The 72,089-nt window shown below is 37.9% G+C and overlaps 4 protein-coding genes and 2 pseudogenes across 4 annotated transcripts; 4 read left to right on the top strand and 2 right to left on the bottom strand.

Annotated features, from left to right (window-relative positions):
* The first annotated feature begins 6,689 nt into the window (after positions 1-6,689).
* Positions 6,690-7,655, top strand: OR51G1 (olfactory receptor family 51 subfamily G member 1). The gene has a single exon (XM_014842104.1). The coding sequence runs from the start codon at positions 6,690-6,692 to the stop codon at positions 7,653-7,655; it is 966 nt and encodes a 321-aa protein (XP_014697590.1).
* Positions 7,656-23,498: 15,843 nt separating this feature from the next.
* Positions 23,499-24,440, top strand: OR51G2 (olfactory receptor family 51 subfamily G member 2). Its single transcript, XM_014842105.1, has one exon. The coding sequence runs from the start codon at positions 23,499-23,501 to the stop codon at positions 24,438-24,440; it is 942 nt and encodes a 313-aa protein (XP_014697591.1).
* A 16,207-nt stretch (positions 24,441-40,647) lies between these two features.
* LOC106831593 (olfactory receptor 51A7-like) lies at positions 40,648-41,598 on the bottom strand. The gene is given in 1 exon segment (XM_014841901.2): positions 40,648-41,598. A coding segment is annotated over 1 exon segment (939 nt). The 5' UTR covers positions 41,587-41,598.
* A 5,629-nt stretch (positions 41,599-47,227) lies between these two features.
* Positions 47,228-47,838, top strand: LOC106831595 (40S ribosomal protein S3a-like; annotated as a pseudogene).
* Positions 47,839-57,211: 9,373 nt separating this feature from the next.
* Positions 57,212-58,140, top strand: LOC106831696 (olfactory receptor 51A7-like; annotated as a pseudogene).
* Positions 58,141-64,478: 6,338 nt separating this feature from the next.
* Positions 64,479-65,487, bottom strand: OR51T1 (olfactory receptor family 51 subfamily T member 1). The gene is given in 2 exon segments (XM_014841902.3): positions 64,479-64,523; positions 64,525-65,487. Coding segments are annotated over 2 exon segments (1,008 nt in total).
* Positions 65,488-72,089: the final 6,602 nt, after the last annotated feature.

The raw sequence follows: 72,089 nt of genomic DNA, 5'->3' as shown, positions 1-72,089 counted from the left end.
AAATAGGTAAAAATAGAACTCCATGTGATCCAGCATGCCACTTCAGGATATCAAAGAGACATCTCTACTTCCATGTTTATTGCAGTATTAGTCACAATAGCCAAGATATGGAAGCAACTTAAGTGTCCATCAATGGATGAATGGATAAAGATGTGGAATATTATTCTTCCAGGAGAAAGAAGGAAACCCTGCAACTTGTGACAACGTGGATGGACGTTGAGGGCATTATGCTAAGTGAAATAAGTCAGACAGAGAAGGGCAAATACTGTGTGATATTACATACATGTGGAATCTAAAAAAACTGAACTCACAGAAACAGAGTAGAATGGTGGTTACCAGGAGCTAGAGTAGGGGTTGGGGAAATGGGGAGATGTTGGTCAAAGGGTACAAACCTCCAGTTAGAAGAGGAATAATTTCTGAGGATCTAATGTACAGTACTGTGACTACAGTTAACAATTATGTATCAGAACTTGAATGCTCTTAAGAGAGGATCACTTAAGGATCTTAACATTTTTGAGGATCTTAAATGTTCTCACCACAAAAAAGCAATTGTAATTATGTGACATAATGAAAGTATTAGCTAACGCTGTGGTGGTAATCATTTTTCAATACATAAGTGTGTCAAATCAACACACTGCATACCTGCAGCTTACACAATGTTCTATGTCAGTTATATCTCAGTAAAGCTGGAAAAAATAAATAAAAGTCATAAAGCTGGAAACATATTGATTTTTTTGTCTGACACATCTGATTAGTGATTTGAAAGGAACATAATTTACCTTCTACTAATGGACCCAAAACTGTCACAGCTATCCCTTCCCTTTTCACAATGACTGGACAACTTCTAATTAAAAGGGAATACATACAATTTGAATGAACAGTTATTTAATCTATATGAAAAATCATGAATATATAGTTTGAAATCTATCTTCAAGAACTGTGTATGGTAAATTACCAGTTAGATGCAGTGTTTTTAGGAGAATTCACACAACTTTTAGCATTTTGAAGTGAATGATATTGTTTTTTCTTCTGGTTGTCATGTGATCAATTACATCAATTTGACAACCCTGTGGATGGTGTATATTGATAAATATTTTGTTCAAGTTATAAATACATTATCAAATTTCCTGAGAAAGAGAAATAGAGAATTTAAAATTAAACTGTGAAATTTCACTTTTTAGAGTATTTGCTGCCAATGGGCTTATTAAAAATAAGGCTATCAAACAATGAAGTAAATTATACCATTATAAGAAATGATAAACACTAAACATACATCTGTCTTTATTTCCTGAACATTTTGGGGGAGGTTCACTTAATCAAATTATTTCCTATTGACACAGGCTACTGGCAGGCCAGTGGTTTCATTTTTACTTCACAGGCTTTGGCACAAGAAGAAACCTAAGTGATTGGTTAAAAAAAGAAGTATCTGGAAGGAGTAGCATCATCAAATACACCTCCCAAACCAAGAGAACCTGGAAGGAGGTAGCTCTATCTACATGCTTGTACACCAGTGAATTTAATGTTATCAGTGATGACCCTGCCTGCTGTCTTTGCAGCTTTGCTAATATTGCATTGGAAAAAGTCAAGAAAAGAAAGATGGACCCTACTGGTCATCTTTCAGATTCAGAAATGTGTTAAAGTAGGAATTGTGATCACTACACATGCATCACACAGACCATTGGGTGAAATTGTAGCAGAAACTTGAAGTACAAAGTGAAGATCTAGCAACCCATCCCAGCCATTTTACTATAGCTGTTTACAACACTTTGTGATAAAACAAAAAATAGGGGACTGGTTCCCAATTCCAAACTGGTTGGTAAACCAAGACAATAAGTGTAAATTAGGCCCTTTCTTGACAAACTAGAATCATGGTCACTCAGTTAATTATTTGAATAATGGTATTTACTGAGAATCCATTAAATATCAGCTATGCGGTTCAGGTGTCTCCTCCAGTTGTTTAAACCAATTCTGGAAGAACTCTTGATAGAGATGTTGATAGTTAAAATGGGTTGATGAACTATTTGAAAGTATTAAACTGGCATTGGGTACAAGTTTCTGAATTATGACCCAACCACATATGTTCAAGGGAGAAAACACAAGGAATGGCTAAAAGTAATTGAGAAACCTATAGTTTAAGACTGAAGGCCAAGGAGGACCTTCCTTCTCCCTAAACTCAAACCAAGTTACACTAGCAGTCGACTCAAACCTGTGAGAATGCCTGATAGTACCCGGGTCTGTATAAAAATAGAGTCGAGAGGGGCTGGCCCCGTGGCCGAGCGGTTGGGTTCGCGCGCTCCGCTGCAGGTGGCCCAGTGATTCGTCGGTTCGAGTCCTGGGCGCGGACATGGCACTGCTCATCGGGCCACGCTGAGGCGGCGTCCCACATGCCGCAGCTACAAGGACCCACAACGAAGAATATACAACTGTGTACTGGGGGGCTTTGGGGAGAAAAAATAAAATAAAATCTTAAAAAAAAAAATAGAGTCGAGATATTCCATTTTTGAGATATAAGGAAATAATCTCTCTTAGAGATTAAGTAATTCGTCCTAGGTTGGCATGATCACATGGTTAGAAAGTATCAGAGATAAGGTTGAAATCAATTTTGTCTTTTATCTGAATCTGAAGCAAAACACTCTCTTGCAATACTGCTCTCCAGGCCTAGCTATGCCTTTCTCGTACAGTTTCAGAAAATGAAATCCTTAACTAGAAATATCCTAATATCTTGAAGATATCCCTTGCCCACATACAGGATTGGGGTTTCTCAGCCTCTCATGGGCTCCTTCCTCAGCTAAGAGTCTTGAGAACTCTTCAGGGAATTCTCAGCCTCAGCAGAGGCCTCTGGAGAGAAGCTGTTGGGCTCTTCAAAAGGACCCTGTGTTTCAAGCAGGGAATATTCTTGTAGCTGAGCTATCAACTATTCTGAATTCTGACTGGAAGTATGCACTCCAAGTCCTTTTCTCTCCAGCCATTGGTGCTCAGGTATGCAATATAAGGAGAATCATAGAAACAGCCAGGAACACAGAAATAACTGGGGTACATATAACCAGGACCACGCACGGAGCTCTCAGTCTCAGCGACTTGCTAAATCCCCACTTCAAATTAGTTAAGGAAGTTTTGAGAGGCAGATGCACTGGGGATGGGAGGCCTGGGGTTTTAGTCCTAGCTTTTTCACCGTGTGTGATGTTGTAAAAAATTTAATCACTTGGTTTAATTCTTGCTGCCTCTCATCTCTTTTCTCATATTCGGAGCATTAGTTTCTTTATCTTTAAAATTGAAATTTGTAATCTCTACCTTTCTTGCCTTAAACTGTATTATGATAATTAAATGTTAAAATGGATTTAGCAGTGCTTTGGAACAATCAAGCTTTATGCTAATATAAGGTCACAATTGTCCTTGGGAGTAATTTTGCAGACTGTCACCTATGTAGATGTGAAGGATATTAAAGCACCTTTGTGTGCAATTATATGAGGAATAAGGATCAGAGGGAGTCATTGAAATCACTGCTCAGCACATCTCTCCTCTGTTTCTGCCATAGACACCTGGATGACATCCCATTATCCTAATAAATTAGAGCTGAAGGGAGGATCAAGGGTGTATGACCTAGTCTAGTGGAGGAATCAGCTGACACTTCTCTGATCCATTAATCGGGAGGTGAGTGCCTTTGAGAAGAAAATGTGGGGCTGCTGCACTAAATATTATTTTATTTAATCTCTACTGCTTCTCATCTTTTTTTAATCCTTTCATTCATGCATTTGTTCAGCAAACTTTATTACGAATAGATTCCAAATCTGTGCCAGAGTTGCAAGGCTCTAGTGACACAGAAATCCCATCTCTGCAGTGCTAGTTATGATTTGCTTTGGTCTTTTTTTGCATCTCCATACCTGGCACACTTGCCTCTTACCCCTACCCAAAATATAATATTCGAGGAATATACTTGGAAGGGGAGCTAATAACTGGGATAGGGTACTATGGATGAAACTTCCCACTAAGCAGGAAGAATGATCCTTCCCTATCTGGAGGTAGATTAGTGAAATAGATGACCTCAAAGTGTTTCTTCTGTTCTGCAATATCTCTGAAATGGCTCAGTGTGCTGTGGATGGAAACCAGATTCACTGTGAGTCTGCTGGCTGAGAAGCCACACATGTACTTAAACTCTTGATTACATTTCCTCTTAATCAATGGATTTTTTTCCCTTTTTCGTTATCATTCCTTTTCAAAGTTCTCTTGCCATTCTCTCTCAACATCAGAGCAAGATTGCATCGTTGCCTATTCCACCCACAGTGCATCTCCAAATCCTATGATAGTCCTTTTTTCCTTCACAGCCCATCTTCTTTCCAAGTCTTCACCTTTCTTCTTCATTTTCCCTCTTTTCTTGCTGCAACTCTTTATATTCTCTTTCTCTTTCTCCTTTGGAATCATAAAACAAGAGAGAATTTATTATTATAGTAATTCTTGCATTATTTTCTTATTTTTACTTGTTTTGATTTCAAGTGTGAATGGCAAAAGCTGGGTATGGACTTTTCTTCTTTCTTTATCCTCAGTCCTTCAATGTCCCTGTACCTTACTGAGAAAAAAAAAAAGCCTTTTGAAAAAGTACCCTCAACTTCCCGTCTCTCGTCCTTAAAATGTTTGATATCCTTGTTCATCATATAGATTTTCTCTTGGAGAAAAATTACAAATAAAGTACACTCTTTTTCCTCCTCACCCACTGATCATTTAAGCCCTTATAATCTTTCTCCAATCTATTAAAATGTCCCTTGAAAAATCAATGATGACCTCAGCATCATAAGTGCAATGCCTTTTTATAAACTCTCATCCTCCTTTATCTCTTTTTTGTAGTCAACATTAATGACTTGAATTTAGTGATATTATACACTACGTTTTCATACTGTTTCTCTGATTCTCCGCTCTCTGTCTCTCTTCTAGCTCTAATTTTATGTTCTACTATTATTTAAAGTATTCTCCAGTGTTATGAACTGAGCTCTTGTCTTTCCTTATCACACAGCATCTACTAGCAAGTTTCTCCATATTCATGGGAGCCATCCTGTACTTCAAGCCCTCACTCAAACCAGAGCTCGCTACACAGAATATCCTCTAGACGCTCTCCCCAGGAGTCCCATTTTAAGCTTACATTCAGCATGCCCCAAACTGAACTCAGTCCCCAAAATGCGTTTTCTTTCTATTGTTATCCATCCTGGTCCATCTTTTATGCATATAATGGAAATAACTATCCATAACTGTGCCAACATATGAGAATTACAGTTTTGTTTTGTCTTTTAATTGATTAATTTTTAATTGTCTGACTTTTGTAAGAACTAAAATGCTATGTAGTAAAAGGAAGAAATACTACATAGGACAATAATATAGACTTTGGAGTATGCTTCCAGGGTTTGAATTCCGTCTTCAACCATTACTTGCTCTGAAATATCTCTGTACCACAGTTTTCTCATCCGTAATATGCTCCTCAGAATAGAACCTATCTCATTTGATTATTGTGAGAGTTGAATGACATAAGATACATTAGACACTTAGGAAGATGACAGGCACATAACATTTAAAATAAGTATTGGCTATATTAAGCTTTGTATGCATGTGATAAACACTATACTAGCCACACCATATTAATATACATAGAATCCATTAGAGTGTGGCTTGCAATAAACGTAATTGAATAAAAATTCCAAAGGCAGAAGAAAAGGAGAGCCCAGTTCAGGTTTCATAGGGACAGACCTACTGTTGTGTGTCATATTGATCCAAGTCCCAGAGGCACAGCTCATTCTGAAAGCCTTAAGAATAATTTCCTCATTGTAAGCTAAAGATTAGGGGATTTTCCTGGCCATTTTAGGTTTCTCTTTCTCTTTTCTGTTTCAGATCTGATGAATACCTCTTATGCATGGCCATCTCTACATCTAGCCCCAGCTTAACCACCTTGATGTTGGAAACACACATCTCTCCTAGTATCTCTCAGAACTAAGCCTAAAAGCACCCTTTTCCAGAATCATTTGTTTTCTGAAGACCCTGCTTCTTCTCAGACATTCTCAGCTCCAGACTTCAGATTTGCACACCACCATCTGCCTCCTCAGCCACCAAAAGCTTTTATGTAGATTCAAGAAAGACATCACTCTGATCACAAGTTACAGGTTCAAGGAATTCAACAAATATTTACTCAATGCTTCTTCTGCATTCTCCTGCAGGCTAGGCATTGGGTAATGAAACACAATCCCCAGCCAACCTACAAATACATTTGAAGGCACATGATATGCACCTGATCCTAGTAGATAATTAAGGAAAATGGTGTTCAGTACTGACTCCCCATTTATATGATATATATTCTGAATGCTTTGGTGATTGACTTGGAGATTTATTTTTCAGGAATGAACACGTGAAAAAGGCGCCATCTGAGGTTACCTCGTTAAACCACTGAGAGACCAGCACTAGTGGACATAGCACCATAAGGCTGAATCACGTGGCATCCACGGATGACAGAAATCGCCTATAAAAATCCTTTTCTTAGACCATCCAGAAAACGCTAATAGATCACGTCCCCAGATTCTTTCTTGTTTCATCTGCTGAGCCTTCATGACTCCACTGGTCCCAGGACACATAGAAGAAGAGTGAGAATTCAGTCCTGTCACTCTCCAGGAATACCATTGTATATTGCAGATTGGTGAATCCAAGATTGTAAAACTATGATAATCCTCTATAATAGCAGCCTCCACAAAGCTACTTTCTTCCTGACGGGCTTTCAAGGTCTTCAAGATCTCCATGGCTGGATCTCTATCCCCTTCTGCTCCATCTACTTGACAGTTATTGTAGGAAATCTTACTATCCTTCATGTCATCCGTACTGATGTCACCCTCCATGAACCCATGTACTATTTCTTGGCCATGTTGGCCCTCACAGATTTGGGCCTTTGCCTTTCTACACTGCCCACCGCGCTAGGCATCTTCTGGTTTGATGCCAGAGAGATTGGCATCCCTGCCTGCTTCACTCAGCTCTTCTTCATCCATACCTTGTCTCTAGTGGAGTCTTCAGTTCTATTGTCCATGTCCATTGACCGCTATGTGGCCATCTGCAACCCACTGCGTTACTCCACAGTCTTGACACCTACACGTATTGTCAAGATGGGACTGAGTTCAGTGCTTAGAAGTGCCCTGCTCATCCTCCCCCTGCCATTCCTTCTTAAGCGTTTTCGGTACTGCCGCTCCCATGTGCTGGCCCATGCATATTGTCTGCACCTAGAGATCATGAAGCTGGCCTGCTCTAGCATCATTGTCAATCACATCTATGGGCTCTTTGTTGTGGCCTGCACTGTAGGTGTGGACTCACTGCTCATCTTCCTCTCCTATGCTCTTATCCTCCGCACCGTACTAAGCATTGCCTCCCGCCAGGAGCGACTTCGGGCCCTCAACACCTGTGTCTCCCACATCTGTGCTATGTTACTCTTCTACATCCCCATGATTGGCTTGTCTCTTGTGCACCGCTTTGGTGAACATCTGCCCCGCATTGTACACATCCTCATGTCTTATGTGTATCTGCTGGTACCACCTCTCATGAACCCCGTTGTCTACAGCATCAAGACCAAGCAAATCCGCCAACGCATCGTTAAGAAGTTTGAGTTTATAAAATCACTTAGGTGTTTTTGGCAGGATTAGTTTAAGGTGAAGGGAGGAAGTTTTGGGCATAAAGCCCATAGATATTTTTGGTTTCAGCCATGCTGTGCAAAATAATAAACTCCCAACTATCAACAAAAAAGCAATTAACTATGCAACATATTTCATGTGTGACCTTGGTAAAAATTACCTACTTCTCTGTTCTTTAGTTTCCTCAATTGCAGAACGAGTATGGAAATAATTAAAACACCTTCCTCATAGGGATATTGTGAAGATTAAATGAGATAATTCATGTAAATCTCTTACACAGTGCTTGACTCATAACAATTCTCAACAAATATTAACTATTATTATTTGAAAAAATTCAAGAGTACACAAGTTTCATCTTTCATTCCTCTGGGCAGTGGAATCTGATCAGTGATTTACATTTTTTAAATTTATTTATTTTATGTTACTTTATTATAATTATCATTTTTCTAGATTTACACATGCACACACCCACACCCCAGCTAATGACTTTTCATGAGAGTGCTTCCTAAGCACATAGCTACAAAGTTAAGAAAAGGAGAAGATGCCCCCAGAAGTTTGAGGGAAGGTATTCAGTTGGAAAAACTTCACAACAATAATCATAGCTAAGCCTCAAAAGAGGTAATTGAGGTTTAGAGTAATCACTCGCCATCTGAGTAACTAGTCAAGGGAGTTGATTTCTTTCTTTGGTTATTCTGTATATTACTAGGTTAAAAAAGAGAGAGAAAAGCATGCATATTTTATATTTTTTGCAAGATGTTTCTCTCATATCTGTGTCCAGCCATATTGAACAACACACACGCATACATACACACATGTAAAGGAATACATATATAGAGAGATTTGCTTAAAGTGGTTTAACATAAATAGTTTGAATAAATCAACACATTTGGGAACCAATGGATAAATTAATGGATACAGTCTTATCTTCCTAGCTAAGATTTTTCCTTGAAGAGAAGAGATAGTTTCTCTTCATTTTGTGTTCTTCTCTTCATTATTGTCTCTTTCCTACAACATCAAGCAAGATGTAGGACAAGCAACTGCCAGAACACGGAAGAAAAATAAAAGTCCATGCTATGGACTGAAGGTGTCCCCCCTAAATTCATATATTGAAGTCTAATCTCCAGTGTGATGGTATGTTGAAGTGAAGACTTTGGAGATAATTAATGAAGGTAGAGCTCTCATGAATAGGATTAGTGTCCTTATAAGAAGAACCACAAGAGAGATGATCTCTCTCTCTTCAACATGTGAGGACACAGAGAGAAGATAGCTGTCTGCAAACCAGAAAGAGAGCCCTCACCAAGAACCCAATCAGCTGGCACCTAAGTTGGACTTCTCGACCTTCTGAACTGTGAGAAATAATTGTTCTTTAAGCCACTCAGTCTATGGTGTTCTGCTATAGCAGCCTGAATGGGCTAAGACAGTATAAATTCTAGTACTATAAAGGAAATAAGAATGTCACAGTAACAAACACCCAGAACTGATGAGGAAAACAAACAGCAGAGTGATTAGGGTGGTCAGAAGTGGGCAGGAAATCTGTTCTGAAGGAGGAGCTAACAATGTTCATGATTGTAATGACAGAATATTGCATATGTATAACTTTTTTTTCCAGACTGTTTTTTCATTTCGTTCAATTTCCCATTTCTTCATTATAATGCTCCAGTGAAGAAATCCAGACAATGCTTCCATCTGTTGAGCTAATAGTTCTGAGATTTCTCTCCAGAGCCAAAATCATGGAGTCCTCCATGAATGGCGGTACATAACCCACAATTTTCATTCTAGTGGGAAGTCCAGATAAGTTGTATGCCTGTCTTGTCAGCCCTATCTTCTCTCTTCCATGGGCAACTCAATGATAGTATACATTATTAGGTATGACTGTCACCTGTGTGAGCCCATGTACCAACTATTGGCCCTGTTGGCTTCCCCTGAGTTGGGTTTGACGTCTTCCACCCTCCTTGGTGTCTTGACTGTCTTATGGTTCAATCACTGTAATGTTGCTACACCTACTCATTTGATCAGCTCTTCTTCATCTATACATTCTCCTTCTTGGAGCCTTCAGTTATTACCATGGCCTTGGCCACTAGGATGTCATTTCTTTCTCACTGAGATACACCTCATGGTTCAGTGTCTCCAGAGCCCAACAGGTAGAACTGCTGTTTGGGGCCAGGAACCTGACTCTCATCCTACCCCTACCCTTCCTCCTAAGATGGTTTGTTTATTATGGGTTAAGACTCTGACCCATCCTTCTGTCTGAATCAGAATAAAATGAACCTGGCCTGTTCTGGTATAATTATCAATTACATTTATGGCCTAATGAAACTGGTTTCATGCTTAAACATGGATACTATCCTCATTCTCACCGCTTACGCCCTTATCTTGCATTCAGTGGCCTGCCTGAGAGTACCTGGGAGCTGACTATGGGCACTGGGCACATGTTTCTCACCTCTGCACTGTTCTTATCTTCTGTATCTCCTAGAGGGACTGTCAGCTCTGCACTATTTGGAAGAATGGTGTCTCTTGTAATGCACCTGGTTCTGGGGTATGTGGCTGCCGGGGGCTTCCTCTTTTCAATCCATAGTTTATAGTGTCACATCAGCCTGAATCTTAAAAGGATGCAATAGACCAATGCTATTTGCAAGCAGTGTAGATAAGCTCCTGAGTGAAAATGAAGAATTCCTAGGAAAAGGTACAATATTATTCCATGAAGAGGGAACGCAGTTCCTGAGAAAGTAGATATTTCCCATAATTGCCTTTTTTCTCAATGTGTATTGATTTTGTAGCTGTCATAGAAAAGCTACTGGAATTAAATTCATAAATAATATGATTTTTAAAAATAACATCAAAGAAAGCTGATTCTGTCACTAGACTTCACAAAAATACATTTTTATTTAAACTTTTATTAGATAATTGTAGAAATTGAGATGCCATTATAAGATTTAATGCAGAGAGATCCTTTGTATGCTTTTTCCAGTTTCTCCCCAGTGGGAACATTTTACAAAACCACAGTATACTATCACAACCAGAATACTGACATTGATACATCTACCAATCTTTTTCAGATTTTTCCACTTTTACTTGTTCTCATTTGTCTGTTTATCTGTGTGTGTGCGCGTGTGCAGTAGACTCCATATCACATTCCATTTTACATTCTCGCCAACAATGTATGATGGTTCAGTTTCTCTGCATCTCACCAATGTTTGTTGTTACCAAAAGATGCATTTGAATGTGCTGATTGGTTCTAGACAGATTGATCTAGACAGATCTTTTGCATTTCTAAAACCTTTCCAGAGCAACCTCTTTATCAGACAGATTTTCTATGGAACGACTATTTCTCCATTTGAACATAATCTTTCATTGAATATGAGTGCCATAAAGGGGAAAAGTAACACAGTTTTTCTGTTACTATAGAGCTTGACTTGCCCTGTTTCTTCTCACTTTCACCTATCCACGTCATACACAGGAGTCCTTCCACTGAAATTGAAGCCATTGTGTTTGTAGACTCCATTCCTAGACACTGAATCTATGTTCCTTCACTCAAGGGTCAGTCAGCCAGTGGCCTCCAAATCAGATAATGCTACCTGTGTACACCCTCTGAGCCTTGGTGCCACCCCAGGCACAGCATATCTTGATTGTCTCCCCCCATACTGGGTTATTCTGAGTGCAAGAGTATGAAGTGAAAATTCTTCCATTTTTTACATTTTATGATAACAAAATCAAATCTGAAAACATTTACTGAGTAACCGTTCCATATGACGTACCTGTCCAGTTCTCATTCTGAATTAAATGTCCCTGTGGGAGGAACACCCTCACTGGTTTGATTATAGAGTCACTCTGAAAATTTTCAACCATTTATTTTGCTTCCCCTGGTCCTCCTCATTGTTTACTTCATAAAGGAGGTCCCATAACTTTTAGCCATCCCAACCTCAGTGAAACTGTTTCCCTAGCCCATTGATTTTTAAAACTCTTTTCCAGGATATTCTGGGACCACAGGGAAGGGTTTTAACAGCAATAGTGGGTGGGCAGGTGAGTGTGATAGATGTTACAATTAATGGGGCTTTGGAGCTCTCTTCAATTAGATCACTGTATCCATATTTTATGTGATATTTCAAAGAAAAAAGGGTTCTACTGCCAAAAAGTAGCACTATTCCTTTTTTAACTTGATTCTTTAGCAAGGTCTGTCATTCTTTGGATCTAATGATGCATTTCAAAGCCTATCCTGGTCTTTTGGGGTCAACTTTGATTTCCACATTCTCTGACTCCACAATCTGACTTGTCTATTCCTCAATATCTCCCTCATCTTATCTCACCAACCCTGTCTCTGCTAAAAACATGTGTCAAAAGTAGATGCTGCTTGTCTGCATCTAGAGAGTTTGCCTGACTATTATGGGAAGTGGGAGGTAAGGCTTGTCCTCATCAGAAAATCTCTTTTTCATTCCCCAAATAACCTGATTCATTAATGCCTTCACCACAGCACATGCAAATTTGTTTTAAATGGCTCTGTTTTTATTTATAAGAAGTTTTTTCAGAACAGGTTTAGGTTTACACAAATGAAAGAAAGCTACTGAGATTTTCCATACATCCTCTAGCTCCACACATGCTTGGCCTCACCATTATCAACATCCCCCAGAGTGGTATATTTGTTATATCTGATGAATCTGCACTAACACATCATAATCACCCAAAGACCATAGTTTACCTAAGGGTCCATTCTTGTGTTGTACATTTTATGAGTTTGGACAAATGTGTAACCGCATGTATCCACTATTCTTGTATCCTTCAGGGTATTTTCACTGTTCTAAAATTCCTCTGTGTTCTGCCTATTCATCCCTCTCCTCAATCCCAACCTCTGGAAACCACTGATCTTTTTACTGTTTCTAGTTTTGCCTTTGCCAGAGTGTCATATATTCGGAATCATACAGTGCGTAGTCTTTTCAGATTGGCTTCTTTCACTTAGTAATGTGCATTTAAGTTTCCTCCATTTTTTTCTTCATGGCTTAATAGCTCATTTATTTTTAATGTTAAATAACATTAAATTTTCTGGATGTGCCATATTTTATTTGTCCATTTACCTACTGAAAAACATCTTGGTTGCTTCCAAGTTTTGGCAATTATGAGTAAAGCTGCTGTAAACATTTGTGTGCAGATTTTTGTGTAAACATAACTCTTCAACTCCTTTGGGTAAATACCAAGGAGCTCAATGGCTAGATCTTATGCTAAGAGTATGTTTAGTATTGCAAGAAATGACAAACTAGGTTCCAAAATCTTTGTACCATTTCATATTCCTACCAGCACTGTATGAGAGTTCCTATTGCTACCCATCCTCACCAGAATTTAGTGTTGTCAGTGTTTCTGCTTTTGACCATTGAAATAGGTATATAGTGGTATGTCATTGTTTTAATTTGAATTTCCCTGATGATACATGATGTGGAGCATTTTGTCATCTACTTGTCTGTATGTCTTCTTTGGTGAAGTGTCTGTTAAGATCTTTGGGACATTTTTTATTCTGATTGTTTTCTCATTGTTGAGTTTTAGAGTTCTTTGATATATATTGAATGATGTGTCTTTCTTATCAGATGTGTCTTTTGAAAATGTTGTCTCCCAGTCTATGGCTTGTCTTCTAATTCTCTTAATATCTTTCATAGAGCAGAAGTTTTCAATTTTAATGAACTCCAGTGTATCAATTATTTATTTAATGGATCATAACTTTGGTATTGTATCAAAAGAAAACCAATGCCATACCCAAGGTTATCTAAGTTTTCTCTTCGTTATCTTCTAGGAGTTTTCTAATTTTGCATTTTGTTCTACGATCCATTTCAAGTCAATTTTTTGAAGAGTATAAAGCCTGTGTCTAGATCCTTTTTGTTTTTTTGTATGCATATGTTCAGTTGTTCTAGCGTTATTTGTTGGAAAGACTGCCTTGGCTCCATTATGTTGTCTTTATTCCTTTGTCAAAATTCAAGTGACTAAATTTATTTGGGTCTATTTTTGGGCTTTCTATTCAGTTTCATTGATCTATTTGTCTATTCTTTCACCAATACCACACTGTCTTGATTACTGTAGCTTTATAGTAACAAAATGTTTTATACAAGATTTGTTCTTCTCCTTCAATATTATGTTGACTATTATGGGTCCTTTTTAAATTTCAATTCCACTGACTCATTACTGGTATAATCATTTTTTTAAAAAGTGTCAGTTTTTACCTGAATTTTCAATCTAGGGACCTGGCGTGCATTCTATATGTCCCTGACTAATCCAATGCATCTCAAAGAAGCATTTCTGCCCAAGCATGGTAAGGATCACTCAAACGAGTGAATTATGAACCAGATTGTGTTAGCAGTGGCTCTAATTCTCCACCTTTTGGTAGGAATAGTCCCACTAAAAACATTAAAGTCACTGATTCAGTTGTGAAGAAGTTCCACATCCATGCTGATGATTAAACGCATTTTAAACTGTTAGAGACAATCATCTCTTTATGATATATTTCTTTATAAACTCAGCATATGCCAGATTCATTGTTTCTTTTGTAAACAATGTGAAAGTCCCAAAGTAAATAAAAGGTCAGTTAATTAATACCAACAATATCAGTGATAATCATTAGGACAAAATAATAGCAGTAATATGTATAAGTTAAGATAAATTAATATTCATAATTACAGTATATAATACACAATAAAATAATAGAAACACATCATATATTAGATATGTTACTACTGAACATTAACCAAAGGATTATATTATATTACACTAAAAATAAGTTCCTCAGGAGTCGGTCCCAAGGCCTAGTTGTGAAGTTCAGCACACTCTGTTTCAACAGCCCAGGTTCAGTTCCCAGGTGCAGACCTACACCACTCAACTGCAGCCATGCTGTGGCAGTGACCCACATGCAAAATAGAGGAAAATTAGCACAGATATTAGCTCAGGGCGAATCTTCCTCAGCAAAAATAAATAAATAATTATAAAAATGTGTTAGCAAGGTATCAATTCTTTGGTCAATGTCTCAGTAGGAAAGATCAGTTAACTATGCAGATTTTGGAAATTTAAGAGTATTTTAGGAACAGTGAATCTCAAAGGTGAAGGAAATATTTCCCACAGAGATAAAGCACGCCTGCCCATCCTACAACCCCAGGTATGCAGATAGTCAGAAACATTCCCATTTGGAGGAACCACTTCCTGTAACTGATCATCAGAGAAGCTTTACAAATAATTATTATTTTTCTCATGGGAGTGGATTGTAACTATTAAGAGAAAAACGTTGAGATTCTTTTTTCTAAAACTCATTTAGAAAACATTAAAATATGGGCTTCTCAAAGCGCACCAAAACTCAAGCCAATACTGTCATCCATTTTATCTAGGATCTTAAATAAAATTCAGGCTTATGTTATAATATAGTCTGTGATAATAGAGATGCAAGTATGTTCTGATTAAAAAAAATTTTAGAAAGAAAGATAGTTCATCATGATTAGGTTCTGCATATATTGACTATTGCTACACTTTATTTCTCTGACTAGCCTAATCAATTTTAAAACACCATTAACTTATTTATATTTTTCTTTTCTTTTCTTTTCTTTTTTCCTTTTTCTTCCCAAAGCCCCCCACTACATAGTTGTATATTCTTCGTTGAGAATCCTTCTAGTCGTGGCATGTGGGAGGCTGCCTCAGTGTGGCTTGATGAGCAGTGCCATGTCCGTGCCCAGGATTTGAACCAATGAAACACTGGGCCACCTGCAGCGGAGCACACAAACTTAACCACTCGGCCACAGGGCTAGCCCCTATATTTTTCCTATTTTATGATAAAATAACATTTCGGTGTAAATGTGTGAGCCTCTATCACACTTAATTGAAGCAAGTCTAAATATTTGATCCACATTACCTGCACCAGCTATCAGTTTATTGCCTCTTACCTCCAAATTTATTTTTGCTGATCTGTATAATAGAACTGAGCCTTGGAAATATTTCTTTCTTGCCAGCCTGCATGATAAGTCTTCAGTAAAGGGCACTGGAGGAACACTGGAAGAGGATGGTGTGTTCTCTTCCTGGTTCCACTATGTTCATCTAATTGTGTTCCTGCAGCGTACATGGCTCTTTCCAGCAGTGACTGGTGGCCAGCAGCAAACAACACCTCACATGTATTTCTTTGGGCCCCAGTTTCAGCTGCCCTCCCAAGGGCAACTAATGACTACTGGGGGTGCCCCAGCTCATTCCCAGGAGGTTTCTCAGTGATGACATTCCAATGAGTCAACAGCAGACCCACTCCTCAAGCATCTTCTGGAAACTTTCTGATGATTCCAGCTTGCGCCCAGCCAGCTCTCTAGAAAGTCAACAGCAACTGGCCATGGGCAGCTTCGTGGAAAAGTTCATCAGTCTTCCAGCAAGTGGTTCTCTACCCACCAGCTTTAACCTACTAATTGTGGACCAGCTTTGACCCCGAAGCACGTAGTAAGCTCTGCCATTCAGTGGGCTTCAACCACACTCTCTCCAACAACATCCAAATGCCAGCCTTGGGAGGATTCTCCTCCTGAAAAGTTGTTCCTTCCTTGGAGACTCCCTCTCAGCCCTGCGGTATCACTTAGAGTTCTTTCTTTCCCACTTTTACTTGGTTCCCTGTTACTATAATCTCTTGTTAATAAATCTTTCTATTAAACTTCTCTGTAAAAATTACTATGTGGTTTCTGTCGCCTAATTGGATCCCAACTAACACGCTACTCAAAGAAAGTTTTTTGTTTTATCAAATCTACCCCACATTTTGATCTAGTACCTTCAAGGAACCAATTAGCAAGTAGGAACTGTGACATCAAATGAAGCCTATTTCTGTGTGAAACTCACACTCTCTGGACCTCAGATTCTTCCTCCTCTAAACCTCAGCCAGTTGAAATTGAAGATGTTCTTCCAGAACCTGAGACTTATACCACACTTGAACTAACAACCATTGAAGAGTTCTTACAAAATTAAATTTCAGAAGGCAACATGGGGGTAACTTTCAACCAGAATGGATAGAAAATAACTCTTTTACTGTCTGTCAAATTCTGTCAAAGGACCTTGGAGGGTTTGGGGGTTTGGGAGCATTCTCAATATTTATGCATTTTAACTTCCAAAAGAAATACAAGATCCTGTATCTTCCCCTCCCCACCTCCATATTTCTTACTGATTAGCTGGGAAATAACAATAAAAAATAACAGTGATGATAATGGCAATAACACCTAAAAATTATTGAGCATTTATTACATGCTACAAAATGTCTCAAAACACTTACATGAAATATTCAATTTTACTCTCCTTTGGAAATTAAGATAGCAGAGTCAAAATTTTAAAATAAGATTTTTGCCGGTTACGAAAATGTGTTCTCCAGCTAGCAGCTAGGTGACTGCCATACTGTGATTACTTAAGACTTGGTACATCAAAGTTATAAGCTTTCTCTTATATAGAACTATAACCTAGAATCCAGTCTAAAAATTGCCTGTGCTTATTTGTAGAGAAAGGCCTCTGAGAAAGGCCTACTTAAGTAGGGTAGGGAAACCATGCAGGAATTAAAAAGATATGCCTTATAAAAACTTTGGAATGTTAATTGAAAAGTGTGATTATAACATACATTTTTAAATAGTCAAAATGTTTGTACGACATCGAACATCAGTCATTTTGTTAAAATTTAAACGTTCTTAAACTATTTTCATTCACTGTCATCTTACTATCATAAAATAGTCAATTTCCTCTTCAATTCTCATGTAACCTTTTTAGATAGGAGGTTCAATGAGATAAGTTACTGTAACCAATATCACATGCCTGACAAATGAAAAGCCTGGAGCCACAGTCAGATCTGTCTGATCTCAAAACCTGAACTTTTGACCTTGAGCTGTTGAGAATTTCTGAACTCTAGTTTCCCACATATGCTAACATTTTGGATTAATGGGCATCTATTACTGCAGCAATAGAGATGTAGAGATGAAGAGAAGTAAGACAGCATGGCGTGTTGCTGGGAACTACGCACTTCAGGCATTAGGTGAACATAGATGGGCAACAACTTTACTCACTCTACAATGAGAACGTGCAGGGGAAAAACTGTTACTTGTTTTCTTTCTAAGTCATTTGTCTTCCTCAAATTTCTACCAACTAATTTTCATGAAAAAGTTGAAATAACAAGAAATAAAAAACAATACTGAAATTTTAAAAACACTCATCTTAGCCTCAGTTTGTCTCAGTTCAGTCCAGTAATATTCCCTTTAGGATCTTTTCGTTCTTTCCCAGTTCTGTCTCTTCTCAAGGCATCATCTTTGTGTACGAGACATTCCCTTGCATCCTGCCTTTTCTCTCTGTTCCTTGTTTCTCTTCCCCACCTGTTTCTGGGCTAGAAGATAGGGAGTTTTGTTCTGTCTCTGCCTGCATCATATCCTGTTTTCCCTTACACAAGGTGAATAGCTAAGATTAAAGATGACGGGATTATCTTCCCTATAATACAATCAAACTTTATGTTCCTTCTAGTCAAAGCTGTTGAAAAATTAATCCAGTCATCCAGTCTCTCTCTCTCTCTTTCTTTCTCTGTATAACATCTGAGATTCAGATCTAACTTCTGCAAGAACATATCTAATAGTACCTCTCTCTTCCCAGTGCTTGGACTCAGAGACTGTGAATAACTTTACTTGTGTGTCTGTTGAGGGGGATACTATTTCTGTTATAAAATATTTGTTAAATAGATGAAAAACTGGGTGATAGAATGTATTATAAACGGATATTATGGGCTGAATGGGTCCTCCTGACCCCAATTGTTATGTTGAAGGCCCAAACACCAATACCTCAGAATGTAATTGTATTTGGAAATAAGGTCTTTAAAGAGGTAATTAAGTTAAAATGAGGCCTTTAGTGTGGGCCTTACTCCAATAGGACTGGCATCCTTATAAGACGAGGAGGAGACACCAAGTATACTCACATACAGAGGAAAGGCCATGTAGGACACAGCAAGAAAATGGCCATCTACAAGCCAAGGGGAGAGGTCTCAGAAGAAACCATACCTGTCAACACCTTGATCTTGGACTTTGCTAGCTTCCAGAACTGTGAGAAAATAAATTTCTGTTGTGAAAGCCACCCAGTCTGGTCTTTTGTTATGGTAGCCCTGGAAAACTAATAGAAGAGATGATTGTGTTTTGGAATGAAATCCATGTTAAAAGTAAAGAAGCATTTTTAATTATAGAGGGAATAAAAAATTCTGGAAACAGAGTTGAAAACAAATGATAAAGACAAGAATATATGAAAATTCCTAAACCTTTGTGGTTGTCACAAATGATCAGTTTCTGATTCTGCACGACAGGTCAAGCCCAGAAATCTGCATTAACAAATATTACAGCTGATTCTGATCCTGATTATCTGGGGACTATCAGTTGAAAAACACTGCTTCATAACACTCAAACGTGTCTACAATGTGTTTGACCAAAAATTAATGGATTGTCGCCATGTGAGGAAGCCCACCACATTCACAGGAATCAGTCAGGCCAAGGAACTGGAATAACCTCTTATGATTGGTTTGGGGATTCTGAAACATTCTTTAATATCTATACATTTATACTCCCAAAAGGGATCCAAATAGCTGGGTACTAATTAGGTAGGTAATGACAACTGAAATGGGCCTCCATTGCTATCTCTAAAGTGCTTCTCTATCAGCTTTATGAGACCCAAAATGGATGATTAACTCTTCATATCCCTGTATTAACATATGAAACACCTTGTCAGGTTTAAGGAGCCTTTGCAGAGGCTCATGTTGCCCACAAAGTTATAAAAATAGATTAGTTTATCCAATTAGCTCCTTGAGATCTGAAAACAAAGGGCTGAATTCTGAGTGGATCAAAGACAGGACAAGGAGACGGAGTCCCTGAGTGTAGACAGGAGTCAGGAGCATATAGGACTACCTGGGTCACCAAGAGTAAGCATCCACACTATTACAATATTCACAAGAACTTGGCCTGACTTCTTTCTTCCCCTTTAGTGATGGGAAATGCATTTAATTAAAAAGCCCTTTTAATGTTACATATGATTATATATACCCAACATGCACACTGTCACATCCTGTGTGCACAAACTATACAGTTGTGATACATAATACATGAATCACTATTAACAACACCCACTCCGCTTTCCTGAAGGTGTGGGGGTTGTTCAAAGCTTTCCTCAGATCTTTAAAAAGTTGCTACAGTGCATGCCATTCTCTGCTTCCCATGTAGACATCTCACAGGATCACTCTCTTCTCCCCAGGGTCTGAGATAATAAGGTCCAGGGAACCAGTCCTGGTACAGTACAGTGTGGACCTCAGGTAGTTTCATAAAAATCAGGCAGTTAAACATCCACCTTCCAGTCTCTACGTACCCTTCAGAGCCTCTTGTTTTAGCCTTCCTTATCGCTCATTGTAAAGACTGGAGCCTCTGGATCTAACCATGGTGGGTGAGGAGTTAATATAGTGGGCAGGTGTTTGGTGCTAAGATGTGGAGCCAAGAAGATGTCCCAGAAAGCTTAGCCTGAGCTTTGGAGAAGGAGAGAAGGGACTTTGAGATACAAGAAAGCCTGCAGAGAGTGCCTCCTGAAAGTGGTGACCCCTGCCGTCAGATCTTGCTTACTTCATGGGATCCCTGATCTAGGTAGAACTAGCTCAGAAAGGAGACAAGAGCTTTCTCACATCTGTTAACTTCCTCAGTTTCCTGGTCAGAGAGTTTCTTCCTACATCATAACAGTAGGAATGTTGCTGAGACCCAGGGACACAGGCAAGTTAGGCAGGAAAAATTGAGGTACAGGGATGCGATGAGCTCAGCTATTATAGGCTCGGTTTCTACCCCTTAGCCTCAGACACAGTTAGCAGAATCAGGAGTTATTTTTAAGAAAAAAACATAGAAGGGTAGGAAGTAATACGATCCTCTGGGAGAAAATCTTGTCTGTGACATAAAAGGACATTTTCCTGAGTGACTACAAATTATGAGTAACAGAATTGGAAGCAGTCATTGAAGTCGCTCAGGTCTCTGTGGGAAGTGTTCTCTAAGCACAGCAACTCGTGGCAGAAAGGCCATTTGTTAAACCTCCCACTCCACTCTATCCTGGATGACTGTGTTTTGTGCTGGTCAGGAACAGTGAAATCCTCTCCAAACCTGACTATGGACACTCTGAAGACTTTTAAATAACAAGCCTTTAGAATAGTTTTCTGACTAAGATCTCTCTGGCCAACAGGTTAAGGTGATCATTCCCAAGCAGATTCTCCTGGCCTTACTATGCTGGATTTTCTATTATGTCCATGTCCCCTCCTTCAACTTATCCTGATAATTGTCTCTCTCCAATTTCCATTCTCCCCTGCTCCCTTAAAATGTGAAGTTCAAGCTCTGATTCCAAAGAGAATCTCTCTTAAGCTGATAGCTACAAAAAGATGGGGACCAAAGACTTTCTGATATTTCTCTCCATCATTTGTCATTGAATCTCTACCCCATTTAGGCTGTTCCAACTTAAAAAAACTGCCTGGATTTGTTAACCTAAATGTTTCCAAATTTTCCAATGTGTCTTGGAGCTCCAGAGATGTAAGTTTGAATTCTAGCTCTGCCAGTGATTGGCAGTATTACTTAAGGCACATTAGCACATTCTCTCAGGCTCTCTCTCCTCATTTGCAATTTGAGGTAATAATGTTAAGTTGCAAGGCTTTTCTGAGGTCTAAATGCTTTTTCTTTTGCAATATTCCAGGTACAGTGAATGACAAACAGCAGATGTACATTAGGTATTACAGTTCTTTCTTTTTCATAATCCTACTTCATTTTCATATCAAAAAATTTTTCTACTTTAGGTTTCACGTTATATTTTTATTTCTTTTTTAAAGGTTGGCACCTGAGCTAACATTGTTGCCAATCTTCCTTTTTTTTTTCCTTCTTCTTCTCCCCAAAGTCCCCCAGTATATAGTTGTATACTCTAGCTGCAGGTCCCTCTGGTTGTGCCAGGTGGGATGACGCCTCAGCATGGCCTGATGAATGATGCCATGTCTGCGCCCAGGATCTCAACCAGCAAAACCCTGGGCTGCCAAAGCGAAGCGTGTGAACTTAACCAATCAGCCATGGGGCTGGCCCCCATATTGTTACTCACCATGTAGCTAGCCTGTTTCTGACAGGTAAGTTTATTATGACTCTTCTGATTCACTTTGATGAATAATGTAGGGACCACTGACTATGGTCAAAGCAGAAGCTGAGGAACATTGCACACAAGTCAATCTGACCTTCAAGTAGACAGTGAGTTAACGACACTGTCTGTTAATTTCACTGATATTTGGAACGAGAAAGAAAATGTCTAAGCATATAGTGTGTGTATTTCTCCAGTAAGTTTATTTATTAATTCAGCTAAAGAGTCAGCACGTTTTTTTGAAGGCCTGTTAAGCTCTTGATTTTTATGCTAGCTGTTGCTAGTTGATGGTGAATTGTCCTTTATGTGGGAAGAAAATATAACAGTTGTTTAGAACCTGGAATCTAGAGAAAAATCAGATCTCAGTTCAAATCCTATTTTGGGCCATTTACTATGTCTTTGGTCTTAAATGTTCATTTAACTAAATAAAATTTAACTCTCATTCATGCATAAAAACATTGTTGAGCACCTACTGTATACTGGGGCACATTCTTTACAGAATTAAACAAAGCAACGCCTCTGGTTTCTCTGAGCTCACATTCTACTGGGATTATTATTTTATTTTATTTTATTTTATTTTTTGAGGAAGATTATCCTTGAGCTAACATCTGCTGCCAATCCTCCTTTTTTTGCTGAGGACGACTGGCCCTGAGCTAATGTCCATGCTCATCTTGCTCTACTTTATATGTGGGACGCCTACCACAGCATGGCTTGCCAAGCAGTACCATGTCCGCACCCAGGATCCGAACTGGTGAATCCCAAAGCGGAAAGTGCACACTTAACCGTTGAGCCACCAGGCTGGCCCCTCTAGTGGGATTATTATTTGGAAGTGAGACGATCACTGCTCTGGAAGTCAGGAGGCTTAAATTGTCAGATGGCCTCTGCCCAATGACTGTCCTCTCCTGAGTCATCATTTCTTCATCTATAGAAAAATGAGCCTTATGAGTATCATTGCCTTTTGTTCTGTGGACTCTCATGGACTCTGACTTGTGACTGAGGGAGTGACCATGGTTGATGCTGCTTCAGTTTCTCCTCCCGACTATGTTCACAGAATAGAATACCTAGACTTATAGGGAGTGACAGTTATGGACTGATATGAGGATCAGAGCTTTGATTTCTTACTCCAACAGTCAAGAATAATTTTGTAGATAGCCATTCACCCACTTTCCAGTTCTTTCTGGAATTGTGTGAGCTGAGTAGCATCTACGAGCTCTCTGGATCAAGCTGGGCTTCCATAACAGGAAGACCAGAGGAGAAGGTGGAAAAGAAAGAAAGGAAGAAATAAGGAAGGAAGAAAGCAAGGCAGGAAAGAAGATAAAAGAGCAATAGCAAAGGAAATAAGGTAAGAGAAAGGAAAGGAAAAGAAGTTGGGAGGAAGGATAGAAGGTTAGTAGAGTCCTGGCAGAAAAGAGGCATGTGAGAAGTGTTTAATTAAAGGTCTACTCTTAAGATGTAGACAAAATTAAGTATAATCAACAGGAGGAAGGAAGCTGCTCACATCTCTTAGCCTGAAGGACTAAAGAGAAAAAAACTTCAAAGAAAAAATTTCCCTAAAAAAAATGTTTAGAGGGAACCAGGGACCAGAAGGAAATGACCACTGGAGGAGCTGTACAGTTCTAGGTGTAGTTGATTCTAATCTTTTTTCTTCTTCTTCTTTCCAAGTAAAATTGCTAGCTTTTTCTCAATTCATTTCAGGAATTTGAAAGGAATCCAACTCTCCCCTTCCATCCACACACAATGACATTGGGATCCCTGGAAAACAAGAGCAGCATTTCCTCTACTTTCCTGCTGAGTGGCATTCCTGGGCTGGAGCACATGCACATGTGGATTTCTATCCCACTGTGCTTCATGTACCTGGTTTCCATCCTGGGTAATTGTACAATTCTTTTTGTCATTAAAACAGAGCCCTCGCTTCATGAACCTATGTACCTCTTCCTGTCCATGCTGGCTCTAACTGACCTGGGTCTGTCTCTCTGCACTTTCCCTACAGTGCTGGGCATCTTTTGGATGGGGGCACGAGATATTGGTCATGATGCCTGCTTTGCTCAGCTCTTTTTCATTCATTGCTTGTCCTTCCTGGAGTCCTCTGTACTACTGTCTATGGCCTTTGACCGCTTCATGGCCATTTGCCGCCCTTTGCACTATTCTTCCATTCTCACCAACACAGTCATCAGCAGGATTGGCCTGGCTTCCCTGGGCCGTAGTGTAGCGCTCATTTTCCCATTGCCCTTTATGCTCAAAAGATTCCCCTATTGTGGCTCCCCAGTCCTCTCACATTCCTACTGTCTCCACCAGGAAGTGATGAAATTGGCCTGTGCAGACATCAAAGCCAACAGCATCTATGGCATGTTTGTCATTGTTTCCACAGTGGGTGTAGACTCACTGCTCATTCTCTTCTCCTATGCCCTGATCCTGCGTACCGTGCTGTCCATTGCATCCAGGGCTGAGAGGCTCAAAGCTCTTAACACCTGTGTTTCCCACATCTGTGCTGTGCTCCTCTTCTATACTCCCATGATTGGTTTGTCCATCATCCACCGCTTTGGGAAGCAGGCACCTCATCTGGTCCAGGTGATCATGGGCTTTGTATATCTTCTATTCCCTCCCCTGATGAACCCAATTGTCTACAGTGTGAAGACCAAACAGATCCGAGATAGTGTGACCCATGCCTTTTGTCACTAGATGGGTCTAGTCTTGAGGCATTATTTCCTTAAATAGACCCTTACTCCTCTATCCTTGATAATATCCAATATATCTGTAATAAAGGAGACATTTATTTACTCAAATATATACAAGGATAAACAGGAAGTCATAGCTCTCACAGACCTGTCATTCTGGTGGGGGAATACACAATACAGAAGGATGTGGCAGACTGTATTTTCCAAAAATGGCACAGAAATATTTCTAACCCCACATTCTTTTCCAGAAACTTGCCTCTCCTCCATCAAGAGATGGAGTCTACTTCTTCTCCTCTTGTAACTGGGTAGGACTTTGTAACTGCCTCAATCAATTGAACATTGTGGCAGTGACCCTGTAAGTCTTCCAAAGCTGGGTCATAAAAGGTGATATGTTTTTTATTGGTACCCTCTCTCTCCCTCTTTTTCTATCTCTATTTCTGTATTCTTCTATATTTCTGTATATCTCACTCAATGCTTGCTTTTCAAACCCAGCCACCATGTTGAGAGGAAGCCCAGATGGCATAGAGAGGCCACGTGTAGATGTTCCAGCCAATAGACTAGCTAAGGTCTCAACCTTAGCTGGATCATTATTGACTGCTAGTGAGTGAAGAAATCTTCAAATTATTCCAGGCCCCATCCTTCCCACCTCTCCGGCTGGCACCCAGTGAAACAGACAATCAATCCTACTCTGAACCAGACCAAATTGCAGATTTTTAAGCTAAATAAATGTTTGTTTTTTTAAGACACTAAATTTTGGGATGGTTTCTTATACAGCCATATGTTGATTGTGTGCCTCAAAGTAAAAAGAAGTTTACATAGGAACAAAAAGAGAGAGATCTTCCTCCAGCTGGGAGAAGAGAGGGTCAAGAAGGATTTTCCTGAATTGACCCAGTAGCCAGCCTAAAGGGACACATACAAGTTAGTCAATCAAACAAGAAAATTATGGTCCAGTCTGAAGGACCAGCATGTGCAAAGCTGAGGCAAAGGAGAGAGAGAAGGGACAATGTATTTAAGGAAATATCTGAAGTTGTTTTATTGTCATTGCTGTTCTCTAGTGTCTCAGGGAAGAGTAGAGAACATGGTGGTAGCGGGGAGTAAATGCAAAGAGGTTGAGGCGCTGACCATGTCAGAAAGGTCATAAGCCAATGAACCAAGAAGAGATAATTCCTTATCCCCTCTTATCTGTGCATTACAATTGTATACCCATGTCACTCCAGATAAAAAATTATCCTTTGAGTAATACATTTCGATATAGTATTTGTAATTTTGGCTTTGAAGTATCTGTGAGGAAAGTAGGCCTGGAAAAGATGCTACCAAGGAGAGCTCTGAACGCCCGGAAGGAAGACTGAGAATGTCATGTTCCTGCACATTTTTTGCTCAGGATCCAGAAAGGGAGCAGCAGAGGGCCAAAGACAAAATTCTGTACTATGAGGCTTATGTGGCTGCAGTTCTCTCTTGAGGCTGGTCTCATCCAAGGTATCTAGCCACAGTTGACATTTAACTCTTGACAGGCCATGACCCTGCCCCACACCAGTGATTCATCTTGTCTGGAGTGAGAAAGCTTTTTCTGTCATGATGAGAAAGCTGTTTCTGCAATAATGGGTATATGTGAAACTCGGGTGTCATCCTGTGGAATATCTAAGATTTCTTATACACAAAAAATAAAATATAATAGCATACATGTGTGAGTGTCATGGGTAGTTCATGTCTTGTGTGCTTGTGGACACATAAAATTGAGAAAAACCCTAAAGCCACTGCAAATTCCGAAGTACGCATAAAACTCCATATGAAATCCATATGTGTGTTGTGTACTTGCAATTTCAGTCCTCATATGGGATTCATGTTATCTGATATCTTATAATGAGTTAAAGAGTTACCAGGAGACACTAGAAAGTATACTATACCTGAAATCAGGTTTGGAAAGTTCTAATTTCTAATTGTGTGACTTAGGAAAATTATTTTACTTATATGAGCTCAATTTTCTATTAAAATGAATCTAGCAACGTCTATTCCACAAGGATCTCTACACAATTTAAATATGTATATATGAAAGTTTCAAAGTAAACTCTTAGCATGTTTTTCAGCTCACAGTAAATTTCAGTACTTTCATTCCTAAAATAAAACCTAATAACACATAGTGAAGCATATTAAGAAGCATGTGTGATAAATGAAAGAGGAAGCCCTGAAATAGCCTTGAGGGGAAAAAAGAACCATGGATAATTTTGCAGAGGAGCTGCCTTAACTGAGTCTTAAAGAACAAGCAGCAGTTAGAAGGGCAAAAATGTTTGAGTGGAGGAGTATTAGCTCATTCACTAAGAGTTGTCGAGTGTGCTATTTTCCAGGCAGAGTCTACAGTCTAGGAATATAGTGGGCAAAAGAATAACAAAAGACTGTGCTCTTGACTTACGTTTTGGTTGGAGAGACAGACAATAGACAAGTAAATGATTAATCATTTCAGACACTGCTAAGTGAGAGTAATGCAGCAATGTGTGAGCAGAAAAACCCTCGGTAAAGAGGAAATTTTCAAGCAAGATTTTGTTATGTGATGGAGTAAGATATGAGAAGATTTAAAAAGCAGAGCATTCCAAAACGACAGAGCAGGTGTTAAAGGCTTGAGGTGGAAATAAACTTGAATGTTCCAGAAATAATAAAAGGACCAGGGTGGCTAGAATTAAGCCAGCAAAAGGCTACATTAATTGATGAAATATTAGCAAGTAATCATTTCATATTAAACATAGGAGAGGGAAGTGTTAGGCAAAGCTGATATTTCAAGGTCACTGTCAGAAGAGAAAAGACTCCTTGATTTAGGAAGTAGAAACATAACTGACCAGCTGTGACCACGAGAAGTCATTAGAAGTAGTCTGAGAAGCCTGGGATCAAGCCTTCTACGTCTAAGATGATAATTGTTTAAACTTCGCAGCATTTCTAACCCAGAACTGGTGGGAGTAGGGAGAGGATGAATTGTACCTTTCCATGAGAATCCGGAGGCCCCAAATGCTCTGCTGAGTCTTTGAAAAGAGAGGCAAGGATTGTAGCAGCCTACGGGGCCCCAGTCAAGCATAGACAACTGCGTTTATGCATGGAATATGGAACCAACCTCATTTATTTGCTCATTCATTTAATCATTATTGAACACTGAATGATCAACTTTTGTGAAAGTTACTGGGAATAAATAGGTGACCAAAACACATTTCCCACCCTCAAAGAGTGTATATAGTCTAGAGGAAGTATCTGAAATAATTTATTGTTTAGAATGATCTACAAATTGAGTCCTGAAGTTCAGGTTGGAGTTATCTAGATGAAAATGAGGGAAAAAATAGCTTTCAAAACATAGCAAGTATTTCGTCAAAGAGTCAAGAGATAGCAAAGAGCATTATTTGTTTAGAAATTATGAATAATTCTTGTTGAGAAGTACCCAAGTGGCAGAGTGAGGGGAGGTGGGTGTCTTGAGATGCAACCAGTAAAGCACAAGGATCAGAACTTACAGTGACTGTAGATTTACTAACTCATTCAACCAATATCTATTGAGTACCTACTTTACACCAGACAATGTTCTTGGTTTTAGAAATAGAGCAGTGAACAGAATAGGCAAAAACACTGCTCACAGGAGCCTTAGATATTAGTAGGTATAGGCAAGCAACAAACATGAGAAATAAATAAAAGGCATAGTATGCTAGATGGTGAAAAATGCTACAGAGAAAAATTAAAGTAGGAAAGGGTATAAGCTGTGTTTAGGAAGGTTATAATTTTTGATGATCATGAAAAACTTCACTAAGAAGGTGATATTTGAAGGAAGTGAGGAAGCATCACAAGGCTATCTTGGGAAAAGGATTTCATACATAGAGAAGAGCATGTGCAGAAGTCCAAAACAGGAAAATGGCATGCTAAGGTCACTGTGCCAGGAGAGCATAGTAAGAAAAGAAGAAAAAGAGGTAGTGGTGGCCATATCATGTAAGCCATTAATAGACATTTGGAATTTAAATTCAGAATAAGATGAGAAGTCATTGAAGTATTGCGAGCAGGATTATAACATGATATGTTTTGTATTTAACAGGTTCACTCTTCAGGAGGCAAGGGAGGCAGCAGGGAGTAAAACTAAGCGTTCAAGGTAATAATAATGTACTTGTTAAATATAATAATAATAATCCAGGTAAGACAGGATACTGATTTGGAACAGAGGGTGATAATGGAAGTGGAGGTAGGGGATTATATTTTGAAGGTAGAAATAATGAGACTTGATGAAGGATTGAATGAGAGATTTTAAGGAGCTTATGCATTATTATGAAGGCCAAGTGTAATTTACTCAGGAAAGATATGAGATTGTGTATCTACAGTCATCACTCTTCTTCCTGGATTTAAAAAAACACTCAAAGAAAGCATGACTGGAGGGTAGGAGAACAGCTGGAAGAGACTACAAGAGTTCAAGCAAGAGATAATATTGTTAGACTTCAGGTAGTATCAAAGGAGATGGAGAGAGATGGACAAATTGGGGATGCCTTTAAAAGGTAAAGTTGATAGCACGTTTTCAGTGAATGGATATAGAACACTGTGAGAAAGGATAGGCCTAGAAATTTAATTTGGAGAAGTGGCATGTGGGGTTAGGGAAAGCTATAGAATGGGCATTTTAGGAGAGAGAGAGAATTTTACTGTAGAAGTATAAACAGAAAAACAATCTCATGTAATTTATGGCTCATGTTTAAGATTGTTTAAGATTGAAGGGCCTGGAGTCAACAATTGTCTCTAAAACTCTTGAATTCTTCTTTTAATGCAACAGAATTTGTTTCTGAATATTCTAATGTAATGTTATAGCATGGATGAGAACAAATGTCTGCACAATTGAAAAAGTAAATACGTCTTAGTTCATTGGGACAAATAGAGTGACACTCTCAGCCTCATAATGTTGCACGCAATCAGGTCTTGCTTAAAGTCATGGACATACTCGGAAGTTGTTGGAGTTCAAATTGTTGCCTGTGTCTCAGAATCACCGTCAAGACCCTAACCCAAAACATCAGCTCTCCTCATGGGACCAACAGTAAAGCTCAGGATTCTCATATCGTGGATGCACACTTCTAGCCCCTGACATGAGGATGTGGGTTCTTTTCAGGGCAGAGACCATGTCTTTTATGTTTCTGTATCACTGTGACTGATTCTCTGCCATTTCTAACTTAGACTTTGTATTTATTTAACAAATCAGTAATTCTCAAAGGGTTTCCTGAGTTCTCTAGGTGGTTCCTGAGATATTTCCAGGAATTTCTGAGGTCAAAACTAATTTCATAGTAGTATTAAGATGGCATTTAATTTTTGTCTGTTTTCAGTTTTTATTACCATTCATGTTCTCTCACAAGCGTGCATGGAGGTTTTCTAAAGGCTATGTAACATGGAAGAGCCAAACAAATTGAATGCAAATCCAGTTGCCCTCTATTAAGCCCGACATTAACGCAATTTGCAAAAATTTTAAACACTGCTACTCTTTTTTTCGGCTTTATTGAGGTATTCTTAACAAATAAAACTTCTATGTATTTAAAGTATGCAATGTGATGTTTGGATATATGTATGAATTGTGAAATGATTATGCAATGAAGCTAATGAACATATCCATCACTTTACATAGTTACTTTTTTTTGTGATGAGAAAACTTAGGTCAACTCTCTTAGCAAAGTTTAAGTACACAGTATCATGTTATTAACTATAGTCACCATGCTGTATTTTAGATCTCCAGAGGGTACAAAGGTTCAGTTATGTGGGATGAACAAGTCCTGGAGATCTAATGCTTCTCTTCTCACTAAATTCTTAGAGATTTGTTTCATTCTGTTATTTTTTAAAAATGTGCTATTTATGTTATTATGTAATGGGCTTATTATCGTCATTTTAACACATTAATAAAAATGTATTTAATGTTACTCAGTTTCAATTTTTAATATGGTAAATATCAATAGATATAATGCTCATAAACAGATGATCTGTGGGCCTCTCAATGATTTTTAAGAATTTAAAGGGATCTTAAGGCCAAAATACTTTCTTTCTTTTCTTTTCTTTTTTTTTTTTTTTGAGGAAGATTAGCCCTGAGCTAACTACTGCCAGTCCTCCTCCTTTTGCTGAGGAAGCCTGGCCCTGAGCTAACATCCATACCCATCTTCCTCTATTTTTATATGTGGGACGCCTACCACAGCATGGTTTGCCAAGTGGTGCCATGTCTGTACCCGGGATCTGAACCGGTGAACCCCAGGTAGGCAAGAAGCGAACGTGTGAACTTAACCGCTGCACCACTGGGCCGGCCCCAAGGCCAAAATATTTTAGAACTGCTGTGACAGATACACCTTTTATCAAGGTACAAAAATAATGAAGTAACAAAGGATACAGGTTATCCTCCCATACCCTATTAATAAAAATCAGTTCTTGGTATTTTGAAGTTTTCCAGAAAGGAGTAGATGTTTCCCTAGAAATTCACACATACATTACAGAATTTTTATTAAGCACTGATTTTCAGACACCAGTAATAAGCACATACATTATTTATTAAAAAATAAAAATAATATTATTATTCTTTTATCTGTTCTCATAACACAAATATAACGCATACTTTCTATTGTTCTATACAAGGCATAGACCCTTTCATTCTATCCTACCTATATAGCGTGGATTTGGGGGTGAGACCTTCTAGGCAGAGAGAAAACCACATGCAGAGATCCTCAAATAAAGATACTAGACACCCTAATCCAACTGAATTCAAACTGAACTTATGACTTTTCCACCTCAAATGAATGGCACTATCATTCATCTAGTTGTTAATCTGTGACTCCTTTCTCTCCATTGCTTGCCATATTCACCTAGATTAATGCAGCAGCTTTCTGTCTGTTTCTCTTAGTTCTCTCTTACACTCTTTACTACTGTTTTTTAAATGTAAATCTGATTTATCATTCTGTTTATACCCTCAGTAACCTTCTGTTGTTATTAGAAAAATTAATGCTATTTTACAGGGCCTATATGTTTTGGCCTTTACTTATTTACCAGATGCTCTTGCACTTTATTCTTCTTCCTCTCTACTGCACTGAACAAATGGGTGGATGGATGGATGAAGAATGCAGACATACCTCATTTTATTGTGCTTCCCTTCATTGCACTTCACAGATACAGCACTCTTTACACATTGAAGGTTTGTGACAATCCTGTGTCAAGCAAGTCTATCGGCGCAATTTTTCCAACTTCATGTCTCTGTCACATTTTGGTAATTCTCACAATATTTCAAACTTTTTCATTATTGTTATATTTTTCGTGATGAGCTGTGATCAGTAATCTTTGATGTTACTATAGTGATTGATTTGGGGTACCATGAACCACGCCCGTATATGACAGCGAACTTAACAGGAAAATGTTGTACGTGTTCTGACTGCTCCCATGACTGGCCATTTCCCTGTCTCTCTCCCTCTTCTTGGGCTTCTGTATTCCCTAAGACATGATAATGTTGAAATTAGGCCAATTAATAACTGTATAATAGCCTCTAAGTGTTCAAGTGAAAGGAAGAGTTGCATGTCTCTCACTTTAAGTCAAAAGCTAGAAATGATTAAGCTTAGTAAGGAAGGCACGTCAAAAGCTGAGACAGGCTAAAAGCTAGGCCTCTTGTGCCAAACAGTTAGCCAAGTTGTGAATGCAAAGGAATACTTCTTGAGAGAAATTAAAAGTGCTACTCCAGTGAACACATGAATGACAAAAAACCAAAACAGCCTTATTGCTGCTATGGAGAGGTTTTTAGTGGTCCAGATAGATCAAACCAGCCACAACATTCCCTTTCGCCAAAGCCTAATCCAAAGCAAGGTCTTAACTCTCTTCAGTTCTATGAAGGTTGAGATGGGTGAGGGAGCGACAGAAGAACAGTTTGAAACTAGCAGAGGTTGGTTCATGAGGTTTAAGGAAAAAAGCCATCTCCACAACATGAAAGTGCAAAGTGAAGCAGAAAGTGCTGGAGTGGAAACTGCAGCAAGCTGTCCGGAAGATCTAGTTAAGATAATTAATGAAGGTGGATACAATAAACAACAGATTTTCAATGTAGTTGAAACAGCCTTATAGTGGAAGAAGATGCCACCCATGACCTTCATAGCTAGAGAGGAATAGTCAATGCCTGGCTTCAAAGCTGCAAAGGACAGGCTGACTCTCTTGTTGAGGTGAATGCAGCTGGTGACTTTAAGTTGAAGCTAATGCTCATTTACCCTTCCAAAGATCCTAGAGCCCTTAAGAATGACGCTAAATCTACTCTGCCTATGCTCTATAAAGTGAACAGCAAAGCCTGGATGATAGCACATCTGTTTACAATATGGTTTACTGAATATTTTACGCCCACTGTTGAGACCTACCGCTCAGAAAAAAAGCTTCCTTTCAAAATATTACTGCTCATTGACAACACACTTGGTCACGCAAGAGCTCTGATGGAGATGTACAATGAGATTAATGTTGTTTTCATGTCTGCTGACACAACATCCATTCTGTAGTCCATAGATCAAGGAGAAATTTCAACTTTCAAGTTGTATTATTTAAGAAATATATTTTGTAAGGATATGGCTGCCATAGACAGTGATTCCTCTGATGGATTTAGGCAAAGTACATTGAAAACCTTCTGGGAAGGATTCACCATTATATATGCCATTAAGAGTATTCGTGATTCATGGGAGGAGGTCAAAATATCAACATTAACAGGGGTTTGGGCGAAGTTGATTCAAACCCTCATGGGTGACTTTGAGGGGCTCAAGACCTCAGTGGAGGAAGTAACTGCAGATGTGGTGGAAACAGCAAGAGAACTAGAATTAGAAGTGGAGCCTGAAGATGTGACTGAATTGCTGCAACCTCAGAATAAAACTTTAACAGATGAGAAGTTGCTTCTTACGGATGAGTAAAAACAGCAGTTTCTTGAGATGGAATATACTCCTGGTGAAGATGCTGTGAAATGACAGTTGAAATGACAGCAAATGATTTAGAATATTACATTGTCAACCAATAAGAAGCACAAACTTCAAGAGAAGCAAAAAGTTTATTTGCAGTCTCAAGAGTTGCAATTTTGGAAGCACAGATTCAGGTAGAAACCCAAACAATATCCCACTATGGAGTAAAAGTCAGGGGTTTTTAAAGGCTTAGAAGGGAGAATTGTATTATAAAGAATTTCAATCAGAGTTGGCTGGATGGTGATTAGACTTTGGGTGGTGAACATGATGTTGTCTACACAAAAATTGAAACATAATGATGTACACCTGAAATTTATATAATGTTATAAACCATGTCACCTCAATAAAATAAAAATAATTGGAGTTGGAGGCAGAGAGACAGTCTTGGCTAAACATTGACTGACTATTGATTCTATCTTCAGAAAGTCCACAATCCTGTCTTTGTGATCAAAATGTCCATTCTCCTGCCGATTTCTCAAACAATTGTTTGTTAAACAATTGCTGTTTTGGCCCAGCCCAAAAGTGTGTCCTAGTCCAAGGCTCAAGACAGCAAAGCAGCTTTGTCACTGACTAATTGCCTCAAGGAACTCAAGGGTGGGTTTGGAAGCATTTAACTTTTTTTTCCAAATTGTTTTCTTTCCCTTTTGTTATGTTAAGGAGAGGCAATCACCAACCACCCTGAACCAGACCAAGACTCACTGCAAGAGCAACACCCAAGGCCTTGTCTTTATTTTTAACTCTAAAATCTCTCCAGGAGGAGCACAGACCTTATTATCATAACCTGCAGTAGATGTGGAAGCATGTTTTCCAACTGAGCCTGTGCAAGCGAATATCCACCTCTCCCCTTTGAATATTCATTCCCCATCTGAAATAAATATCCCTGCTTCTCTTTGTTCAGGGGTTCCGTGACTTTGGAAATGATTCCACATGGTCTCCTATTTGCTGCAAATATATCTTACTTTGTGAGACAACTAGTTCTGGTGAAAAGTCTGATTTAACTCACCAGGAGGCAAATCTACTTTAGTTTTTGTAATAGTTTCTCTGGCAAGGCAGCACTATTTTAAAATGGCTCCATCAAAGTCAATTTTGACAACATCAACTTAGTTGACAAAGCAGTGGCAGGGTTTGAGAGGATTGACTCCAATTTTGAAAGAAGTTCTACTGTGGATAAAATGCTATCAAGCAGCATTGCACGCTACAGAGAAATCATTTGTGAAAGCAAGAGTCAATCAGTGCAGCAAACTTCATTGTTATCTTCTTTGGAGAGATTGCCACAGTTGCCCCAACCTTAAGCAACCACCAGCCTGATCATTTGGCAGCCATCAACATCAAGGCAATGTTAGCACCTACAAACATAGGTTCTTTACCCACCACACAAGAGGGGCCAAATAAAAGCTGGAGCATCAGGCTTATGGCAAGGAAAGGGTTTTTATTTCAGGTGACATCAGCCAGGAGACAAGAGGGAGCCCTCAAATTTGTTTTGTTTCATCTTGTCTCCCAGAAAGATGGGAGGCAAGGGGTTTTAAAAGTTTGTGAGAAATGTGGCTGCTTTTAGATGTGTGGGAGCCTGTGGCCTTAGGCACTTTCCCGCCAGCCTGTGTTCAGCCTTGGGAAGCTGCTTACAGGGAGGAGGATGATAAGGAAATTTTCAGGTGGGCAACCTTGCTTGTGTCTCCAGGGCAGACAGTGGATTCTGGATCCAGGAAGCCAGGGAGTAAGCAGGGAACAAGTGTTTTGGTTTTAACCCCATATATGCCGGGTACAATGTAAGAGAACTGATATCAGGGGTGGCATTGGCAAGACCTTCCACCAGCAAAAAGATTTTGCCTCGCTGAAGCCTTCTATGATAGTTAGCATTTGTTAGCAATAAAATATTTTTAATTAAGGAATGTACATTTTCTTTTAGACATGCTGTTGCACACTTAACAGACTGCAGTATAGTGAAAACATAATTTTATATGCACTGGAAAACCAAAAAAATTACTATGACTTGTTCTCGTGATATTAGCTTTATTGTGGTGGTCTGGAACTGAATCCACAATGTATTTGAGGTATGTCTTTATAGCAATTTATAGAATTGAAATAAGTTCCAGATAGTGGTAGCAGAAAGAACAAAAAGTGTGGCAGAAAACTAGACTGTGAGTTAGGCATAAAGCTAACAGATAGGGTGTATAAGCCAAGCCAAAGGATAGAAACTGTGCCTTTAGAGTAAGAGGACACCAGTGACATATTTCCCCAAGGGAGTAACATAATCGCATTTGCATTTTAAAATGTTCAGTCTGGCTATAATATAGAGAATGGATTAAGGAAGGGGGTAAGAAGAGTTGAGAAAGGAAGAGCAAGTAGGGAGCTGTTACAGAAATCCAGACAAGAAATCATCACGAAAAGTACCATGATAGAATCAGCGAGAAAAGTGAACAGTATCATGAGAAATTTAGAAGAAAGATATTTCATGTCCTGAAATTTCCATGAATTGGCTATTTATTGAATGTGTGGATTGAATAACAGGAAAGAATGAATGAAGATTATTCTCTGGTTTGAGTTTTGAAGAATTAAGTATGAGAGTTCTACTTAATGAGATAAAGAATACTTTATAAGGAACAGGCTTACAGGGAAGAATTAATTAACTGCACTTTGAAGATATTGAGCTCCAGATGCCTACGTAACACAGGGTATGTGTAGTGGTTAAGAACTCAGGCTCAGGAATACGTCAACCTGAGCTGAATCCAGATCATGTCACTTATTAGTTGTGTGTCCCAGGATAGTTTTCTACCCCTGTAAGCTCCAACTTCCTCATTTGTGAAATACGGATAAATAATAATACCTCCTAATAGGTTAATATGAGGAATAAATGAGAAAAGTTATCATGTATTGTGTAAAGCATTTGATACAATAAATATGGTACTTAATAAATAACCAATAATTGTGAGATATTATGATTATTATCATTCTCACTAAAAAGTGGAGTTAATTAAGGGCCGGCCCTGTGGCTCAGTGGTTAAGTGCACACATTCCAGTTCAGTGGCCTGGGGTTCGCAGGTTCAGATCCTGGGTGTGCACCTACACACTGCTTGTCAAGCCATGCTGTGGCAGCGTCCCACATACTAAAAGTAGAGGAAGATGGGCACGGGTATTAGCTCAGGGCCAGTCTTCCTCAGCAAAAAGAGGAGGATTGGTGGCAGATGTCAGCTCAGGGCTAATCTTCCTCAAAAAAAAAAAAAAGGTGGAGTCAATTAGGCATTTGGATCTATGGTCCTAGAGCTTGGAAGAGAAGGGCAAGGTACAGAAATAAATTTATGACCAGGGATCCTATATTAAACCTATAGTAAGGCAAGAACACTCTCACTTTTACCCTCTCAAAGAAAGCCTAGAACTTGAGTGATAAACTCAAATTCCTGCAGAGGCTGTGCAGTAAGGAAAACAAGCGAAGCAAAATGGTGAAAGACAAATAGCAAGTGGTGGTGTATGAGCTGTGGCAAACTATCTTAAGGGGCGTGACTACTCAGCTCCAGAATGCTAGGCTGACATTATGAGAGGTCCTGATTTTTGAAAAGGAAACAAAAGTCCAGATTCTTATGTATAATTTAATGATTTTTAAAGGTTGGAACCTAATTAAACGTTTTAACAATCCACAGTTCTATGTACCAAATAAAGCATTATCAAGCTTTGTCCTGGGGACCACCAGTTTGCACTTCTGGCCTATCAGCATACCTCCAAAGAGCCAAATTCTTTCATTTGTTCTTTTTCCTTTACATCTTGAAAGGCCATGTAGCATAAGGCTTTAGAACAAAGGCAGTGGCCCCAAAAAGACCTGAGCACAGTTCTCAAGTCTGCAGTTTTAGGAATTACTCAATTTCTCTAAGCTGTAAATTTGGGTTGAAAGTAATATCTGCTTCATATAATTATCGTAAGGATTAAATGAGATGCTGTGGAATAATATATTTGGTAAAATATGGAACAAATGTTACATTGTCAATTAAGTGCATTCCATATGTTTGCTTCTCTGTTATACAATCTTATCTCTCCAGAGCACTAAGTTTATCCATCTAAGATTTTACTTCTTCCTACCAATCTTAACACAAAGGAAAATGAGGGTCAAATACTGATACCTCCCTTCTTTCATTGTTTATGGCTTCAATTCTTCCAGCTGTTATAGCCAGGACCAATCCCACAATGCCCTTGCCTCGGGAAGGACTAGAAAACAAGTGTAGGACTCACACTTTCTCTGACCCAGGAAAAGTTCTCCTTTCTTCCAATTTCTCCATTCCTTTTAAACATTGGGTTTTTGTCTCAGATTTTTGAGGGGCTTGTAATAATATCTGCTTTAATTGGTTGATGTTAAGAGTCAAAATATATGAATGTATGGAAACTCTCCGAGCTCCATTTTTTGACTGTTTCAGTTATCTCTTGTGTGGCCTCAAGAAAGTCACTGCATTTTTCTAGGCTCTGGTTCCTTTACCTGCCAATGAAGGGCTTGTAATCAATAAATTCTACGGCTCCTTCTCTCTTACAAGAGTCTTTCTTCCTCTGGCTATTGACTGTTTATTCTGGCCTGAGTTTTCACGCCTGCAGTGTAAGAGTTTCAGCTGTTTTCAGACTCTCGGCCTGAGATAAGGCAGAGAAAGATGCAGCAGCCAGATTGTGAGGTTTCTTCAGGTCCACGGACTTTGTTCTTTACCTCGATCATAGTAGGGAAGCATAAGGGCGCCTCAAGTGAGTGGATAACGTAACCTGTTTTGCTTTTACTAAATGTCACTCTGGCTGTAAAGTGGAGAACAAATTGGAGGGTGAGTTTGAAGCAAGGGGCCACCTTAGGAAGCTGTACAAAAGAGGAGGTAAGTTCTCTGGCCTTTAGCAAAGTTCTGGAAGACACTACAGCCTTTGCTTCAGATTCGGCATGACTGTAGCAGTAGGAAAGGAGCTGCTTGAGAGAGTGATCACGTGCTCTCATCTGAGGTGATTAACACACTACAGTTTCAGGCCTCTGTCTAGAGAGACAATCAAGATTTTAAGCATAGGAAATGAGCAGTACTTCTATTCAGTGATAGTCACTCATGAATTCACAAAGTGATCAACAAACATTGAACCCTTCCTTGTGCAAGTATGTGTTAAGCAATAGAAATGCAAAAATAAATAAGATGTGCAGATATACATAGATCATGGGATTTACAACTTGGCAGAGGCAAACAACTTCTAAAAAATTAAAAGTTAGGGGCCGGCCCACTGGCGCAGTGGTTAAGTGCACCTGTTCCGCTTCGGCAGCCCAGGGTTCACCGGTTCGGATCCCGGGTGCGGACATGGCACTACTTGGCAAGCCATGCTGTGGTAGGCGTCCCACATATAAAGTAGAGGAAGATGGGCATGGATGTTAGCTCAGGGCCAGTCTTCCTCAGCAAAAAGAATAATTAGCTCAGGGCTAATCTTCCTCAAAAAAAAAAATCAAAAGTTAGTGATTGTTGAATTATGCTGTAGAAATCAGTACACTGTGAAAGGGAACAGAATTCAGATGTAAATTTGTCGCACTTGGAGCCAGGGGATGTCAGTGAAGTATTAATAGAGGAAATATGTTTAAACTGAATCCTGTGGAAGAGTTAAATGGGAGAAAGAAGATTTGAAAAAAAGAAGATTTGTCTTAGGCAGAATAATGTCCCCAACAAAGACTGCAATGTCTTAATCCCTGAATTTTGTGAATATATTACCTTAGGTGGCAAAAGATACTTTGCAGGTGTAATTAAGGTCAGTGATCTTTAAATAAGGAGATTATCCTAGATTATCCCCGTGGGTTCAATACAGCAAAATGAATCATTAAGGATAGAGAATCTTTCTTGATTATGGTCAGAAGGATATGTGACTATAGAAGAAAGGCACGTGGAGATGTAATGTTGCTGGCTTTGAATATGGAGGAAGGGAGCCATGAGTCAAGAAATGCAAGTGGCCTCAGAAGCTGGAAAAATCAAGGAAACAGATTCTCCTCTATAATTTATATACAATTTTATATATAATAAATTTTTATATTTATATATAAATTTAAATAAGTTTATACAATTCATTATAAAGCAGGTATTGAGCGATGGAAGGCCTTGGAGCATTAATACAGCCTTGCCATTGTCTTGTAACTTATGGGACAGCTACTGAAGGGTTTTAAATGTGGTTACATATATGTTTTAAAAAGATCTTCCAAACAGTTAATGTCAATGTAGGTATGATAGGATAATTCATGGAAATTTTAAATCTGAGCTAAGACAGCTTCAGTGGGAATCCATGGGTGAAAAAGAATATTAGAGTTATCTTAGTAGGGGAGGATCTTCACAGTTTGATGACTTAACCTTATTTAAAATATGTATTTACTTCCATATCTACACCCAAGTATTATTGTGTTGCAAATGAAGAAAATGATACTTTTCTAGTCAAGACAAATAAGTACCATACAAGCTTCCTATTTCAAACTCTCTTCAGCATGTCTGTCTTTGAATATTCAGTCATGCATGTTTGTACATTAGTTGCTTAGTAGAATTTGTGAATTTCCTATAAATTATGTTTACTTTATAAAAATAACAAAAACCCTAAATGATATTATTCTCTGTCTCTGCCCGTTGCCAGAGTCATCACTTCATAGCGGAATCATTGCAGCGGTCTCCTGTTGATCTCCCTTCTTCATCTCTCAAATTCAGTCCATCTTACTCATGTTATCGGACACGCTGTTCTTAAAATTTGATCAATAATGTTAGGTGTTTGTTGTAGAGATTAACTTGTCTCTCCAGTACCTCCTGAATTTAGACTTTTCAAGGTTTTTCTAAGTACTCCAAAATCTGGTTCACTCATGCTATTAAAAGTTATCCCGCACTGTTTGCCAAATTATACTATCTATTCCAGCCACACTAACATCCCTCACAGCTGCTAAGTGCCCTGCTAGTTTACTACTCCTTGATAGTACAGTGAGTGTACACAGTATCGTAAATTAATAAATGTACTTGCATAATAGTCTCTTCAAATTTTTTCCATTCTTTAAGGGCTGACTGAAATCCAACTGCTCAGTTACATAGTGTTTAAACTACTCTTAAAATATTAATTAAACTCTGTGAATCATGTCATATATCACCTGATTATTTCATCTTTCTTGTTTAATATCGTATTCCCGACTTTATTATAAATCTTGTACTGCACAGCATTTCATTCTCCTCCCAGACCTCCACTGGATAGTGACTTCTGTGGCACTGAACACATAGTAGGTACCAATAAATACTTACTGAGTGATAGTTTATTACTTCAATATTCATGTTCTCATCTCCTCCATATGTTAAACAACTTCCCCAAGACCTTGTCCCGAATTTGTCGAGTTTTCACACAATACACAATGGGGTTCATTAGGGGCGGCAACAACAAGAATACATCGGCAATAAGGATCACAACAAGGGGGCTTTTGTACTTGGCAAATCGGTGCATGGCAGCCAGGGTAACGATGGGTACGTAGAAAATGAGCACAGCACAGATGTGGGAAACACAGGTATGGAGGGCCTTGAGCCTCTCTGCCAGAGATGCAACGCTGAGTACAGTCTTCAAGATCAGCGTGTAAGACAGAACAATTAATGCCAAGTCCAGCACAGTACAGAGAGCAACAAAGAAGCCATAGATAACATTGATCTTGTTGTCAGAGCAGGCTAGCTTCATGGTATCCTGATGAAGACAGAATGAGTGAGAAAGGAGATTCTTCTGACAATATTTTAATCTCCTTAGAGTGAAGGGGAACGGAAGCACTAAGAGAATGCTCCTGATGGCTAAGGTCAGTCCCATATTTGCAACTCAGTTGCTAGTGAGGAGACAGCTATATCTCAGAGGACTGTGAATGGCAAGAAAACGATCCAAAGACATAACTAGAAGCACTGAGGACTCCATGACAGTGAATCCATGGATGAAGAATTCTTGAGCAAAGCAAGCATTGGGTGAAATCCCCATGGCATTGAACAAGAAAATTCTCAGCATGGTGGGAAGGGAGGACAAGGACAGGCCCAGGTCAGAGATGGCCAACATAGCAAGGAAATAATACATGGGCTCATGAAGTGAGGGTTCTGTCTTTATGATAAAAAGAATGGTGCTGTTGCCCATGATGGCAACCAGGTACATGAGGCAAATGGGAATGGAGATCCAGATGTGAGCATGTTCCAGTCCTGGGATTCCAATCAGAAGAAAAAGCTGGACCTCAGAGTTATTGAGAACAGACATAATGAGTGAGAATATGAGCTCCTTAGCCAGATCTGAAATCACATAAACAAAAACAGTAGCACTTTTGGATAAAATTCAGTGTAGTGGGGATAAGCAGTTCTTTTGTATACTACTCGCAGAAGCATATTTGGTGTAATATTAATAAAATATAATTTTTAATATTAATCAAAAGGCCTTAAACATATTCACGTCCTCCAACATGGGAATTTTACTTACAACAATTTATCCTGAGGTGGTAGTTTTCCAACATTTTTAGCCAAATATGAAAATAACATCAAAGCAGAGCTGCTTTGATTGAGTCAGTGATAGGCACTCAGAATCTTCCCTACTGCTTTCCCACATGGTCTTCAGTAATCCTTCTTGTTGGCTTCATAACAAGATCCATGAACTTCATAGAAGGAGGTATAAAAATCATAGTCCAAGAAAATAATCAGGGATCCCTGAACATAGCTACGCTATGGTAAATATTAAATTCTAGAAAGTAAATGTATAGACTAATTTGTCTTAAACTTATGAGGTAAGTACTTATTAGCCACATTCTATACATGAGTATAAACACCAATCTAGGTGCAACAAAACATGAACAAGTATCATGTAAAACGTTAATATTGTTTATACAATGGCTTCCAAAAGAAGAAGTGGGAGAAATGGAGCATAGATACCCCCTTGGGAGTTATGTCTCCTTATTGTTTTCATATTTGTACTCCTACATGAAATACGATGGTTCCTAGATCAGGCACCCATAGGCCATACTTCGGGTTATCACTTCATTATTTCAAGGGAAAGTGTTGAAGACACACAGTAGTATCATGTGCATGTTCATCTTATCCCTCTTGATCAAATTATCTTACATTTTATCTCTGTGATTGTATTAGTCAAAGAAATTCTAAATGAAAAGAATACAAATCACTCAATTTCTCTTTGTAATGTGAAAATTTTAAATCCACCTACACAGTAAACTAAACCCTGACTTTACTGTTAGAGTGTCTATTAAAGAGTTCACAAATTTTATTTTCAAAGGTAAAATATACAATCTTCAACTTATTATCAATTTTTTGAGATTGAAGATATCCCAATGTTAATAACTGGCACAAATTACTAGAGAAATACACATATCTAAGATAACCATCATAAATCCCGTCTATATTTAGTAAGTCTGACAAATACATGCCTAAATAAAGGAAAATTATTAAATTAACAATTTCAATTGCAAATTGGCAAAGATTCAAAAATGAAAGGAGAGCCGATGGAAGGCTAGAGTTCACATGAGATGTTAACTTCACTCCAGAATGTTTTTTTAAGTTCAAATTGCAATAGAACAAAAATTATCAATCCTAAATGCACGCTCAAAATTATTGGGCTTCTCTAGATTGAAGCTTGATTGTGAACTGATGTTGTATTTTGTAATTCTTTAGAGGATAAGTAAGAAAACATAAAAATAACACGCAGCCCTCGACCAATATATTGATGTTTTCGGAATACTGTCTACATAAATCTGTTTTGTCAGCTTGTAAAAGGAGCCACATCTACTAGACTGGAAGCCTCTGAACAGTTTGACTGTCTTATTTGTCGCCCACCATCGCGGCAAGCCTATTGCCAAGCCAAGAGAAACTATATGTTGGAGATGGTAGTAGATTTTCAAATGCCATGAAAATTATTCTCTATGTCATCAGTCAGATTGTACCTATTTAGCAAATTTTATCCTGATCCCTCCCCAGGAATCATAGAAAAGTTCTCATTTCCAAAAATACCTAACTTTTATTCCCTTCTCTTTTCCTCTTTGGCTGAGGGGTATTGACTTAGGTCTTTCAGGGAATACTTCTGGTGTGCATTTTATATTCTGGTAGTTTCCACATTGTTTTATAATGTACTGTTTTCACGTATTCCTGCCCAATCCAACCCCACCACCAACATATACACTGACCACTGAATACTGAAAGCCATAGATGAGATTTTATATCTCTTGTTATACCTGTCATCAACATCGTTTCTGAAACATAAAAAGGCTCTCAGCAAATGTGCAAAGAATGAATGTGAGTGGAAAAAGTGGGAGACATGTAGAATCATTTCCTAGTCCCTTCTCTTACTTTTCTGTAATAGTAACCAAGGGATATTTATGCTCACTTCACTCACTTACATTATTAATGGTAAACTTGTTCTTACAGAGTATGATTTTGGATGTGGAGTCTGAACTTTAAAAGAAATAGGTCAACAGAGCTGTCACTTCAGAAATATTGACACAATAGTTGGTATCTGACATTATAAGAGGAGATGAAGTCACTTGGGAAAAATGTACAAGTATGACATTTAAATCTCAGATAGAACCCTGAGGAGCAGCAAGAGTGTTGAGAGCATCTTCCACATGAATATCCAGAGATATAGGAGAAAAACTAGGAGAGAGGGATACAGTGGGTACCAAAAAAGGAGCATTTCAAGGATAATCTTCAGATCAAACATTGTCCAGACCTCTTAGAACTTCCATTCTTTAAGGTAAGAAATCAGCACTCAAGTCTGATTTCAAGACATCTGGGTATAAATTTCAGCTTGGCAACTTACCATTTGTGTGAATTTAGGTAAGCTGCTTAGATCTCCAAGCAGATGTTTACTCTTCTGTTAAATCTTGTAAACAACAGCATCTATCCAAAAAGTTATTTTAGACAGTCTACTATAGTCTTTAACATAATAAGGATAGTCAGTAAATACCAGCTACTAATAATTATTTCAACAAAAATTCCCTATAACCATTTCTTCCACACATCAAGTCCTAGATTGGCCAAAGAGGATTTTTTTCATTTTTTCATTCATTGACAATAAGGCTTACTTTTATTTGTCATATTATCAAGTAAATGGGATTCTACTACTATCAGAGTTAATAAAATCGTTTTTAACCTTCAGCTCACACAATTCCATCCACACTCCATTTACACATACACACAGGAGCCACTGCCTCTTTCTCCTCATAGTCATTTCTTCAGATATAAACTGTTTAACAAATCCCTAGCTTTAGATTTCCAAAGGGATTTGTAACTACTTGCACTTACCAAAACTGGATGTGCAATATGTCCTTGAAAGATAAGAGCAAGAACTCTCAACTTTGACCTCCACTTTATCTAGATGTACCTACTTCTATTTCCCTCAGGAGTGTAGACCCTTGAGAGGAATAGAAAAACAGCCTGCTCTCTGGGATCTCCCAGTAACTTATGTAGAAAGGGTTGGGCCCAGTAAGTTAACTCTTTGGTACCCAGGAACCCCAACAGGAACTACAGACAACTTGTGAGGCAAAACAGTTGGAAAACTACTTAAGTGAGAGGTAAACACTAGAAATGACCTTGATAGAGGAAGTTTGATGTGTGGCATTCATATAGATTAGGCAATATAGTTAAAAGAATAGGTTATTTGTAATCAAAACATGTTAGTTCCAATCTGAGACTACACCACTTTACTTTTATCACCTCAGTTTAATCATCCAAAAAATGGAGATAATAATACACAAATATCAAATAGTTATGAGAGTACTTTACAAATTATTAGTTGTTTTGTGAGTTATTCCATTTATTTCTTTGATCCATTTTGGCAAATGTCATTAGATGAACATCAAAATAGACATATCCTGCAACTCCCTGTTAGATTTCCAACCAGATAGCCCAAAATTACACACTCTCTACATTATATGTTGCATTCATTAGAAGCTTTTTGAATGTTAGCTTTTGCATTTCACTTATATATTTCTAATTTTTATGTAAGTCCTATAGTGGTTTAATTCCTAAATTAAATAATAGTTATTCAAGGCTATGAAGCAATATGAAAATTTGATGATAATTTAAGAAAAAGAAGATATATAATATAATTACATAATATAATACACATATATTTGCTTTAGACAGAGTTTGATCTAAATAATGCAGTCAGGTTGTCCGTTAATAACAAACAGAATGATAATTGATAAAATTCAAAAGAAATATAACAAAAAAAGATGCAACCAGGCTCAAATACAAGAAACACATCTCTGTGAATAAGAAGAGGAACAGAAATTCAAAACAATGAGCAGGGATAAGTCCACTCATTGCTGGGTTCCATGTTTGGGGAAGATCATCAACTACCATCTGATAAATGAAAGTAAACATTCTCAGTGTGAGATGACGGCATCTGAACCAAACTGACTTCCTACGCATCAAAATGGGCCATTCTAGAGGATATTTTTGGTGCCCATCCTACCTTCTTGTGACTTAACATTTTATTACAAGGCAGCCTGACTTCCAACAGTCAATATCTGCATCTCTTTAAGTTAGGCCTTCATGGTAGTCTCTGCCTATACACAACATTTCAAAAGTGCTTCAGAACTGAAATGCACCTGAAACAGCTTTAAACCACTAATAACGCATGCAAATCTATAAATATCCCAGCTTCCTTATCCCTTAAAAGGGTTATCTTTGAGGCACATGTTCTGAACTGGCTCCTAGAGTCACCCAGAAGGAGTAAGACACAGTGGTCTCTTGCTTGATAAAAATAACATTTATTGGCCACTTTCCTTTCACCAAATAACTATTCCACTCCCCTGGTTTTGGGGGCTCAGCTACTAAGTAACCAACTTGTTCTCAAATGCTTTTCACAGTTTCTGCTTTCAGAGGATTCACAATTATAGGCAACCAGTTCAAACAAGAAGGCTGAAAAATGAGTCATCATGTTGCTTAGAGACCCTACCAACTTTAACTGGTTAATAAAATAAACAAATTTGTTTCCTGAACTTGAACCAAGCCACAAGATGGTTACTGTCTAGATTTGTGACAATCAGTAAATCTCAACAACAGCACCAAGAAGAAACTCTGAACTAAAATGAAAACCTAATTCTCTATTGGCATCTTACAGGACTTGTTAGGGAAAATGTAAACAGTAACAACAAATTAATGAGGAAAAATTAACTTGAATTTGGATCTGAATTTAGTGGAATGTCTACAAGAATAAAAAATGACAATTTTTTAAAGAGCAGAACATGAGTTGATCTACTCAAATGAAAACAAGAAAAGAGGGGAAAATAGAAGAAAGTACAATAAAATAGAAGATATGAAACAAAATGGCAAAAAGAATTCTAAATAAGGAAGTAACTACAATAAGTTAAAATGGATTAAACTTCACAATTAAGAGACAGAGAGGTAGGTACTGGACTTAAAAAAAAAACCTGATAACATGCTGCTTGCAAAAGATACATTAAAACAAAAATATATGGAAAAAAATGGGAAAAAGGAAGAAAAATGATTTATGAGGCAAAAATAAAATCAAAGGAGAAATCATCTTAATATCATACAAAAGATATTTAACACAAAATACATAATAACTGACAGATAATGACAATAGATGCTAGTAAAGGAAAACTAGAAAAATAATTTTTCTCTTCTGTTATATAAACCTAAATGTAGAACCACGAAATGTATCAAGTAAATATCAACTTACTATTTTACCCAGCATTTAGACTCAAAATACAATTTTGAGGTATTTAGTCAAAAGAAAACGCAACTACTGTGTACACAATTATTTCTGCACGAACATTCATAGCAACTCTAGGAATAATAGCAAAAAATTTGAAACTACTCAAGTCCTTTAATTGGTGAGTATAAAAAATGTGATAGGCCTCTTGAGCAGTATCATGGCAGTTGGCAAGAACAAGCACCTTACAAAATATGTCAAAGAAGGAGCCAAGAAGAAATCAGTTAATCCATTTTCTAAGAAATATAAAGCTAATTATGAGGATGTTCAGGGCAAAAATTTCCTGACTAGCTTCCATGGCGTAGATCTTACCTGTGACAAAATGTGCTCTCTAGACAAAAATAACAGACTTTGACTGAAGCTGATGCTGATGTCAAGTCTACTGATAGTTATTTGCTAATCTGTTCTGTGTTGATTTTACCAAAAAATGCAACAATCAGATTCAGAAGACTTACTTTCAGCACTAACAGATCCACCAAATCTAGAAGTAGATGATAGAAATCATGACCCAAGAGGTGCAGACAAATTACTTGAAAGAAATTTATTTCAGATAAAACTAGGAAGGACAGAGAAAAGACTTGTCAATCTATTTATCTTTCTATGATATATTCATTAGAAAAGTAAAGTGCTGAAGAAACCCAAATTTGAATGGGAAAACTCATGGAGCTTCACGGTGAAGCTAATAGTTCTGGAAAAGCCATAGGGAAGGAGACAAGAGCTAAAGTTGAATGAGCTGATGGATATTACTCACCGATCCAAAACTTTGTTTAAAATTCATACTTTCAAAGGTGACAAATAAAAAGTCTTATTTGTGAAAAGTTAGTATATAAATATAATGAAATATTATGCAATAACATAGAAGAATGACTTGCTAATGCACGCAACAATATGGATGAATTTTCAAAATCTGATGCTGAGTGGAAGTAGTCAGACACCAAAGATTACACAGTGTATAATTCAATTTATATGAACTTTAGAAATCTCAAATATAATCTATAATGACAGAAAGTAAATCAGTGATTAACTGCAACTGTGATGAAGAAGATTTTGTCATGATGAAAATGTTCTATATCTCTAAATGCTACAGATCAATGCTCATCTGGGTCTTTACATCATGGAAGGTGACCTAAACAACCAAGTACACAGAATGGATCTGACAAGTAATAGCAGCTAGCTTCTAACATAAGCAACCCCAGTGCTGGCACAATGGGATCCTAAATGAGGTAGCTATAGTGTCAGAATTAGATACTGTTCGTGGATGCACAGCATAGGCTTCTACTCTACAAGGCTGATCAAACTTCAGTTTCTATCAAATATAAACCTGGCAGTCATAAAGCACAATGTTAAGCACTTAATGTAACATCATCCCTTGAATAGAAATAAGCCAATGATGGAACGTGATACCCTGGAAGGGGCAGCAAATCAACTTGACAGGAATTGATACATATAATGGGTATGAATTTGCCCTTTTTCTTGCAAGACTATGGCCAGCCTAGTATCCTACGGCTTGCAGTGTTTGAACCACCAGCACAGGGTCTCATATAACATTACTTCATACAAAGAGATACATTTTTAGAGCAAATGATTATAAAAGTAGACACATGACCATGATCCTAATACATACTACACCATCCAAAAGCTTTCAAGCTGGTACAGAAATAGAATAGGTGCCGCTGAGTCACCACCTTATAGATGATCTTCTGTGAGGATAGGACAACATATTCCAGATGTAGTTTACACACTACATCAACAATCATTATACGGAGCTGTGCCCCTATAATTAGCATACATGTATCTGGGAACAAAGATGTGAAAAACCAGAGTGGACCCACTTACCATCACTTCCAGTGACCTACTTGGAAACTTTTCTTCCAGTCTTATAATTTAGGTTTTGTTGAGCTACAGGTCCTTATTGCCAGGGTAAGGGATAGTAAGGGTCCAATTAAAATTTAAGTGATAAGGGCTGGCATGGTGGCGCAGCGGTTAAGTGCGCACATTCTGCTTCTGCGGCCTGGGGTTTGCGGGTTCGGATCCCAGGTGTGGACAGGGCACCGCTTGGCAAGCCATGCTGTGGTAGGCGTCCCACATACAAAGTAGAGGAAGATGGGCATGGATGTTAGCTTAGGGCCAGTCTTCCTCAGCAAAAACAGGAGGATTGGCAGCAGATGTTAGCTCAGGGCTAATCTTCCTAAAAAAAAAAAATTAAGTTATAGCGTCTGCCAAGTAACTTTGATCTCCTCAAGCCCAAAGACTGGCAGGTAAGGAAAGAAGTCATTAAACTGCCGGGGTAATCAACCCCTGGTTATCAGGTAAAAATAAAGATGCTACCAAACAATGGGGGGATGGAAGAAAATGTTCAGTACCCAAGTGGTTGACTGGTTGTCTCTTGGTACTGCCCTGCCAAATTTTGGTGATAAATGAAAAAGTGTAGCAGCCTTATGCTGAGAAGGGAATGGTGTCCACAGGTTCATACCCTTTAGAAATAAGAATCTGGGTCACCCTATCATGAAATACACTTAGACAGTAAAGGTACTAGCTGGGAGGGAGGGGAATTTAGAATGGGTGGTAGAGGTGGGAGATGAAAAGAACAGTTGAGGCTTCAAGAACACCTGCAGTGAGTAGCGTCTGTTGTCATTTATTCACTAACTTTCTATATACATGTTTCCTCAGGCAAATGAATCACACCAAACACTGCAGGAGTTATTCCAAGATTGGGTGAATTTTCTACTTGTAACACTTGATATGAGTGGAGCTAGGGTGGGCTATCATAAGTGCTGCAGTGAATCTCCCCAGCCCTATTTCAGAGCTGAGATAGTCATTCCCGTGCTTCCAGGAGCGGTGGATGCTATTGGAATATAGCTGAGTCCTTCTGGAATTTTTCTGATCCAAATGAAGCTGCCTCACTCAAGTTATGCCCCTGGGTGGTGGGGGGACCTCATTTAGTGACTGGCTGATGCAGGGGTACATGGAATTTGCCTCTTTGACTTAGTTTGAGATAACTCCGAAGAGCTATTCTAATGTCAGAGTTTTCTGTAGGATTAACAGAGGCCTCCATTGCAACTGCTTTGAATGTAAACTATCCTTCTAAGCAACCAAGATTCCTCCACACCTTTACAGGTGTTTTTACTGAAAGTGTACACACACACACACACACAGAAAGAACAAAAAAAGACATCTTTCAGGCAGATCTTCATCTAAAGTCCATTCTTTAATAAATCTTACCTTAAATAGCAGATTCAAACTAATAATGTCTGGGAGAGAAAGGTTTTGGAGTTTCTTCTTTATAGAAGAGATAAGCAAGTGTCTTTTATATGTTAGAGAACATGCCCATAGACATTTTTGAGGCAGATAAATAACGAATAGTAATAATAACAGAAATATCTATTTTCTCTTTATTTTTAATAATACAATTCAAAGACTTCTCTCCCTAACTAGAATGTGGAAAACTATGAAATACATTAATTTCCATGAAAAAGAGGAAGTCCTGGATGGAATAAAAGTCATAATTTTCCCATGGTAATAAAAGAGTAGGTGCAAGAAAGTCATAATAACCTGAAATCCTGAGAGGAATGGGCCCTTCGTCTTTGAGAAGAGACCCACAGCAGCAAATACAAAGCAGAATAAATACAAAGAAAATCAAACTCAGATGTATCATGATCAAGTCCTGAAGAAAATGAGAGATCCGTTAAAGGCAGACAGAGAACAAAAGGCAATACATATAGAGGAAAATGGTGAACAGTGGTAAGACTGAAGACTATGGAATTACATTTTAAAAGTACTGAAAAGAAAATTTGTCAACCTAGCATTCAGTATTTGCCAAAATTATGTTTCAAAACGGAAGCAAAATATGTACATTTACAGATACACAAAATCTTAAAAAATTCATAACCATGAGACCTGCTAAAGGAAGTTTTCTGGACTAATGTAAAATAATACAAGGTGAAAACTCAGATAAAAAAAAAAGAATGAAGAATGCTAAAATGGGTGAATATGTGAGTAAATGTATTTTTTACTTTTTCTTAATTGCTGGAAAGGATAATTTACTTTTAAAAGCATTACAATTGAGAGATTCATAACATAGGTAGAAATATGTACTTGGCAATAATTGCATACAGATTCAGAATGAGATAAATGGAAATATACTGTTAAAGTTTCTTATGTTACCTATGCAAAAGTATAATATTAATTTATGGTGGACTCTGATAAGTTAAAGTTGTATGCCATCATTCAAGGAGTGACTACAAAAAGCAAAACCTAAAGATTTAGCCAAAGAGCCAGTTGAAGAAATAAAATGGAATACTGAAACATATTTGAATTGATTTGATTTAAAGATTCAAATAAGTAAGTAACTGTAAAATAGAGAAGAGAAAGCAGACGGGACATTGAGGGAACAAATAAAACAATTATAGATAAATGTATTAATAATTACATTAAATATAATTGCTTAAAGGCCCCAATTACAAAACAGCAATTGTCACCCTGGATTAAAAAATATGCTAATTACAAGAGTTGAACTTGAAATATAAAGACACAGATGGCTTAAGAATAAAAAGATAGAAAAGATATGTTATATATACCAATATAGGTGAATGAGGCCATATTATTATTATTATCAGAGCACATGTACTTTAAAACAAGTTATAACTAAGAAAGAAGAAGATATTTTGCAATGATAAAAGGGTCAATTCATCAAGAAGTCATAACAACCTTAATATTTATACATGTGATAGAAAAGCTTCAAAGTACACAAAGAAACTAAAAAGAAAAATAAATTCACAATCAGATCTGGGAATTTTAGCACTTCTCTGAGTGTTACTTGGGTGTACGTGGAGATGGTCGTACATTTCAGATTTCTGCATCTTACTACATGTAAATTACATTTCGATAATAAAGAAAGGGAAAACACCTTCATTGACTATCAGAAAAAAAGAGGAAACAAAGAAAAGATGAACCTAGAACGATATATCAACTAATTTGGAATTAAATGATTGCTTGGTAGCCTCAACTGCTTTCTCTAATCCCCAGGGCAGGCTCTCTTGATATAATTGGGTCTCCAAAATCTATGGAACATTCCAGACTGAACTTTTCATGGCCTTGTGGAAACCAATGAGTTAAAACTATGGTCCTGAACCAGGCCCTCCTCTGAGAATTTTTTAAAAATTTCTCAGGGAAATCATTTGTTTACAGAGGGTAGCAGAGCTGGAAGAATTGGTGTCCCATGAGTGAACAACTCAGAAGACAGCTCAAAGAGTCTGTGATCTATAGGTAAAGGTCTTGGTCAACAGATGGTACACTGAGGCTGACAAGCCTCTAGCCTGAGACATTTCTGTTTCACTCTGTGGTTAAATGGTAAGTGCAATAGGGCCCTAACATAATATTGTGCAATAATATGGCTTTGTATCCTGAAGTGTGTTTGAAACACGAATACTCTAAGAATTAGGACTTAGAGAGAACTGTGAATGAGGGTGACTGTAGAGAAGCTCCGGAATTTTGATGTAGGAGAGGCTTAGAGGTAAAAAAAAAAAAAAAGATTGCAATGGAGGAATGAGGAATGGAAGGAGTTTTTATTCGACCTATGTTTGTCTGACAAGAAGAGAGTTTAACAAATTTGGAGAAGCTACGAAAATTAAAAATGTACTAAATCCCCTTTTAGCCATCCATTAGCACTGTTCACTTCACCTGCCTATGGTTCATCTCAGAAAGCATCCAGTTGTTAACCCACAGTTAGACAAATTGCTAGATAGAGTCAGAACTCTATGTGAGACAGAGACTGAGAAATAGGAAAACGAGTCTGATGAAATGGTAAAACCTCTCTGTCTAAGCAAAGAACAGGAAGGCAGACACCCCAGGTCCAAAAGTCAGCTCATGGATATCACAGTCTTAGCCAGTAGACCAGAATCAGGAGAGGGCTTTAGCCTTGGAAGAAAGAGCAGATGAATTATGGTCTTGAGTTATTGGAGGAACATTGGAACAGAGATCAGAGAATTATGTAGTTATGACGAATGCATCATATGCGATTGGAAAGGAAGTGACAAACAGAAGAGCGTAAGGTAATGCTTGGCATTCAGCAGGAGGATAAGACACATGGAAGTTTGAATTCCACTGCTATCTCTTACTAGCTGTTTCTTTCTTTCCTAATTTATAAAACAGAAAGAATAATAGTACCTGCTTCATAGAGTTGCTCTAATAATTAAATATAATGATATGTATAAAGATTTTAAGGAGCTGACCCAGTGGCATAATGGTTAAGCTTGTGCACTCGGCTTTGGCAACCCGGGGTTTGCAGGTTCAGATGCTGGACATGGACTTGCACACTGCTCATCAAGCCATGATGTGGCAGTGTCCCACATATAAAATAGAGGCAGACTGGCACAGATGTTAGCTCAGGGCCGGTCTTCCTCACCAACCCCCTCCCACAAAAAAAAAAAAAGATTTTAAAATATCATTCATCTGAAAAGAAAGTATCCCTGCATTTTAGTTCTTTTTTTTTTTTCCTTTGAGGAAGATTAGCCCTGAGCTAACTGCTGCCAATCCTCCTCTTTTTGCTGAGGAAGAATGGCCCTGAGCTAACATCCATGCCCATCTTCCTCTCCTTTATACATGGGACGCCTACCACAGCATGGCTTTTGCCAAGCTATGCCATGTCTGCGCCCAGGATCCAAAACGGCGAACCCCAGGCAGCCAAGAAGCAGAATGTGCGAACTTAACTGCTGGGCCGCCGGGCTGGCCCCCTTAGTTCTTATTAGTAATCAAATTTAGGACTTTCTCTGAAGACAATTTACTTCAGAAATATTTGAGCGATTTCTCTACATAAGACACTATACTTGGGAAACAAATGCATTGGGAGGTTCTTGAGGATAACTGTTGCTAGTAGGAGGATTATTATGTTTCAGACTGATCAGGGCTTTGTCAACTATGTCTCTTATCCTCAGAGTAAGTCTATTATTTTAGTGTCTCCTGTCCATCAGTAATGCTATGAGACTTCACAGATAAATATTTATCTTGAAGTTCACAAAAAATTGGAGCAAACATTTTGAAGGCAAAGCTATCTGCATGTAAAACTTGTCTGACACAATGTCTATCACTTAGTAATAGTTCCCAATGTTCTCTTTTATCCCTTTTTTTAAATGTCTACCCCTCCTTTTTTTCTCCTCTCAGCTTAAGCACCATCTTTTTTCATTTTCTTTTTTTTTTTGCTTACTGAGACTTTATTTTTTATAGAGATAACATTGGTTTACAACATTATATAAATTTCAGGTGTATATCGTTATATTTTGATTTCTGTGATGACTACATTGTGCTCACCACTCAAAGTCTAATTGCCATCCATCACCATAAAAGTGCCATTTTACCCCTTTTTCCCTCCCCCTCTACCTTCCCCTTTTGTAACCACCAATTTATTCCTTGTGTATATGCATTTATTTGTTGTTGCTATTTTTATTTCCTACATACAAGTGAAATCATGCATTATTTGACTTTCTCTATCTGACTTATTTCACTTAGCATAATGCCATCCACATTGTTGTAAATGACAAGATTTCATACTTTTTTACAGCTGAGTAGTATTCCATTGTGTATATATATATACATATATATATATATATATATACATACATACTACATCTTTTTTATTCTTTCATCCATTCATGGGCACTTAGGTTGTTTCCAAGTCTTGGCTATTGTGAATAATGCTGCAAAGAACATAGGGATGCATAAATCTCATTGATTTAGTGTTTTTGTGTTCCATGAATAAATACCCAGAAGTGGAATAGCACGATCATATGGTTCTGTGAGCCACTGTAGCAAATTCATCAAACTCACAGAGCGGGTTGTGGGAACTTCTGATATATGGCCAGAAGTCAGAAGTACAGGTAACAACCCAGATTAGTGACTGGCTCCCAAAGTCCAAGGAGGGGGTTGTGGGGCCCTCCCATCTGTGGCTAGTTGGTCAGAAACACAAGAGACATCCTGGACTTGTGATTGGCATCTGAAGAAGGGGCAGTGGCAGTCTCAGGACCGAGCCCTTAACCTGAGGGATCTGATGCTATCTCTGGTTAGATAGTATCAGAATTGAGTTGGATAATTTTAGGACACCCTGCTAGTGTCCTGAAAATTGCTTGGTGTTGTGCGGGAAGGCCCCACATACACATGTTGCAACTGAGTCTCAGAACTCTTTTAGTCATAATGTATTGAAATAGTTTCTAAAATTATATCAACAACTAATAAACATAAGATTCACATTGAAATGGATCAAAACTGTGGAGTAACTATGTATTCGTTATAGTTTTTAATATCGGTAAGAATGCAAATATACAATTAATTGTGATCCTTAGATTACAGGGAAATGACAGAGACAGCCAAAGTGAAAAACTTACCTTTCCACATCCTCAAATCAGAGAAAATCTTCACATAGAATTTATGGATAATGCCTGCTCTGAAAGAAGGAGAGAATCTTCAAATACCTACTCAGAAGGAGGAAATAATTCCCAAGATCAGTTCAGTTAAATGGAAATCAATTCAGTTTAATGAGATCTGATTAATAATGTTTGGATGTGTACTATTTGCCGGGAACTATGTGTGGTGCTGACAATGTCAAGATCATGAGACATGATCTGTGATCTTAATGAACTTACTGCCTACTGTGGAAGGCAGACAAGTAAACAACAAATCATAGGACCATTGCGGTACTATCACAGAATTATAATGCAAGTTATAGTAGAGGAACATAGACTCTGCTTGAAGTCATCAGGAGGGAAGACTTCAAGGAGAAGATGCTCATGAGATGACCTAATTAGAGTTGACAAAGAGCTAATAATACTGTCTTAAAGAACCCTTGCATACTGTCACCCTAGGGATTTTGGAAGTGAGAGAGTGGCCAATACCCAGATCATGACATAACCAATGCTTTATCCTTTTAGGAAGCCAGCTCAGGTCTCCTAGAAGAGGATTTGTCCTTAATGACAACACATTAGTGTGTCATTCTGGAGGATGGACTAGTTGGAAAGTTTGTGTTTCTGATTCCTAATAGTCTAGAGAGTCTTCTGACAAAGCCCAAGCTTCTCCCTAAATTTCTCTAAGCAAAAAGAGGAGAAATTGATTTGCTCTATGAATCTTGGAACTGCATTGCCACTGATGAACTGCATTCCATAAAGAAAGAGAAAACTCTCAAATGTACCAAGTTAACTCAGTTGTCTGTGAAAAAATTCTATATTCGTAGGACAGCTGTTTATCTTACAGTATCAGAAAAAAAATGGATCCAGACAACACCAACACCTTAAAAATGAATAATCCATAGGAGTGCTCTCCATATTTCAGCATGGTAAGAGAGAAAGGATTCTTGCACTTCCTATACATGCCAACACAGACTCTCATAGATATAAAATGGCTTAGTCAACTGGACTACAGGCCAGCCATGGCAGGTGGCAAAGTTACAGACATAGTATGCTCTGTACAAGAAGATTGCATTTTTCTGCTTCCATACAAGATGGGATTTTTCACTGAACTATAAGAGAGGGTTAACTGTCAAGCACATATGCCTTATTTTCTGTCCTTTTTTCATATTGCTTCCTGTAGAGAACTTGTGAGTAGAATCAGCTTTAGAAGCTCAAGGCCTGGTCTGAAAATGTTTGAAGTAAAAGACTAGAAATTGGAGAAACTACTTATCTGCTCTCTCAAAATCTAAATCCTGCCTTTTTCTTTGTTTCTCTTTTTTTTTTAGTTCTGCGTTCACTCTGGACCACGCAAAAAGAGTTATCTTGTAGTTCAGCCTGACTGTACAAAGGTTTTCACTGGACTAGGGATGGGAAGGGGCAAAGCCTAATAGTAAAAGGGGAATTTATTTGCAGGTCACTGCTCTTTATGTGGGTACTTTTTCCTGGGGACCTTATGGAGTAATGGGATTGTGAAGATAGTACCTATATTCCTAGTTCTCCTTGTCAATTAATACATCTGACTCTATTATCAATAGTCTGTTTGGAACAAATTCCTCATTCTTTTATTTCTTGATATAAGAAGTTTTTCAAAGTTGTATTTTCTTTGTTTATGTCTCAGACAAAATTGTTAAAAGGAGGGAGATGAGTATAATAGACCTATGTTGAAAATGTCATTTCAGGTCTGGGAGTAAATACTTTCCAACTGATTTATCATGCACACTCTCAATTCCTCTAAAATTGAAATCACCACCTTCTTCCTGATTGGAATCCCAGGACTGGAGCATGTTCACATATGGATCTCTGTCCCCATCTGTCTCACGTATTTAGTGGCCATCCTCGGCAATTGCACCATCCTCTTTGTGATCAGGGTGGAGCCCTCACTCCATGCACCTGTGTACTATTTTCTTTGCATGTTGGCTGTCTCTGACCTGGGCCTGTCCTTCTCATCCCTCCCCACTATGCTGAGGATCTTTATTTTCAATGCTACAGGAATTTCCCCAAATGCCTGTTTTGCTCAAGAATTCTTTATCCATGGCTTCACAGATATGGAGTCCTCAGTGCTCCTGGTCATGTCTTTTGACCGCTTTTTGGCCATACGCAACCCTCTGAGGTACAGCTCTATCCTCACCAATGTCAGAGTTGCCAAAATGGGCCTGGTGTTTCTCATTAAAAGTGTGCTTTTAGTGCTCCCATTTCCTTTCACCCTCAAAAGATTGACGTATTGTAGGAAAAGCCTACTTTCTCACTCCTATTGTCTCCATCAGGATGTCATGAAGCTGGCCTGCTCTGACAACACAATGAACTTTTTCTATGGTTTCTTTGTTGCCCTCTGTATGATGTCAGACAGTGGATTCATTGCTGTGTCCTATGTATTCATCCTGAAGACTGTGATGGGAATTGGATCCAATAAGGAGAGGCTCAAAATACCTGTGTCTCCCACATCTGTGCTGTGCTCATCTTCTATGTGCCCATTATTGCTTTGGCCTCCATGCATCGCTTTGGCAAGCACAAGTCCCCAGTGGCCATGATTCTCATTGCTGACATTTTCTTGCTAGTGCCACCTCTGATGAACCCCATTGTGTACTGTGTGAAGACGTGACAAATCCGTGAGAAGGTTCTGGGGAAACCGGGTCTAAAATAAATATTTTGGAAAAAGTGAGGCAGTATCAGCCAGGATCAGAGAATAAAATAATATCTTTCTAAGCAAAGTGTTATGGAATTTTCATTATTATATTTCTTAATCATCCTTATAATTAGTACAACGTATGGGCTGGACACTGAGGTCTATGAATTTAGGACAGACAGGGGCATTGAGAGGTGTGTATGGGACAATTTTGCATTACTAAAATCATGAATCAATATGCTAATATGCAATTCTAGTTACACTGTTTATAGCATACAAATAAATACACATGAATGTAGAGATTGTGCCCCCTTATAGAGAATGCATACTAAAGAAGCTGGAGGTTAAAGGATGTTACCCCAATGCAGTTATTGATTTTCTTTCAGGCAGCCTTCAGACATGTTGCATTTGTTGAGGGGCCTTCAGTCTATTTAATGCAAATTCTTGATTTTCAATTTAGGTGAAAGGAGTCTATTGTCAAGTGTGAATTGGTTAAAGATTTTCTCTGTTTGCTCTTTCCTTAACAATCAAATAAGGACAGCCAGTGATTTTTGCTTACCTTAGAGCTCTCATAGCTTTGAATTATGACAATAAACTCTCACATAATGTTCTTTAGACCGACCAAATTTTCTCTTTATGTTACAACAGGGTTCCAAGAATTAATAACAGGAGAACAGAGGGACAATTCTGCTATTGGTAAGAAATAGGAAAGCTAGTAGTACAGTAATTTTTAAAGCACTGATATTCTTGATTAACTGTTCTAAAATATTTGTTCTAAAATAATGGCTCTCCTGCTTGTATAGGTACTTAGTATTTTGAACTATGATATGTTCAATTGCACTAAATAACCTAGAGATAATTTTAAAGTAGCAGAAAAATGACCATATATTAAGCAACATAAAATCATATTCGTGTGTATATAGTTCAGCTAAAAGTTTAGAAAACATAAATAGGCAACTAAAGATGATTGGCTATCTTAAATTATTTTCTGTAAAATTCATTTGTTTCATGTTCATTTTTTATCTGTGAGTACTTAGCAGCAAAGGTATAAAACATAAAATTTAGAATAAGTCAACCAAACTTTAACAATTTTTTACTATGAATTGGGAGAAAACTATTATTAATAAACTTCAATGTTATCCTGCCTGAGTTGAACTCACAGATAATTACTATTATTTCTGTTTCAAAAAGCCATTTTGAAGGAGTTATTCTCTGAATATTAAATATTCTTATAGATATTCTGTCCCCAGGTGAATTGAACTGAGTTTTTGTTGTTCAATGGCTGACCCCATTTATCTGCCATAGCTTCATCATGGAGGGGGGAACAACCTTTCATGACTCTTCCCAGGTTGTTTCCAATTATATTATAATTATGAATTCACATGTCTGTCTCTCTTGCTTATATTTTGTTTCCTTAAAATAATTGCATCCATCAAATTTATTGGCATATCTCCAGTAATTACACAATGTATATAAATGACATCTGGATAGTAATCTGACACCTTTCTCAACTCATTTTGAAAAATAAACAAACAATCATAACACCAATAAAAAATCCTTTCATAACTCAGGATATGAAGATAAACTACAAGCACACAACACATCTAGAATGAAAGCAAATCTATTGCCCAAATCGGTAAGGATTAACAGAAATTTTAAGTCAAAGAACCTGTCCTGAGAAAACAGCTCATATCTTATTTAACAAAAAAAAGCAAACAGGTTGTCAAGAAAGAACCAAGAAAAACACTCATCCTCCTTTTAGTATTTGCCCTCAACTTAGAAATTTAAATCTTTCACAGAAAGAAGCTGTTCAAGGTCTAAGATGTCAAGAAATGTCATTTCTGGATCATAAGAGTGACTAGGCTAAAAGTTTTCTGTTTTCCTCAATTATCATACAGGTTTAATGCATTGCCGATTAAGCTTCCAGTAATATTTCTTTGAGAATTTACTGAAATAATTCTAAAAATAGATTTATGAGAGTAAACTGGAAAATATAAGATAAAAATATATAGAAACTATAATGAGCTCCATGTGATACTGACTTTTATTAAATAGCTATAAAATTGTGTATAGTCTGGTCAACAAATCAATGGGAAGAATGAAGAAATAATAAACACACTGCAATATACCATCCATGGTATAACAATATACAATGAAGGAACATTAAAATATCATTTTTTTATTTTGCTTTCTTTTATTGAGGTATAACCTACATATAATGTTATATTAATTTCAGTTTTACAGCATGATGATTCCATATGTGTATATATTGCAAAATGATTACCACAGTAAGTCTAGTTAACATCTGTCATCATACATGGTTACAAAATTTTTGAAAATAGATTACATAAATGATACTAGTAGAAAAAATTACTACCTATTTAGAAAACCATGTTTGTGTATCATGTGTTATCAGACACAAAAATAAACTAAAATAAGAACTAAGTTCAAAGATAATTTAAAATTCTATTTAAATATAAGTAAATAAATTAAATCATCACTAGATGGGAACAATTTTCAAGGAAAATAACAAATATTAAAAACAGAAGGGAAAAGTGTTACATTTTTTTACTAAAAAGCTATTAGGTATACGAATAATATTTAAATAGTTATAATTTAGAAGATAATAACAATAAGGTATATTCAGTGCTTACCGGGTACCAGATATCGGGCTAGATATTTATCTATACTAACTTCATTAACTTTTGCAAGAACATGGGAAGGTAGATTTTATTACATGCCTCTGTTTTGTGAATTAAGTTAAAGCTTTTAGAAGTTAAACCACTTTTTCAAGGACACAGAACTATAAGGTGTTACGAGCTTGAATCTAAATCTGGGCGATATGTTTCCAGGGCCTACAGCCCCATCCACTACACTAGACTATAATTTTGCTTCCTTCTAAATTTAATAACTCATATTCTAGGAAACTAAGAACATAATCAGAGTTGTGATCAAGTATGTCCTTATCAAACTACATATCAAGGGTTATTTTCTATGATAAAAATACTGGAAACTACTGAAATGCCAAGTAACAGGAAATGGTAACATAAACCGTGATATACAAATATTATTAAATATTATTCACCTATGCAACACAGCATCAACAACTCGGTGATATTTGCTAAGTGCTGTATTAGGTGTTTAGGATTAAATGAAACATAAACCAAGAAGCTTACAGGCTGCTGATGGAAGAACAAGTAAATGAATAATTAAATCCACTGAGTAAAGTGTGGTAAGTTTAAGCTTGAGTGTGAGAAAGGACAAACAAAAGAATGGCAGCTTGCCCATTTTAGCAGAGAATCAAAGGTGCGCTTCCTAGAGGAAGTAAATTATAGTATAAAATATAATTTAATAGAAAATAATGAATAATATCAAACAAATTGTAATAATAGTATATATGATAGAGTGTACATTATTATCTTAGTTCACAAATATATGTGTGTGTGCATGCAAGTTAGCTTATTAAAAAAGATTAGGTCATATATCATAAAATCTCTCATTAGTAGGATTGTGAAAGATTTTTGTTATCCTTTTAATATTTTCTGAATTTCTCAATATATTTGAAAAATTGTAATTATATATAGTATATATATGTGTGTGACATTTATAGTTAATTATATAATTATAATTAAATACATTCCTTGAAATAACAACAAAACAGAAATCCACGTCCTATTAACAATTATCATAGGGATGAGGTACACTGATGAAAATGTGTTTGGTATTGAGAAGGCAAGTGGCATTTTAAACCAGATATGAAAAGTACGTTTGGAGTAATAAAAGATTAACGCACATATGGCTGACTTCTTTAGATACTGACAATTATAAAACTGGAAGAATGATTGCACATTTCTACAATTGTTCATCTAAAATCTTTAGAATTGAAAATTTTTAATACTTTATAAAAGCCCCACAACCCTTGAGGCATTACACTGTATTCAAGTAAAGTTATATTTCTGAAGTGAAATGTGTGAATATTCATTCAGTGTGCGATAAATAACGACCATAAATATATTCACGTTAGTTCAGGTTAGCTTTTGTTGCCAATAAGTTTTGGCAATAAACTTATCAAATTAAAAAAAAAACAAAAAAACTCTGTTTCCGGATGTTTTTAAATTCATGGATTATGCATAGAGTTGTGGAGCTGCAAAGGAAACTTTTAGAAAGATCTTCCAATGAAGCAAGGAAAGCGCCATTGATATTGGTAAAAGCTAACGAGGAAAAGTTTGAATGGTCAGATTAGGACGTGGTCTGGGATGTCTACTCTGCCACAGGTTGATTTCGGGGTCAGAGTCTCTGTTGTAGTGTGACGCTCTCTAAGGAAAATTACCTTTTCTTTCTCCTATTTTACGGTTCTTCATCCCCACTGGCCTTTCTTAGCTGTTTACAAGCTCTCTTCCATCACTAGGCACAGCAACGTCTGGGCTCAAAAACATAAATATTGAAAAATATTGTTTGGCATTTTATGTCATTCCCCATAGTCCCCAGAGATTACCATGTAACCTCATCGGGCACTTCTAATATACTCAAGTCTGACAATTTTTTCTACCCCACTCCTATTCCTCCAATTCTTATCTAAATTAACATATCTAAAATCTTTGCCTAAATTCACAAATTCTCTTACTTAAGTCTCTTTCCTTAAGGTTGTTTTATTCTGGGTTTACTAACATGCTGTCTGTCTAAGAAAAAGTCTTCTATTCTTAATCCTTGTTCTGAAACAAGATATCTAGAAACTAGGTGCACTTGGGACTCAAACTTTTGTATGTTAGCCATATTTTGTCCCATTGAAAAGGATAGAATCAAAGGGACATTTATTTGGTAGCAACATGAGGATGGACAATTGAAATTTGAAATACTGAAAGGTGGTATAATGGAATACAAAGACTTCCCACAAAGTGCATAAGGCCAAGAGAGGTTCTTGCTTTAACGCTGGCCTCGAACTCTGAAAAACTGAACTTTATTTCCAATTGCACTATTTTCTGGATAGTCCCACACTGGTTTTTTACCTCTTAAAATACTGATTTCGACACCCTCTTGTGTGATGTTTAAGCAACACGAGGGAGATATCAAAAGCACCTGAATATCCTGCATAAAAAAGAAGTTGTACAAATAATTGTAACTATAGATGATAAATGGAAATCAGTGTTAATGATTAGAGAAAAGGGGATGGGTTTCAGGTAAAGCAGAGTCATGAAGTTGTCAGTGCTTGAGCAGAACAGAAAGCTGAGGCAAACAAACCAGAGTTTGGGAGTGGTATTCCTTGTCTGCCAGCAGTAGAAAGTCGATGTAGAGGGAGGAGACATGTGGCTCAGGTTGGAATATCTTCCTGGTCCACTGTTCTCGGACAACAATTATCCTAAGTGGAAGAAAAGTTTCATAACTCTGCGTGTGAAAGAAAAGTTAGGAGAATTCTCCCAACATCCTATCAACCTTATACTGAGGTTACTTCACAAAACAAATGTTGTTAATCAAGGTAATCCAAAGATTCCTTATTAAAAAGCGTCAAAGTCACTGTGCATTTCTACAGTGAGAAGTATACCAAAAGGTTGCGTTGCCTAACAGCTAGGTAGAAAATTAACAATCCAAGAAAAGAGGGCAAAAAGAAAAAAGGTGCAGTCCTAAGACAGAGCAGACACTAAAGAGGGGCTATGGAATGAGAATCAGAACTGTATTAGAATATCTAGGAAATGGGAAAAATAACGAAAGGTGGCATGTGAATTTGTATATTGGACTCATTGGAGGTATAACTAATAGAATTGTGAAATTCACAATTGGAATTGTGAAAGTTTCACTTTTGCTAAGGAGAAAAGGGATTAAAGAAAAGATAGAGGTTCTGAGAGTGCATCTGTAAGGACACGGGGCTCTCTAGAGGTGACTATAGGAACTGAAACAAGTGTGCAAGAATTTCCTAGTTTAAATTACAAATTTCTATGTGCGTGCCTTTACGTACACGTGTAACTTTGCCATTTACCAGCTCAAGGAAAAATCTTCATTGCACCCTGGGAAATTTGACCACAGAAACAAATGATTTTGTTCAGCTGAATGCAAAAACAAAATTATTGTCATTTATTTTTAGTCTAAGAATTATTGTTTGTAAGCAGATGATTAAATTGGGATAAAATGATCTTATTGTGCTTTCAGTACATACAGAAGTCCGTGTAATTGTTTTAAATTTTTGAGGGACATATACACAATTAATTTGGTTTTGAATTGTAGGGTTTCTTTTAAATTCTTTGGCAAGCTTAGGGGAAAAATTAATCTCTTCTTCCTGTCCTACAATTTAATGGAAATTGCCTCAGTAACCAAAATGCCTAAGGATGACACGGACTCAAATCCCTTTCCTACTCAAATACAATTTATGTACTAGCAAGTTCTCCACTTCCATCCCACTCTCCTCTGAGATCCCTTCACATTGGGGCCCCGTGAACACTTAGACTGGAACAGCCGGAGCACAGCCCGGCGGATCGTCCTGGTCTTCAAACTATAAATGATAGGGTTCAGTACAGGTGGTAAGAGCAAATAAATATTGGCCAAAACACTACAGATCACCCTTGGGGTGGAGCTGAGGAGGCGGTGTGTAAAGGACAGGCTGATCATCGGCACGTAGAAAACAGTGACAGCACAGATATGACACACACAAGTATTGAGAGCTTTTTGTTGCTTCTTAGGGGCCACAATGCTCAGGACAGTACGCAGAATCAGGACATAGGAAAAAAGAATGAACAATAAGTCAGTGCCAGTCAGGTAGAGCTGAAGAAACATGCCCAAAAAGCTACTGATCCGGGGGTTGGAATATGTGTATTTGATCACGTCTGAATGGTAGCAAAATGGGTGGGAAAGTTCCTGGCCTCCATGAAAGGATACACTCTTCAAGGCTAGAGTCATGGGAAAGATGAAAATTACTTGTCGCATGCAGATGACCAATCCAATCATCATGATCATCTTATCTGTGAGGACAGTGGCATACTTCAGTGGGTTACAAATAGCCATGAAGCGGTCAAAGGCCATGGCTACCAGCACTGAGGACTCCAGGAAGGAGAAGCTATGTACAAAAAACATTTGAATGAGGCAAGCTTTAAAGCTGATCTCCCTGGCATGAAACCAGAGAACCCCAAGCACAGTGGGGAGGGTCGAGACGGTCAGACATAGATCGACAGCTGACAGCATGGAGAGGAAATAGTACATGGGCTTGTGGAGACTCCGCTCAACAATGATGACAAACAGGATCATGCTGTTTCCCAAGAGGGCGACAGTGTAGAGACAGCAGACAGGGATGGAGATCCAGACATGAGCAAGTTCCAGCCCAGGGAACGCAGTGAGGAGGAAGTTTGAGGAGGAGGATGTGGTGTTATTGTAAATTACCATGGTCGGTTGAGGACAAGCCCTGAAAAGAGAAACAATAACTATAGTGATTGTCATTTTGATCCTCTTTTCAAGCCCTAATTCTTTTATAAACTCTTCCCAAAGTACACAATTCTTTCTCTGTATTCCAAACCCCCAATGTAATTATAGTACCTATCACATAATTCTACAGGATCTTGAATTTTTCTTGTCAGAATCTGGCCCCATTTTTCTCCCTCTCTCTATTATAACCATCAATCTCTCTAGGCCCATCCCCACCCTACTGCCCAGATTTGTCCTGATTTGAAGTAGGAAATGCTTATAGACTTATGTCACATACATGCACCCACACCAACAAAACAACAGCAATCATAATTACAACCAATGAGTCTTTGTATTAAGTCTCCAAGCTATATAAGTTTCTCCAGAAATAATGGAGAAGCATCAGAGAGCCACTGGGCACCTGTGGTGGCATACTCCATGATGTCCTTGCTAGAAGTTGGTCTGGGATATCGTATTCAGAGTTATTCTTGTACCCAAATCATTAGCCACCCTCTTCTAGCAGATTGTTAGGAGTCTCCTTTTGGTATCAGGGTTTCTTTATTCCTTTTTCTATAATGGAATAGTTCCTATAATTCCTCCGCTCCCCACTCCACATGTGTATGGGACTTAGATTCATCTTGTGCTCTAATTCTGTTTCTCTGTGTACTTTTCCAGGTCTACTGAAATAACTGGGTCTTGTTCTCCTTTTCTCCATCTTACACATTGGGGTACTTGTTTCTCATCCTTCCCATGGATATCTTGCATGTGACTTTGAACTAACTCACTGTGAGTAGAGTGCCCTAATGAATCTTATGAAAAAAATCCAAACAATATTCTGAAATTCAGGATGTTAGGCATCCTAATCTAGGCATAGTAGGTAAGACTTGACAAAACACCCATGTGAAAGGCCTGGGAAGCAGTCAGCGGCATTTGATAAATCGTTTTTGTAAAAAGCATGAACAAGATAGAAATAGAGACTAACAGCTAAAAGAGAATCACTCAGGGACAGGCACATTGAGGTGACATCACAAATTGGAATATCAGGTACTTCACTGCGTGAGAAAGTCCATAGAATGGCACTGCAAAGAAAACAGAGATGGTGTCATATGGGAGGCAGAATCTGGAATCTAAATTTAAGAGGACCATTACAATTCTATTCCGGACTTTTTCACTGAGTGCTGATGTCATCATTCTTGATTTTTAAATTTTTACTTAGGACATTTAGTCATCAAAAGAACTAATGAGGGATGATATACCTATCCCAGTTGTCATGTGTATATGATCAGCCATGAGTATTCTTATTTTTTAGTAATCTAGCCTTTCTGCACTGGTGACAGAGTAGATACAAAGGATTTTCCAGTGCCAGACTCTGCCAGTTGCTATATAAGGATAAACATGAAGGGTTGTTAGTTATTGTCTCCCCCTTCTCTAGTCTACTGAGGATAGGGATAAAAATAATCACTTGTCACTCCAAAGGGAAAAAAAAAAGCTAGTTGATTTTTCTGCTATAATAATTAATATTATTATATGTGGTTGAGAAAGAACACTAAGAAACAGGAAAACTAGTGCCAAATGAAATACGGATTATGAACATGCTGAGTTAAATCAACTACTCAGACTCTAAAGGACTATTTTAGTGCCAGTTACTGTGATGACGTCCACAGAGAAAGAAATGAGTAAAGAACAGTTTCTGCATTCAAAACTCTCTCAGCCTAGTGGAACGAATAATGTGAGAAGCCAAGGCAAAATACTAATGAAAGGGTATTACACTATGGGGAAATGAGGGAAGACTAGCCAGATAAGAAAACCAAAAGCTGTTGAGATTTCTGATTCATTCTTCTTCTTCTCAATCTGACAAACACGAATATTAGGAGTGAATCTCCTTCTCTGTGATAACCATCCAAAAATCTCTCTTCAACAGGAAATCAATCTATTGACTCTCCTTCAACAGTGCTTTACATATGCTTTTTATAGCACTAAAATTCTATTGCTTGATCACGTTTCTTTCTCCCTCTAGATTACTGGCTCCCTGGGAATATAAAATATATGTGTTCACCTTTTATTTTCTCCAGAGACAAGCACAGTGACTGGTACATTAAAAACTCAAAAATCCAATTTACATTAGATGTATTGATGGATGGAGAAATAAATGATAGGTGATAGAGAGATGGATAAAGACTAGATGAGAAATATAAATAGAGCCTGGAAGTTTTGGAGGAAGGATAAGTCAGACGGAAATCATTTCCCTAGACACCAGGGGACCTAAGGAGAGTAAACCTCCCCTCGCAGATTAGGGGAAGAAGGAGGGTAGGTTAAGGGAAAAAGAAAAGAATTAACATTTTTTGTATATGTCCATATTTGCTTGTCATCTTACATAAAATTTTATATAATCCCAGGAAAAAATGATATAGATGTTTCTCTCCTATTTTAAAGAAAGGAAATGGACCCGGCAAGGTAAAATAGTATATCAAAGGTAAAATAGATACAGATTCAAAATTCAAAACCAACTCCAAAGTCTACTATGTGCCATTAACCCATAGGCCATTAGAGAAGCCAGGCTTATGAGAGAAGTTGAACATTAGGACAGTGTAATTTTCTTCTTTTAAAATACAAGAATTGTTTATATTCTATTGTATATCTATATAATTTAGTGGAGGGATAAGGATAAGAAATAAATAACGGAGAGAACATTGTACTCCTGGATTATTTAAGAAAGAATATTTGTGAAGTCAGTCCATGTATTTTAAAGATGCATGTGAATGCTCACATACGTTTGTATTGTATATACAGATGTATCTAGAGAGGAGTTTAGGAATGGAAGAGTAATCAAGAGATAAGATAACCATAAAGCAGACACCAGTTATCTTTTCTTTTTTGAACTGTATCTCATAAAGGACAATAATATGACACTGGATGATTTAAAGGGGTAGGAGGAAAGGAGACAATGGCTCATCTTGCTGCTGAAGAACTTGTTTCCTAGGGAATGCAAATATGTTGACAGGAGAAGGATGAGAGAAAAGTTGAGAAAGCTGAGAGCTTTCTCTCCAAATCCAGTAAGCTGATACACTCTGTAACCAGCTGTAGGACAAAATTCAGTGCCTCAACTTATTAAGATTTTCTCTGCACTGTTCACTAAACAAAAGAATACGCTAGTGCTTTCTATCTTCAGTTCTCCATATGACTAGCCAGAAAGAAACTAACATCTACCAATTTATATACAGAAGGCTAGATTAAATCACTTGGATAAGATCTACCTAATTCAGTAAGTTGGTGATCCAAAGGTCAACCTCCCTGCTTTCTGGTATCAACAATGGTGTAGACCCATCCTCTTCACTTACCAATCCCCACCTTCCATTCATTTCTCAACACTGAAATCTATTCTCTCCGTAATATGGAACCTACCCTGACAGCTCCAGGCCATGTTACCCTGAACCCCCAGCCCTGCTTCTAAATCTCTACACCTCTTCATGAATGGACTTTTCATTTGACTGTTAATAATGAAATATGACTGATATTGGTAGTTCGTATATGCAAGTGTCATCTCTTATCTGCCTGGAGTGTGAGTTCCTTAAAAGTTTGTGGTGGATACCTGCTTTTCTTCTCTCAATGCTAGCTGCTGAAGTAGGATCTGGAATAACAGAAAGCTTCAATAAGTAATTCTGACTATTGCTGAAAGGTCATGGCCATGAGGAGAGAGTTCAAAGTCATATCTCCTTTTTTATTTCTCTTTCTGTTCCTTCTTACCCTCCATCTCCATTTCTCAGTTTCTTCTAGGCTCCATTACACCCCTCCATTTCTTCATCCCACATTCCTTGTAGCTCCCATCATTTAATTGCTCTTCTCCCTTTCCTCCTTCTCCTAGGGTTCCTCACTCTTTAATCTCTTCCCCTTCCATCCATCCATGCACTCTTCTTACCTGCTTACATCAGCAAGAGACACCATCAACTTCTCTTCAATCTCCTCACAAAGCAGGAACTAAACCAGCTCCCAAGGGTGAGGGCTTTATAGGAAGCTCGGTAGAGTCACCAGGAAACAGAGAGCTATCTTCATTAGTGAGCGAACTTGTTGAAGCAAGAGTTATGGGACCCATAGGAACATATTCCTCTGTAGCAGCTCAGACACATCTCCCTGACACAGCTTCAAACCCTGCTCCCAGCCCCAAGCAAACCCCATACATCAGGGGCTGTAAGCAGAGCCCTAGCCCTGGGGGCTGACAATGACGGGTGTCTTCAAAATCTTCCTGCCTGGGTCAGATAACTATAACCATTCTTCTTCACCCCGCCTTAGGCTACAGATTCTCAGCCAGGGAGCCAGAGCAGGATCAGGAGAGTGCAAAGTCATCCGTCTGTTCTCTGCTCCAATACGTACTCTTCCTAACTGGTCTTATTGTCCCCCTGGCCTTTCCCAGGTTCCTCTTCCACCCAAGAACCCCTCCTAAGAAGTCATCCTATTAACTGAGTCACATCTGTAGCCCACCTACTTTTCTACGCATAATTAACCTAGCATTTGATGAACTCATAAGACGTGTCAAAAATTGCACTATACCCTTTAAACACGTGTCATATTTATTCATTATCAAGTTAAGTTACAAAATTCATTAAGAATTAAGTATTATTCTCCATTATTTTATAGATGAGAAGATTGAAACTCAGAGAGGTTTCAAATAACTTTATCCACCTAAAAGTTAGGAAGTTACAGAGCTGGTATTTAAGCCTATGTCTATCTTACATCAAATCTCTTAATTTTAACCAATATGCTATACTGCCTTCTGTGGTCAACAGCTTCCATTCATCTCTTCAGAAACTGTGGTTGTAATACATGGTCCTCAATCTGTCCATCCTGTAGATTGCTTGATTCCAAACTGCATGCCCACATCTAGTTTAAGCCTCATTTAGACCAGAATTCACTTCTCCATAGTATGCAATGAATTAATAATTCTAATCATATCTAATAATCCCCGACTTTTTATCCTCCTTGAAACATTTTCCCATCTACATTCTTATTATATCTTTATCAGGCACACTGAGCAAAAATGTCTATCCCAGTAATTATCTAGAGAGATTAAGTAACTCCATAAAGTTATGCAGCAAGTAATGTTCAGACTCACATGTAAACATCACCCCTGTACACTGGTTCTCATCAGCAAAAATGAGTGACTCTGGAAATTTCAAATGAGACTTACTAATATTAAATGAGACAGAGAGGTTAGGAAGCATGAAATAACTCTCATTTTTTTAATTAAGATTTTATTATTTTTCCTTTTTCTCCCCAAAGCCCCCTGGTACATAGTTGTATATTTTTAGCTGTGGGTCCTTCTAGTTGTGGCATGTGGGATGCTGCCTCAGCATGGCTTGATGAGCAGTGCCATGTCCGCACCCAGAATCCGAACCAGAGAAACCCTGGGCTGCTGAAGCTGAGCGCACGAACTTAATCACTTGGCCATGGGGCCGGCCCTGAAATAACTCTTGATAAAGTATAGTTTTAATTCATTTATTAATTTAAAAAACACATATTGAGTGTTCACTATATGGTGAGCTACATTAAGTACTTGAGATAGACTTAAGTGAAATAAAAAGTGTTCCTATTCTTCTGAAGTCTGTAGAATAGCAGGGAAGATATGCTGTTAGGTAATAATAGTACAGTGTGAGAAACTCTAACATAATAAAAGTCATGTCAGAAAAGCTTCTGGACAGAAACGAGGTTGAAAATTAAAATCTAAAGTGTATATAGAGTTCCCTATTCTTCCAGCTCACTGAATGCACTGTGCTCTCAAACTTTTCACCTGCTATTTTCTTTTTAATATTTTTCTCTCCTGCTTCCAACCAATTGCACACACATAACTTATTTTTATAAAAAATACTCTAAGAACATGAAAGTAGGACAAAAAACAAAAGAAAATAAATGTTCAGCATTGAATATTGGAGTGATTATCATGGAGCAAAAACAGTCTGAGAATTTTTCTTGAAAATGTTGTTAAAGAATGGCATACAAAGAAATACTACTCAGCAATAAAAAGGAACAAACTACCAAAACACAAAACAGTGTGAGTGAATCTCAAATGCATTATGCTAAGAAGCCAGACGTGGAAGACTACTATGAAGAGTTACAGGCATGGAGAACAAATCAGTTCCTGTCAGGGATTGGGTAGGGAGGGAGGGGTTCACTACAACCAGGCACCATGAGGGAATTTCAGGGAATGACGCGATTTGTCTGCATCTTTGTGTCAGTGGTGGTTACATGATTCTATGCATTTGTCAAAACTTAATAGAACTATATACCAAAAAGAGTAAATGTTATTGTATATAAATGTTGAAAAGTTGTTATACACCGTTTCAAGAAAGAAAAGTTCACATTTTTACTTAAGTTATCTGTGATAAATTCTTGCTTTCATCGAAATCACTATGCAATGGCACATCAAACCCATCAGCTTTATACAGCTCAATACAATAGCTACTAGCTACATGTGACTATTTACATTTATGTTCCAATTAATTAAAATTAAACAAAATTTAAAAATTCAGTTCGTTGGTTGCACTAACAAAGTTTCAAATGCTCAATAGCTACATGTGGCTAGTGGTTTTTGT

This window comes from Equus asinus, chromosome 20 (genome assembly GCF_041296235.1).
Source record: "Equus asinus isolate D_3611 breed Donkey chromosome 20, EquAss-T2T_v2, whole genome shotgun sequence".
Lineage (NCBI taxonomy): Eukaryota > Metazoa > Chordata > Mammalia > Perissodactyla > Equidae > Equus > Equus asinus.
Note: the sequence above shows the minus strand (reverse complement) of the source record. Positions and strands in the feature narration are given on the sequence as shown.

Coding starts and splice junctions, on each gene's coding strand:
- OR51G1 (XM_014842104.1), top strand. CDS start 6,690: ATGATAATCCTCTATAATAGCAGCCTCCACAAAGCTACTTTCTTCCTG.
- OR51G2 (XM_014842105.1), top strand. CDS start 23,499: ATGACATTGGGATCCCTGGAAAACAAGAGCAGCATTTCCTCTACTTTC.